The sequence below is a fragment of the Scleropages formosus genome, chromosome 1 (genome assembly GCF_900964775.1).
Source record: "Scleropages formosus chromosome 1, fSclFor1.1, whole genome shotgun sequence".
NCBI lineage: Eukaryota > Metazoa > Chordata > Actinopteri > Osteoglossiformes > Osteoglossidae > Scleropages > Scleropages formosus.
In genome coordinates this window covers 19,944,904-20,016,992 of record NC_041806.1, presented here as the reverse complement: position 1 = coordinate 20,016,992, position 72,089 = coordinate 19,944,904, and the positions used below count along the sequence as shown (strand labels likewise).

Below are 72,089 nucleotides of genomic sequence, written 5' to 3'. Positions count from 1 at the left end.
TCAGGATATGGCTTTATGTACTGTAGAAAAACAAAGTATAGCTCTGAAACACAGTCATGTTTCATTTTTTTTTTTTTGCATTTCAACAAATATTTCTTGGCTTGGTTTTCAACAACAGTCTGCTGCCATGTGTTTATAAAATAGATAGAACTCACATAACATCAGCCATGCCGCAGAGACTGACATCTCCTTCGGGAGTCAGTGCTCATGCGTTCGGTCCTTGTCACGTTCACGGCCCAGATGGGGTGGTGCGTCACCCCCATGCACTTGGAGCCGTTGAAAAAGACTGTTCGCGGTCAGCCAGCTGTAGTGATGCAGATCATCTCAGCTTAAACGGACAGAGAGAGTAGCGCTGAAATTAGGCATGCAAGTGATTCCAGAGACTTAGAGGAAAGGAGTCAACCTGAAGGTTTTCTCACTGTTGGCCACTCTTGGCAATAATCTGGGTAATATGTAAGTGGGGCATCATCGTGAAGTAGGGGTTACATGGACAGATTGGCAAGGTGATGAAGAATTTGAACTTGGCACCAGAGCTTTACAGGTTTTAGTGTGCAGTGCTTTCGGAAGCATCTGGAAGTGCACACTAGCAAAGTGGAAAGTCTCCAAATACCATAAAATCTTGGATATAATGGACTCTCGCGATCTCAGGTCTTAATACAAAAATCTAAACGCATATATATCATGCAGATTTACGTCTGGGCTTCCTCCTTAAGAATTTTCTGATAAAGAGCAGAATTCATGGTTCCTTCAATTAAGGCAAGTCTCCGGGTCCAGAGGTGAGGTGACGAAACATTTGCACACCACACCACCACCTCGTTTGACTATTGCCATTATGTTCTTACTGTGGAATTCCGTGTTTCTAACCTTTGTTGCCGCACCTTGATGATGCTTCCAACAAGAGAAGCGAAACATGGGGACCAATGTCCCACATGACGCGATTTAATCCAGAAGAACAAAACCCCCAGTCAGCTGACACCAACCGCGAAAGCCTATGGATTTTGATACGTCACCTCTATGGAGAGGATATCTTCAAACTAACGAGGAGATTCGGGAACCTACGGAACAAGATCATACACCATATCGTTAGTCTGGCATTTCTTAAACATTGCCGTGACTATGATATCATACTGTCTGTTCCCCGTCCTGTAATACAAAAGAAACAGCGCAAAGGGAAAACACAGCGGGGGGCACCACCTATTAGGACCACCTGCTACGACCTCCGACCCCGTTCCCGCCCATAAATACACCCACCCTTGTCAAACACTCCATTTCACATCTAACCTTTACAAGATGTGGCCGCACCCTGACGATGCTTCCAACAAGAGAAGCGAAACGTTAGAACCAATGTCCCACATGACGCGATTTAATCCAGAAGAACAAAACCCCCAGTCAGTTGACACCAACCGCGGAAGCCTACGGATTTTGATATGAATCCTGTGTTTGTTTCATGCCAGGTCTAATGGGACCCATGTTGTCCAAAAAGTTCCACTTTTGACTCATCTGTCCATTCTCCAAAAAATTTTGGGTATCATCCAGGTGCTTTTTGACAAATAAGAGACGATCATGTTCTTTGCCTTGTCACCATGTTGCACCCGTTTGATCTTCAGCAACTCCATACTGTCTCTTACTAACCCACAACCTGAAATTTTTTTTCCATGCATAGTATACACCTGGACTTAAAAAATTGGGTAAAAAAAAATGTATCACATCCTAGATTACATGGTATGTAAAAATCTAACTACTTGGAGACAGCTGGTAGTGTAGTGATTAGAGCTGCTGTCTTTAGACCCAAAGGTTGGAAGTTCAACTCCCACCTCTGGCTGTAGTATCCTTGAGTAAGGTACTTACCCTAAATTCCTCCAGTAAGGTTACTCAGCTGTATGAATGGGTAAATAACTGTAAGATGCTTTGGAGAAAAGTGTCAGCTAAATGAATGAATGTCTGGTTAAAAGCACCTACTAAGAAATTAGTGTGGAGTGGTATTAGTCAAAGAGGAACCTGCAACCTAACAGAAAACAAGCTTCTACAGTTCTGGGTTTCTCTATTGTGATTCAGGGTTGACTAAATATGGTAGCTCATTCTGGCTGGATTTCCATTACTAAAGCTCATCAGGGCCAGCTAAGGGGCACCAGATGCCATGTTGAGCCTGATGAAAACTCTATAACTAGTCATCCTTGACATTTACCTGACACATTTTTCCAAAACAGCTTCTAGTTACAATTATTTACCCAGGACCAATTTAGGGTGAACATGTTGCTCAAGAGTATTACAGCTGGAGGTAGGAATCAAACCTGTAATCATTGGCTCCAAAGCTAGGAATGCTAACCACTATGCCACCAGCTGCTAGGCCCTGCAAGTACCCCCCCCCAGCACAGTGTCCCCTCCAAACCTCCAAACCCTTCCTTGGCAGAGTAGATTTTGGTGAACCTTTGTCCTCCTCAGACAATTAAAACCTTTGGCAGTGTAATTTTTTCACATGGTGAGCACTCTGAGTGATCCATTTATGGCTTCATTCAGTCTGAGGAGTTTCAACATTAATGAGTGTGGATGGGGGTGCAGTGGGTTGGACCACAGTCCTGCTTTCCGGTGGGTCTGGAGTTCGAGTCCCGCTTGGGGTGCCTTGCGATGGACTGGCGTCCCGTCCTGGGTGTGTCCCCTCCCCCTCCGGCCTTACGCCCTGTGTTACCGGGTAGGCTCCAGTTCCCCGTGACCCCGTATGGGACAAGCGGTTCTGAAAATGCGTGTGTGTATGTATGTGTGTGTGTTTTTTTATTAGCCTCACGGAGCCGACATCTCATAAAGCGCAGGCTGCACCCATCCACCATGAGAACAGACCATTTACCTGGGGCAAGCTGGTCGCTGGTCTCTCTGAGATGGGAAACCCAAGGAAAGAAGACACTATCATTCTGAAGACGGTTCCTTGGGATCGCAACATGACAATAGATTTTCTTTCAGGGTCAGCTTGATCAATACTGGCCATAAATCAAGTGAAAATCAATCCAGATCATTGTGACAGGAGCTGTGGCATCTTCTATACTTGGAGTTACTGGGTTCACACCTTGTGTTTTCTCGAAAATTCATGCAGACTCTTGTGTTTTTCCTTATTTTCTTCATGCTCTTTTACCATGGGGACCAAAAATCAAACATCACTATAGCTCTATCTGCCTTGTAAAAGCATACCAAGGGTTGCTTTTAAGGACTTTATTGTCTGTATTGGATAAGTTTTGGGTTGTGTTCAGGAGAGCTTTCTATTTTTGGTGTTCTCGTCCAAAATTGGGCAGCCCATAGTAAGTCTTTATAAATCAATTATAAAACATAAATTATCACATGGTGGCATGTTACACCTTTACAACTTCTATATAACATATTTTTATATAATTATATCCAACATTTTACAACTTCTACTTTTATGTTTGGAAGTTATGGTCCATAGACTGGGCACAGATGTACAAAATTTGAATACATGATGTTCAGTGTTCAGGTAATTTCATGTTTTCAGATGACTCACATACAGAATATCATGAAGCCTATCAGCAATGAGATGAAAAAAAACATATTTATGATAGATTAAAATTGCAATTTTACATTTATTCTTTTTGCGGACATTTGTCTCCTAAGCAACTTGCAATGTTAAGGTAAGTACAGCTATTTACCTATTTATACAGCTGTGTAACTTCACTGGAACAATTTAGGTTAAGTACCTTTCTCAAAGGTCCTACATCTGGAGGTGGGATTTGAAGCTGCAACCTTTCGTTCCAAACACCACAGCTCTAACCACTAGAGGTTACAAGTGATATACAATATATTACATTTATCTGATGCTTTTCTCTAGAGTGACTGAAAATGATTTACCAATATATACAGTTAGATTATTTCAACTGGGGAGGGGGTGTGGTGGCACAGTGGACTTTGTTGGGTACTGCTCTCTGGTGGGTCTGGGGTTTCTGGTCCTGCTTGGGTTGCCTTGCGATGGACTGGCGTCCCGTCCTGGGTGTGTGTCCTCCCCCTGCAGCCTTGCACCCTGTGTTGCCGGGTTAGACTCCAGTTTGCCATGACCCCACTCAGGACAAGCAGTTTCAGAAGGTGTGTGTGTGTGTGTGTGTGTGTGTGTGTGTGTGTGTGTGTGTGTGTGTGCGTATTACAACTGGAACAGTTTAGGAGAAGTACCTTGCTCAAGGGTACGACAACAGTGAGATTCAATCTAGCCATCTTTGCATCCAAACAGAGCAGCTTGACCCTACTAGCTGCCTCAAATATTTTGATCCTGACAACAACATAACCCGAGGGTTAAATTTAGCATTTAAACCATTCTTTGGCCTTCTAATACATTCCTTCATTAAGGATGACAGTGCTTCTCCAATTTATTATGATCTTATGTCTAGTACAAAGGTCATGCCCCTTAATCACAGCCCTCATGCCTGATGGGAAAGGGTTATTGCCATGCAATATACACTTTTATTTAACTAATTACTTATCTGCCTTGGTTGAAGAGTTGTGGTAATTAGTTAAATCAGGTGTTGCTAACTGTAGTTGGAATTCAAGACCTATGACTGAGCATCCCTGGTGGAGGGTGAAGTACAGTGGTCCACCCTTATCTGGTCCGAAAATATTAAATGGAAAATTCCAGAAATAAACAATTCATAACCTTTAAATTGCGAGCCGTTCGGAGTAGCGTGATGAAGTCAGTACAATAAGATATTTTTAGAGCGAGAAAAATACCACATTCACATAACTTTTATTACAGTACACACACATTTTCTGAACCACTTGTCCCATACGGGGTCGTGGGGAACCGGAGCCTACCCAGCAACACAGGGCGTAAGGCCGGAAGGGGAGGGGACGCACCCAGGACGGGATGCCAGTCCGTCGCAAGGTACCCCAAGCGGGACTCGAACCCCAGATCCACTGTAGAGCAGGATTGCGGTCCAACCCACTGCGCCACTGCACCACCGCACCCCCCTGCTTTTATTACACTCTATTGTTATAATTGTTCTATTTTATCACCAGTTATTGTTGTTAATCTCTTATTGTGCCTAATTTATAAATTAGACTTTATCATGGGTGTGTATGTACAGGAAAAAATGCTGTACAGATCCTCCTCAATTTAAGATGGTTTGACATAATTTTTTGACTTTACGATGGTGAGCTGGTGATAGACAGAAACCGTACTTCAAATTTTAAATTTTGATCTTTTCCCAGGCATGTGATATGCGGAGCGATGCTGGGCAGCAGCATCAATCTGCATCACCTAGTCTGTCATGCAGAGGTGTGTATTAGGTGTATTAAATGCATTTTTGACTTACGATATTTTCAAATTACGATGGGTTTCACAGAACGTAACCCCATTGTAAGTCGGGGACCACCTGTACATATAGGGTTCAGTACTATCCATGGTTTCAGGCATCCGCTGGGGGTCTTGGAACATATCAACCCGCGGATAAGGGAGGACTACTCAGCAGGCTGGACATGCGCCAAAACCCCCTAATTTCATGCAAAGAAATATCAAATAGTAAGTAAGAGTAACAACACTATGACCGCATTGTTGTTCTTTGTGAATGTATTTCGACTTGTGAGCTTTAAGACACACTGGCTGGAAATCGGGGTTTCCGCTCTCAGGACTTCTCGTGTTGTTGAGGCAATACCATTGTCCACCCAGTGACGTCACAGAAGGTGGTTGTGAGCTTGACAAAACACAGAACTACATCTCCCAGAAGCCTTAGGTAAAGTCACAATTGCCATTTGACAGAAGGCGAGATTTTAAACCAAAAAACTCAACCATGCTCTACACCACTAAGGGTATATGGTGTGTCGTTTTGTATTTTCCTGAAGCACTGGGAAAAAACAACCTTCTGAACCAAGTAACTGAAAAAAATACATTTAAGCTGAAATTCATACTGAAACGTTTTAGGACAGTGGTCTCCAACATGGTGCCCGCAGGCACCGGGTAGCCCGCTGTAGTCTGTGAGTCGCCCGCCAAGCACGTTCTATAAATAGGCTCAATTTTAATTATTGATTTTAGTTTTTTTATTATACTTACAAAAAATGAAAAAGTGTTATGTTAACATTTCATATAACTTTCATATAACTTTAAAACATCAAATAAAATCATCATTTAAAAAATTTTAACATTTAGAAGTTTACGCATGTTATTAATGTACGTAGTAACGTACGTTTCTCATGAGTCATAGGCTATTCTTTCTGAGTTGAGGCGGTAATGAGCTGACGGCATAAACAAGGTGAAATCAACTATAACAAAAAAAAAACAACAAAGGATTAATTATGGCTGATGGTGCACCAGGTCCTGCAAAAAACAAAAAGATTTATTACTCTGACAAGGAGTGGGAGACAGAATTTCTCGTCACAGAGGCAAAAGTGTATGCCTCATGATCGGTTGCAGCCAGGCTGTGTGATGTTTTAGCAGGTCTGGTAAAAAATGATTGTTGCTTTCAACTCGTTAACTTTTTCTTTTTTAAGTGATGTACCTCGTGGATAACAAACTGCTATTGAACTTGAAGGTCTTGTGGAATCATTGTGATGAAAATGTCTCTCTGCGTTGTGCCTCTCTTGGATACCGCGATGCTCTCTAGAGGGATACTTGTTTGATATACTGAAAAAATATACAATTTGTTATAATAAATATACACAATGGTGCTTTTTAAACTTTCAGTTAACAACATTATGTCAAAGGGATAATAAAATATCTTGATATCCAATCCTGGCATAAAAAATATTAATGATTTCTCACAAGTTGTTTTAATATTTTTTATTAAACAATCAATCCTGGAAAATACACACACACACATTTTCAGAACCGCTTGTCCCTCACGGGGTCACGGGAAACCGGAGCCTACCCGGCAACACAGGGCGTAAGGCCGGAGGGGGAAGGGGACACACCCAGGACGGGACGCCAGTCCGTCGCAAGGCACCCCAAGCGGGACTCGAACCCCAGACCCACCAAAGAGCAGGACTGCGGTCCAACCCACTGCGCCACCGCATCCCCCTTTTTTCCTGGAAAATATTCCAAGAAAATTTATTGAAATATGTACATTTATAATTTTTTCTTTCACATTGCACTGAACACATTTCCCTACGGACTCATCACACTGGATTGAAAACCCATTTGCACGAACCTAATCTTTCTTCAGTTGCTTCGTTACGTTCGCTGACATAGCAGTGACTCGTCTTGCAATTGTGTTCGCCCTGAATTGAACATCGAAGAGTGCAGACATGATTTCATCTTTAAACAGTGTGTTAGCTATCACAGTCACATTGCTCACTTGACAATTTTGCCATCCGAGAACGATTTTTTGTGTTTTGTCAAAAAATGAGCAACCCTACTCTAGACTATTTTATCCCTTCAGGGAGCCTTCACTCACAAAAAGGTTGGAGACCCCTGCTTTAGGCTAAAGGGCTGTAACCCTACATAGTACTTGCATACAAGTTTTGCATGGTGTTCCAACAATCGCCAATTCTTTTTAGCCTTTCCATTATTAATGGCAACTATACAGTATTAATGTGATATGTACTATGAAAGCAAAAGTTATGATGATTAAAAAAATGCCTGGGTATACAAGGGACCATTTGTACCTTAGCATTGGATTCTGACTGATTTTATCACGATTCAGTGCCTTGATTCTGCCCCCGAGCAAGAAAAGACCCCCCTGTTTTGAAAAGCTCCACATCATGCATTTTCATTAATCTCCAAACAGCTTAACAGACAAAAGAATCATGTTTTCCTCTAGTGGCATTTTAATGTTGACATCGGCTATCTAAGGTTTTCTTTGTACGGTTGATTATCTGACACTTTACTCCAAAGCAGTTTACATTTTTTACCATCGATTACTTCATTACAAACAGTAAAATGCAGGGCCACGACATAGTGGTTAGAACCACCTTTGACTGGAAGGACCCAGGTTCGAGATGTAGTACCCTTTATCAAGGTAATTACCCTGTTACTGCTCCAGTAAGATCTACATTGGTTTATAAATGGGCACATCACTCCAAAGATCTTTCTTAAAAATAAAAAAAAAAAATTCAGGTGCATAGCTTTACCGTGCTGCATATCTTTACGTAGAACTATGTGTGAGTGGTGCGAGAAACGAACCAAGGTTGTGTATGCATTCATCATTTATTGGGTGGCAAATCACGGCACTCTACAGATTCAGTAGAATCATATACAGCAAGAATAGGGCAATGATATGAGAAGTATGATATGTGGTTGCTGCATCGCAAGCTGTCCAAATTTCTTACGAAGACCATGTTGATTGGGCATCTTTGAAATTTTTAATTCAATGATCCACCTTCAGGCCCCCTACCTCGGTCTAAATTTGGGTTTTCCTGCCGGTGCGATACGAGTCCAATAGCGCGGCTCTCTAGCTACGAACTGAGGTGCTGACATCAACACTATGACATGTGGTCCGAACGTGGTGACATCTAGTGCAACACGTAGCAACTCCATAACGAGCCAAACATGGGACATTTTCGCAACGTTGCCAACTCGCTCAGGCTGAACCAGCAGCGGCCATTCATATCTCATTTGATGCAGTGTTCCTTCCTTTATCCAATGGTATATGCATTATCTCTCTGTGTCTTTTCATCTGCGAGCAGTAGCAACAAGAGGGGGTTGCATTTTTATGTGACGGTCAATTCCCAAGTTACCCCCCATACCTAGTGAGGAGAAAGACGTAGTTCTATGTCAGAATATTTTAAAAATATCAAAACATATATATACAGCTGGAGAAAAGCAACAGCTGAATGATTAAATCTAAGATGCTCAGAGGTACTATAGCAGTCCGCCCTAGAACTTCAACAGGTAGCTGCCAGGATACAATTCCATGTCCTTAAGCAATACACTATTTTGCATCTGAACTTGTTTTAAGGTGCATTATCCATTCATCCATCCATCCATCTTCCATCCTGATTGTCCTAATAGGGTCGCGGTGGCAGCAGGGAGAGCAGAGAGGCCCAGTCACCCCTGTCCTCTGCAACTTCCTCCAGCTCAGCCTGGGGGATCCCCAGCAGTTCCCAGGCCAACTGTGAGATATAATCCCTCCAGCGGGTCCTGGCCCGACCTCGGGGCCTCATCCCAGTTGGCCGTGCCCGGTATACCTCCAAAGGGAAGCACCCAGGGGGCATCCTTATCAGATGCCCAAACCACCTCAACTGGCTCCTCTCACCTTATGGCTCAGCTTCCCCTTCACCACTACAGTCTGGTACAGCGACCGTATTACTGCTGCCGCTGCTCCCAGTCTGCGGCCGATCTCACGCTCCCTTCTCCCCTCACTCGTGAACAAGACCCCAAGATACTTGAACTCCTCCACTTGGGGCAAATTCTCTTCCCTTACCTGGAGGGAGCATGCCATCCTTTTCCGTGAGAGAACCATGGACTCAGACTTTGAGGTGCTGATCCTCATCCCATCCACTTCACACTCGGCTGCAAACCATTCCAGTGCGTGCTGGAGGCAACCTTGTGATTGTGCCAAAAGGACAACATCATCTGTAAAGAGCAGAGATGTCACCTTTCGACTTCCACACAGAATGCCCTCCTGGTCTCAACTGCACCTTGATATCCTGTCCAGGAAAACCACAAACAGGAATGGAGATAAGGCACAACCTTGGCAGAGTCCAACACCCACATTGAACAGGCTTGACTTAATGCCGAGTATGTGGACACAGCTTTCGCTCTGTATGTACAGAGACCGAATGGCCCGCAGTAGTGGCCCCGGTACCCCATACTCCCTAAGCACCTCCCACAGAATTTCCCGGGGAACACGATCATAGGCCTTCTCCGAGTCCACAAAACACATGTAGACTGGACTAGTGAACTCCCATGCTCCTTCAATTATCTGTGAGAGGGTGAAAAGCTGGTCCACTGTTCCACGGCCAGGGCGGAATCCGCATTGTTCCTCTTCAATCTGAGGTTCAACTATCGGCCAGAGACTCTTCTCCAGCACCCCAGCATAGACTTTCCTAGGGAGGCTGAGAAGTGTGATACCCCAATAGTTGGTACACACTCTCCAGTCCCCTTTCTTAAAAATAGGGACCACCACCCCAGTTTGCCAATCCAAAGTCACTGTCCCCAAGGTCCATGCAACATTGCAGAGGCGTGTCAACCATGACAGCTCTGCAACATCCAGGGCCTTAAGGAGTTCCGGGCGGATCTCATCCACACCCGGTGCTTTGCCACTGTGGAGCTTACCAACTACCTCAGGGACTTCCACCAGGGAAATGGACTCTGACAGCCTGAAAGTCTCAGGCCCTGACTCCTGTAAGGGAGGCATATCACTTGGGTTTACGAGTTCTTCAAAGTGCTCCTTCCACCTCCCGACAATGTTCTCATCAGAGGTCAGAGTTTCTCCACTCCTGCTGAACACAGCCTAAGTGAAACTCCTCTGACCCCTTCTGAGCTGCCGGATGGTTCTCCAGAACCTCTTTGAAGCCGACCAATAGTCGTTTTCCATAGCCTCTCCAAAATCCCCCCATGCCCTGGATTTTGCTTTTACAACTGCAGCTGCTGCTGCCTTTTTCGCCTGCCGGTACCTGTCTGCTGAGTCAGGAGTCCCCAGAGCCAACCAGGCCGTAAAGGCCTGCTTCTTCAGCTTAACGGCTTCCCTCACCACCAGTGTCCACCAGCGGGTTCTCGGGTTGCCGCCCTGGCTGGCACCAACAAGTTTTTGGCTACAGCTGTGCCTGGCTGTTTCCACAATGGAGGTTTTGAACAGGGTCCATTCAGACTCCATGTCCCCTACCTCCTCCGGGACATGGGAAAAGCTCTTCCGGAGGTGCGAGTTAAAATCATTCTGGACAAGGTCCTCCGACAGTCGTTCCCAGCACACCCTCAAACGTCTGGGCCTACTGGGTCTGTCCATCAGTTTTCCCCGCCATCTGACCCAATTCCCCACCAGATGGTGATCGGTTGACAGCTCAGCACCTCTATTCACCCGAGTGTCCAGAACATGTGGCCTCAAGTCAGATGAAACAACTACAAAGTCAACCATTGTCCTATGGCCCAAGGAGCTCTTTTACCAAGTACACTTATGAGCATCCTTGTGTTCGAACATGGTGTTTGTTATGAACAAACCATGGCTAGCACAGAAGTCCAATAACATTTCATCATTCTGGTTTAGATTGGGCAGGCCGTTGTTCCCAATCACCTCCCGCCAGATTTCCCAGTCATTGCCAACGTGAGCGTTGAAGTCCCCCAGCAGGACTGTGGAGTCTTTAGGTGGAGCCCTGTCCAGAACCCCACCCACCTCTCCAAGAAGGCCAAATACTCTGAACTGCTGTTTGGCGCATAAGCACACACAACAGCCAAAGTTTTCCTTTCTGCGACCCTAAGTCACATTGAGGTGACCCTCTCGTCCACAAGGGCAAACTCCAACCGTATGGCAGCCAGCCAGGGGCTTGTGAGTATCCCCACACCCGCCCGGCACCTCTCACCCTGTGCAACTCCTGAGTAGGAGAGAGATCACCCCCTATCGAGGAGTTTGGTTCCAGAGCAACACTGTGAGTAGAGGTGAGCCCAACTATATCTAGTTGGTATTTCTCAACCTCCCACACCAGTTCCGGCTCCTTCCCCTCCAGTGAGATAACATTCCATGTACCAAGCACCAGTTTCTGGTGCTAGGGGCCGAGACGCCACGCACCACCCCGCCCCCTCCTGCTGCCTGGTACACATTGCACCCGACCCCCATGATGGACCTTGCAGGTGGTGGGCCCACATGGCCCCCCTACGATGCCTTTTTGGGCTGAGCCTGCCCAGGTTATGTGGGCTGCCTGGCCACCAGGCACTTCCCTAGGACCACTACCCCAAGGCCTGGCTCCAGGGCTAGGTCCCAGTGACCCTATTCTGAGCAGGGTAAACATTTTTCTGTTTCCATTTTTCATAGGGGTTTTTTGGATCATGTTAGTCTGGATCTTCACTCCAGACCTGTTCACCTTGGGAGACCCTACCAGGAGCATATTGCTCCCGACGACATAGCTCTGGAGATCCCTTTAAGGTGCATCAGCAGTTGGATAATGAAATGCCTTTGTTTACTGCCGTCATGGTGACTATTTACATGTTTGCCACCTTGACACTCTGATATGTTCCAGTCCGCTAATGCAACAGAACCCGTCACCTGTATCTCCCTGAAGGGACGAAGTACAAAAGTGTGCAACTGAACATGTGTTTTGACTAATCAAATCAAAAGTAATATTCTTCTCTTTTTGTAAGCTGATTCCAGATGTTAAAGGATGAAAAGCATCTTAAAGGATGCTTTAAAGGATGACTATTAAAGGATGAATATTTTTATTTATAAAGGGGCGCGGGGGCGCAGTGGGTTGGACCAGGTTGGACCAGGTCCTGCTCTCCGGTGGGTCTGGGGTTCGAGTCCTGCTTGGGGTGCCTTGCGATGGACTGGCATCCCATCCTGGGTGTGTACCCTTCACTTCGGCCTTATGCCCTGTGTTGCCGGGAAGGCTCTGGTTCCCTGTGACCCCGTATGGGACAAGTGGTTTGGAAAGTGTGTGTGTATTTTTATTCATGATTTATTATTGAATATTTCCTATATTCTTAATATAATAATTTCTTATTAAGGCCTTATGCCCTGTGTTGCCGGGTAGGCTCCGGTTCCCCGTGACCCCGTATGGGACAAGCGGTTCAGAAAATGTGTGTGTGTGTGTGTGTGTGTATTTCTTATATTGTTTTTATTATTCAAAATTCTTATATCATTATTTATTATTAAAGGACGAACAGAAATCAGGTTTCATCCATCTCCATAAAAATGTACAAGAGGCTGTGTGTCACAGTCACTATCATATTTCCGTAATAATAACTATAATAAATCAGTTTTTTTTGTAGAGCACCCTGCACTATAATTTGCCCCAGCTGCTCCACGCATTAGCATAACACAGAATGTGGTACATGAACTATACGGCAGAACAGAATATAAAACATGGAGTGATAAAATGTTTTGTTCTGATTCATTTTTTGGCAGGCAGTGAACAAACACAGTTATAGGGATCCGTGTTCGAAGCCAGCCTCCTACGCTGGGACAGTCATCTCATCCCCCCCCGCGCTTTCCAGCATTCTCTGCCTTCAAGCTCCTGTGTCCCCAGCCTCCAACGCCTGTCAGAGAACCAAACCCAACCTGGCAGGTGTAAAGTAGCATGGTGTGACACGGCGCACCAGCTGCAGTACGTGTGACTTTTCCCATCACACAAGTCAATACCCCAGGCTTCTAGAAGAATCTGTGCTGAGCGTATGGGACTAGCAATTCGGTGGTTTGGCCAAAACTGCCTCATTATTTTCTGAGGTTGTTTATGAGCGGTGATGTATGTGCGGTAGGGGTATGAAAATGCCCTTTGTGAAGTTATTCAGAGTCAATTCAGTTAATTAAGCTTGCGCTGGATTTCTCGGGCTCCTACTTTTATCACGATCCGCACTAATTTGCAGCCACTGGACAAGGAATGGATCAACTGATAGGAAAAAAGATAATGGTGCAGATTGCATCTGTTTTGTGCTTTGTTACCAACTACACCACACGTTCGCTGTCTAATAGCTGCTCTTGAGGTGAATACATCCCTGGGTAAGAAGCCATAATTGCTATTGATATCTCACTATTTGTATCTAATTAGTCCAGCCACAATAAGCAGTGTCAATATTGGTTATACAGCAAGACTCATTTTGGCAGGCCTGCCTTGTCTCATTTGGGCAGTGCTGGTTGACCTAACTGTATGGCCCACATTATGATCACATCTCTTAGAGTCCAAAACTGCCCAAGAGTCTTGCTATTGTTGCAGTTCAGCAAATTATGCTCTTGCACTGTAATGTCATTAAACATTGTGTTTGTCAACATGCAAGGAGAAAATGTGTGTTATAGAAGATGGGCTTTCTCGTGTTCCACTTAGTCTACCGAACTTTTCCACGGTGAATTTAGTATCGCATTGTTCCTGCTTCCCAGTTGTTTTGGCCTTCTGACCTGATCACCTGAAGAAGCTGAACTCTATGGGTTCTGGGGGAGGGTCACAACTATTTATGTTACCCGACTTGCCTATGCAAATCCCAACTTTTTATAGTTCAGTGCCTCGCTCCTGTGCCTAAGGACACCATTAAACACTATATTTACCCAATCAAAGGCTGTGATTTTGTTGAAATGATCCATGCAATAGAAAGTATGAGGCATATACACTGTATATAACATATAGTAGGCAATTAATAAAATACCTGTTGTGGAAGTAAAATGATAACATAACTAGAAAAAAACAGCACTTTTCTGAATAATAAGCATGGAAAAGGAGTGTCAGGGCTAAGAAGCGTTGACAGAGGAGGAATTCTTCTACTCAGGACTGCGCTGGTGGCCGTCAGTGGTGGCGCTGCTGGTATTTCTTTCTCCTCACATTCATTGCCCGCAGTCTCGGTCCATTGTCCATCCCTCTGACTCCTCTCACTGCCAGGGAGATGGGATAATAGGCCATGCCACTAGGAGCAGGTGTGTGCATAGGTCTCTCCTCCTCACCACCACACCCCCACACAATTAAGCATGTCGCAAAACAGTATTTTCATAGGCTGCTTTAGTAATTTTTCATGTATACCTGTTTTATGACACATTTTCACAATACTTCATGTCCGCTGATGGTACAGAATGCAAAACACAGTTCCTATGGTAAATTTCTAAGCTCGAGTGCAGTGATGATGGTCATATTTTAGCCTGATTTGGTGGTTCTTAGTCATGCCCAGTCATCTGCTCCCCTCCACCATCCAGAAAGGAAGTAGCAAATTAGAGCTCATGGTGAATCTGAACATGACTGAAAGAGTAAGTAGACGTTCTGCACTATACTGTAACAGGTAACATAGTAATTGTACAAATATATAGAAAGCTGGTATTTATTGATTTTAAAGCATTACCATTTTTAGAATGTGATTTCCCAAATGATGAAAATTCAAAATTCTTCAAGTTGATCAAAATTGTTCCTAGGTCTTGTTCATGTCTGAACAGTTGTGTCTATACAGTTATTTCTACACAATTTTAGGTGCATAATTATTATACTGTAGGTTCACAAGATGTTACACCACAGTTACACTGAAAATAGAACCCATTTTTTAACTTTAGCCTTTTTCATCTTTGTCGCAAATTTGGGAGTCACATACACAAAATGTAGTAATTTCTCAAAAGTGGTAATGTTGTGTTCCCAAAAAAGGATTGAAAAAGGCAGAAGAGAGGAGAAGACAGTTAGTTTAACTCCCCCACATCCCTTTATCTGAATTCCTCTGAACATAATGACCCGAAAAGTGAGGAGAGGGACTAGTTTTGAAACTCTGCTGTCAGAACTGAACTGATTCTAACGGAAATATTAATTCCTAGAACGCACGAGGGAATAGTTCAAAGGTCACAGCAGCACCAAGGAAAATGATGAGTCCAGAATTCACATTTAAACAATGTATCTAATGCACAGTGAGGAATGGATAAAGTAAATGAATACTTGCATGAACAAATTAATTTTTGAGCTGAACAACTGACGAGCATATTTTGTTCTTCTGATCTCGCACATAGTCCGATGGTATCCATCCAAAAAGAGAGAGGAGCTCAACATCCCATCTATAACACAGTCTATTCAGCAACTGTACAACAGTTTGTTTCACAACACAGTTAATGTTTATAATTTGGCTGCGAGAGGCTTAAATAAGGGGGGATGCAGTGGTGCAGTGGGTTTGGTCGGGTCCTGCTCTCCAGTGGGTCGGGGGTTCGAGCCCTGCTTGGGGTGCCTTGTGACAAATTGGTGTCCTGAATTGGGTGTGTCCCCTCCAGCTCTGCACCCTATGTTGCTGTGACCCCACTTAGGACAAGTGGTTTCAGACAATATGAGTGTATGAGGCTTAAATAAACATGGATGCACTTCATTCTGACCACACAGGGTCCATATAAACTTAAAAAAGGATACAGCCTTTCACTTCTGTTATGTCATAAGTAGTCAGTGACATATTCCCATCACTGCCTTAAGGGAGCTGACTATGTCACCGCACTCAGGTTACATGTGTCCTGTCACGAACGCAGGAGGTAAAGTTTGGACCCAAATGCAGGTTTGTTTATTCCAGGACAGGATACAGGAACAGACAGGGATCGAGGTCAGGCGTGGTCTTCCGAGGCGAGAATCAAAACCGAGTGGACGTGCAGGAGGTCAAAAGCCAGTAAATCAAAGAATAAGGGATGTAGAGGAAGGCATAGACATTCTGAATTGCAGGCCAACTAGGTGAGTTGATGCTGATCCTTTTATATCTGGCCGCTCTGATTTGCAGCAGGTGCCGTCACTTGGCTCGATGGCGTGGGCGTGATAGCATCTGCATCTAAGTGTCTCTTTCTGCTAATATAATGATCACATTCTTTTTTTTTTTATGAGATGTACATTGCTTTGGAGAAAAGCATCTGCTAAATTAATAAATGTAAATGTAAAAAATCATTACACTTAAGAGCGCTGTGACTGATTTACAGTTAACTATTGGTCTCTCAGATATTAATCCTTCTGTTGGTTTAAGGTTCCCAGAGGTGAGTTGTGAAAGTTATTACATAAAAAAACAGTTGCGTAATGCCTAAGGGGGCAACACAGATTTTATTCTAAAATAAGAAGCAAAAGGCATTGTAATTTTAGCCTGCATTAACTGTTATCCTTAATAGGAAAGCGTTTTACTGCTCAAAAACTGTGCCTTCCATTGTGTGTCGAACCCTTTTCGCATTTTATTTTTGAGACGGGAACGAAGGCCTTGTGTCGCATGACAGGCAGTCAATGTCGCCGTGTGCTGTGCATCCTCTCTGCAAACGTGCAGTATGTGTGTAATACTGTGTGGGATCGCTGTTTTTGTTTCTCGGGCCCCTTTACATAAGCCATTAATACTTTTTCTAGGGCACTTTGGAGCAACCTCAAATTGCATTAGGCCTGTTTTATACTCGGTCGAGTGCGAGGCTTTTTTCACTCAAGCATCGGCCCCCAGCAGATAACAGTTACAGTCCCCAGTCTCCAGGCAACAGGAGCACATTTAAGGGTTTTTCTCTTGAAAATGTCCTGCGTGTCATTATGGGGTCTCCAAGGGTGGGGTTGAACCAGGAGCCGTCGTTCTTCTCGTGCATGAGCCCCAAACACGGGTTTCTACCCTAGTAAGGGCCAGTCAGTGTGCAGCCAGTGCGTGTGTCGTCCAGGTTCGACGTTGCGGCTGACGGTCAGACACCGGGCAACCTTCGCTTGGACCCGGAACCGGGCCTACACGAGCGCTGCCGGCGGCGTGGGGCCACGTAAGCCCGCGCGCGGCGCGTGGGGGTGCGCACACCGGAGGGAGAGGCGTTCAGAACGCCGTGCCCTCCGCAGCGCCCACCTGCACACCCACGCGCGGCGCCGCCACTGGGAGACGCTGTGTGCTCTCACGCCCCCTGCTGGCGGCGCGTAACGAGCGCGGCGGAACGACTCTGAATCCCCCCCCCCCCCCAACCACCCGGGGTGAAGCGGTGCAGCTGCGCATGTAGTTTCAGTTCCTGTCCCACCGCAGGGATTAAGGGCCCGTTTTTCAGCTCCAATCGCGGGGAAGCTGGAGGAGGTGCGGAGCCGCGCAGCTGAAACGCTCCTTTCCTGCTACAAAAAACTTAAAAAGTGCACCGTGAAGAAGATGGGGAAACACATATAAGTATTTCTTTAATTGCGCCAGAGCCGCGTTTTTGCCGAGATGAACTCGAGTCGATAAGGTTTCCGTTGCTGTTCAGCGACATCATGACTGAAAAAAATCACGAAAGACTTACAGAAAAAAATGGGATTGGAACGAACATAAAATCATTGAATGGTCGTAATAATCATGTGCGCACATTCCAGCAACTAACTAACGTGAATAAATTATTGAGCAAAACCCTTCACCTGTGTGAAAGGTGCTTTTTGCTTGATTTAATATGCACAAACACTTTTGGGGAGCCCAACGAACTGTGTGTTGAATAAAGCACAGAAACATCGCAGCCCTATTAGTCCGCCGCATGTCCGCCGTCAGGGCACGAGCGTGCTCGTGGGGGGGCCCTTCCACGGTCACGCTGTGGGTGGCGCTGGCCCACGTACTGCGGCGCGCCTAAGGGTCACATGGGGAGGGGTGGATCGCTAAAATCCAGGGCAGCCGACACCTTCGGGGGGATTCACTCATTTCACAAGCGCCCCTCGGAGGCTCGCGACACCGCCCCCGTCATAAACTGCTTTTCCGCAGCATTAAATAGCTCGTGCGGGACGTTGCTTCGCGACCCATCCCGACACGCAGCGCTGTTGCGGGACAGTCGCGCGCACCCTGCCTGGCACGTGCTGAACGGTGGCTGGTCACCGTCTTCAGGCCGCTCTGTAGCTGGACAAGGTGTCCGCAAATGTAAACATGTGTCACCTCTTTCGGGGGATAGAGGTGTGTTTAAATTCACCTGTTCTGTATTAGTAACAATGTCATGGATCAATAAAGTCTTTCCTTTACTTCCCAAGTTCGCAGAGGACTCTTAAGTCTCCTGTTAACTTTGACCATCTATCCATCCATGAACACGTTTATTCATTTAGCCGACGATTTTCTCCAAAGCAACTTGCAGCGCTACTCTACCTACAGTTATTTACATATTTATACAGGTCCAAAGGCAGCAGCTCTAACCACTACACTACTGGCTATCCCTGTACGTAATATATAGGCATACAGTTCAGCTAAATGAAAAAGATTATTGAGCCATTACATTATTTGTGTAGAAAAAGTTCTGTTTTTTAATGATACATCTTGTAACAATGTAACCCGAGGTGTCATGTTTGAGCGTGAAAAGATTTTTATTGTAAGTACTTGAGGATTGTGGGTGAAATGCAAAATGTGTGTTCGACCGCTGTGGGGGATCAAGGGGACTATAAGGGGGGTGAGTGCCTGTTAAGCAATGTGGAGGAGAGAAGGAAAGCCTGAGATGCGCTAAGCATGCGAGGAAGGCTGGCTTGAGGTACGGGTTTGTGCAGTGGTGCCGGAACCCGGGACGTACCAGTGGGATGGACGGAGAGCAGTTTGAGTGCATTCTCCAGTGCATGCAGCTGCAGCAGCGAGAGTCGCTGGACGTGGTCATGGCTGTCCAGGTCGCAGAGTGCTGGGCCCTGGTGGAGTCCCTGGCTGCCCTCGCCGACCACCCCGCCCTGCCGGCAACTGGCCCCGTCCATTTGCCGAAGACAGCCGCAGAGGATGACCCGGAGATGTTTTTGGAGATTTTTGAGTGCACCGTCCACGCCTGCCGGTGGGCCCCAGAGGAATGGGCTCTGCGGCTCACTCCCCTGATCACGGGTGAGGCGCTGCTGCCGGTGTGAGAAGTCCCGGCCGCCGCCACCGCAAATTACGGCGCCCCCTGGGAGGCCGTGATGGAGTGGGTCGGCCTGACGACGGAGGGCCACCGTCAGAGCCTGCGCAACTTCAGGTGGGACAAGTCGGCCTGGCAAGACCCGGAGTGGATTGTGGAGCAGGTGGCAGCTTGCAGAGGTAACTGACTTCCCCTCGAGCAGTTGCGGGACAATATGCTTTGCCATGCACGCGAGCAAATAGCTAAGATCGATGGGGTGCCGTTTCACCTCGGTAAGCCGCTGATCTACCCATACTTTTGTGTAATTAATGATCGCTATTACGGCACACACCGGGATCTGGACACCATGAAGGACAGCCTCCAACTTTTAGTAACCGGCGGTCGCCGGGAATTGTTATTCCACGCGGCCCATTCCAACCCCATGGTGGGACACCTCGGGCAGTATAAGACTTTACGGCGTCTCCTGGGTCGGTTTTATTGGCCGGGTATTCGCGGGGATGTCCGTCGCTGGTGTGCCGCTTGCCCTGAGTGTCAGCGAGTAAACCCACTTGCCATACCGCATGCAGCCCTATGTCCGCTCCCCCTAGTAGACACCTCGTTCGATCGGGTGGGCATGGACCTCGTCGGGCCCTTAGAGCTGAGCACGCGGGGTTTTCGGATTGTTTTAGTAGTGGTTGATTACGCCACGCGGTACCCAGAGGCGGTTCCCCTGCATCATATGATGGCGCGCATGGTGGCGAGTGCACTTTTCAAACTTTTCACGAGGGTGGTTATACCAAAAGTGATCCTCACCAACCAGGGGACTACGTTTATGTCTCATGTGAATTTATATAAACTGTTGGGGATTCAGCCCGTTCACACCAGTGTTTTTCACCCCCAAACAGATGGGCTGCTGGAGCGGTTTAACCGAACTTTGAAAAACATGATCGCAAAGTTCGTGGCTGAAGACCCCAGACACTGGGACCAGCTGCTGGACCCCCTGTTGTTTGCAGTGTTGGAGGTGCCCGAGGCCTCCACAGGGATTTCCCGCTTTGAATTATTATACGGCCGCTGTCCCCGGGAGGTCCTGGACATTGTTAGGGAGGCATGGGAAGAAGGCCCCAGCCTCAGTAAGAACGAACTGCAGCATGTCCTTGACCTAAGAGTGCGGTTGAACACTCTCGGATGCCTGTCATGGGCACATCTCCAGCAAGCCCAAGAGAGGTAAGCTCGCGCATACAACAGGGGGATGCAGTTACGTCACTTCACCCCGGGTGAGAAGGTACTCATGTTGCTTCACACCTCACAGTCTAAATTGCTCGTTAGATGGCAAGGGCCCTTTGTGGTCACACAGCACATTGGGGAGGTTGACTACGGGGTCCTCCAATCCGACCGAGGCAGGGCACGGCAAATATACCACCTCAACCTCCTGAAACACTGGCAGGAGGCCCCGGTCACCTCCCTGGCCACCATGGTCCCGGTGCGAGACGAGTTGGGCATGGAACTGCCAGACCTGGCCTCTCTCCAATCCCAGTAGACTCAGGTCTCACCGAAACTCAGCAAAAGGAGGTGGCCTAGGTGCAGCAGGAGTTTGCTGATGTGTTTTACCCTCTGCCGGGTTGGACAACGCTCATACAGCATGGAATTCAGCCCCTTGGGGAGGGAGGCGGGGCAGTGCATAGTCGGCCGTATCGCATTCCTGTCCACAAACAAAAAGTGATACAGGATGAACTCGACAAAATGCTGCAACTGGGAATAATTGAAGAGTCCCACAGCGACTGGAGCAGCCTGGTGGTATTGGTCCCAAAGCCGGACGGCTCCACCCGCTTTTGTGTAGATTACTGACGGGTCAATGCAGTCACGAAGTTTGATGCTTACCCCATGCCCCAGATGGATGAGTTGCTGGACTGGTTGGGATCTGCTCGTTTCTATTCGACACTGGATCTCACCAAGGGCTACTGGCAGATTCCCTTGTCTCCAGAGTCCATGGAGATCTCGGCTTTCTCTACTCCTTTTAGTTTGCACCAGTTTGTCACACTCCCGTTTGGTTTACATGGTGCCCCAGCCACCTTCCAGGGGCTCATGGACAAGGTCCTCACGCTCCACGCCAGTTATGCCGCAGCCTACTTAGATGATGTCGTGGTGTACAGCCCCGACTGGTCGCGGCACATGGCCCACTTGAGGGCAGTACTGCAAGCCCTGAGTGAGGCGGGCCTCACGGCAAACCCAGCGAAGTGTGCAATTGGAAGGAGAGAGGTACAGTATCTGGGATTCCTCTTGGGGAACGGACAGATTCGGCCCCAAATCAACAAAACCGCCGCTATTGTGGCTTGTCCGGTCCCCAAGACAAAAAAACAGGTGAGGTCTTTTTTGGGAGTCGCGAACTACTATCGCTGGTGCATCCCAGGGTTCTTCACCTTAGCCGCGTCCCTGACGGATCTCACCCGCCAAGGGGCTCCAGAGCCGGCCCAGTGGACGGAGCAGTGCCAGATCGCTTTCCGGAAGATCAAGGAAACGCTGTGTGGGGGTCCTGTCCTTGCCTGTCCTGACTTTTCTCTCCCCTTTCTCTTACAGCCGGTCGCCTCCGATTGGGGTTTGGGGATGGGACTCTCCCAGGAGGTAAAAGGGGAGTGGCGGCCCCTGCTGTAACTCAGTCGCAAGCGGACAGGCCCGGAACGCAACTACAGCACCATTGCGAAAGAGTGTTTAGCGATTAAGTGGGCAGTCCTCTCCCTCCGTTTTTACCTCCTGGGACGGGAGTTCGACCTGTGTACCAACCACGCCCCCCTGCAATGGTTACACGCTATGAAGGACTCGAATTCCCGCCTCACCCGCTGGTACTTGGCCCTACAGCCCTTCCATTTCTGGGTGGTCCACCTGCCGGGTCGGGATCAGGTGGTCCCCGACTTCCTCTCACGGTGGGGGGCAGCTGGGGCAGGGTGGCGAGGCCCCCACGGCCCCGCCCAATGGGGGCCTGACAGCAGCGGTGGAGGGCTAAGCAGTCACAGCTGGGGCTAATTAACTTGCCAATTTCTACCCCTGCGTCCGGCAGTGAGGGAGCGAGACGGCAGAGGAAAACCAACACAGGCAACTGAGAAATAGCACGAGCACGAGCCCAAACCCGAGCACAACCCCGAACCCGCAGACCATGCCAACAAGACGGGCCTGAAACACCATTCTACCCGTCCCCGGTTCTCCCTTTTCCGTCCCCTTCCTTCTCCCCTGAGAGGGAGTGAATAAACATCAGCAGACAGGCACCACACCTGTTGTCTCTGTCTCATCTGTTGCAAGGTCCTTGAGGAAAAATGCTTTTTGTTTAATTTGATCCAGGTAACTATAGGAAAGCAATGCGGAGGGGTAATCCATGGCATTGTTTTGGCAGGTCAAACATGACTCGTGCAGCATCACTCTGTATCAGCTGGAGGTGTTTGATGGAGGAGGACAGAAGGCCAGAGGGGAGAGTGTTGCAATAGTCTGGGCAGGATATTACCATGGCCGGGACCAGGAGTTGCCTAGAGTTTGTTGGGCCATTTCTATGGATGTTATGCAGGGTATATCTGCAGGTTCGGGTTGTGTCTTCGATATGTTGAGAAAAGGACTTGAGTTAATCATCACTCCCAGACTCTTAGCTGAGGAGGCAGGCAAAATGAGTGAGTGGTTGACAGGAGGTCAAACCAGTTGGGCGGCGAAGGATCCGTTTTGGCAAGTTTGAGTTGTAGGGAGTGAATAGGCATCCGGGCAGAGATGTCCAAGAGGGAGGCAGCGATGCGCGAGGACATCTCTGTAGCTCCAGGTGGAAAGAAGATGAAGAGCTCGGTATCATCGGCATAGCAATGGTAGGTGAATCAGTGGGAGGCGATGACTGGACCAAGGGAAGAGGTGTAGATTGAGAAGCGTAGGGGGCCCAGTACAGAGCCCTGTGGGACGCCAACAGAGAGTGGCTGAGGAGACGGACGGGAGCCCCGCCAGACCACTTGGTAGGATCTGTCTGACAAGACTCAAACCATCTTAGTGCCGCTCCTTTGATCCCAAGCTGACCGAAAGAGTACAATAGAACCCAGTGGTTGACAGTGTTGAATGCTGCAGAGAGGTCAAGGAGGCTAAAGACCGAGGAGAAGGCTAGCTGCTCTAGCATCTGACACTGCAAGGAGAGCTGTCTTGGTGGAATGTCCAACATTTATGGGAATAATATTTCCCAAGATGTTGATCTGAAATAATTTTTTTTTTTTTATATTTAATAGTTAATGGAATAATTTCCCAAATGTTTATGGGAAATAGTCTCCATGGAATGGTTGGCACTAAGCTTCTGCAGATGTTATATTTATATTTTCAGTCATTTTATATCAGCAGTAAATTTTATGTAGCACAGAGTTAGTAAAATGTTACAATAAGTCTTATGCTACATTTAAAAATTTTCTTTTAGCCATATGCAAGACTTGTACTGAGGCTGCCCAGCAAATAATGCGAGGCATCTCTAGTATTAGGCTTTTATTGATTGTACAGATAATAAAGCAAGCTGAAAGTGACCAAATTTTGACAAACACTGTGCACACAAATGTGATGAATCAGTCGGAACTAAATAGCAGGTTTTATTTTCAGTAGACAATTATAATGTTGTTTTAGGCTGTTTCTCAAACACACTGGCCCTGCATAGGACAGCTGATGAAAATGGAATAAACTAAAAGTCATAAAGCTCATTTTTAATCCTTTATCCTTTCTGTTATGATTTCTGGTCTTAGCTTTAGGAGCCAGTGCACATCAAGCACTTTTTTCCTTGAGTAACATTATCTCTGAAAGGCACCTCATGAGCCTAATCACACACACACACACACACACACACACATCTTCAGAGCCGCTTGTCCCATATGGGGTCACGGGGAACCGGAGCCTACCCGGCAACACAGGGCGTAAGGCCGGAGGGGGAGGGGACACACCCAGGACGGGACGCCAGTCCGTCGCAAGGTACCCCAAGCGGGACTCGAACCCCAGACCCACCGGACAGCAGGACTGTGGTCCAACCCACTGCGCCACCGCACCCCCCTTGAGCCTAATCAATGAACAAATAAATGATAGCAGTAGTAGTAGTGTACAAAACTCCATCATTTAGCTACTTTCAAACTGAAAAAATGCAAAAAAATTTATATTTACTTCATGTAAAAATCATACACTGGAGCTTTTCTACACTTGTATTCCATAACGTAATAACACACACACACTGTCCCATACAAGAGCCTGAGCCTAATCCAGCAACACAGGGCATAAGGCTGGAAGGGGAGGGGACACACCCAGGACAGGACGCCAGTCCGTCACAAGGCACCCCAAGCAAGACTTGAATCCCAGACCTCCCAGAGAGCAGGACCTGATCCAACCCACTGCGCCACCGTGCCCGCCTAAGGTAATAACAGCTCAAAATAAAAAGTAAAAAAAAATAAAAATTGGAATATTCGGCCCAAAAGATACACATATGTACCTTTAATACACACTTTAATATAAGATAATACTGACGTGCACTTTAAATATTGTATAAGTCTTGCAGTCATGGAAAATAAGAGGTGACTGGGATATGGAACCTGATCATAGTAATCCCAATATATATTTATCATATGAATTTATGGCTGGCTGCACAGTCCGTAAGATCAGGGTGCGTATCTGGGGCCCTCCCTGGTTTAATTATGCAGGAGAGTGACCTCCGGGGCTTTTCCGTGACAAACGTCACTGCCAAAGACCCTCTTCCTGCCACAGTGGCTGCTCCTCGGGGTCTGAACGCAGAGCTCTAATTATCCCAGACAGCTAGAAACCTGTCCTAGAAACGGCACAGCACATTTAAATATCGGCCCTTCTAATTCAAAGGGCCTTTTCTTGCTCTGACATTATTGATTGTACCCTATTTTCATAATTAGAGTGATAATTCCTCCGTAGTATTTGAGGAATCCAGCATAAATTAAAAAAAAAAAAAAAGAAACTGAATATTCATCTGGTTTCATTATCTGTATCAATTATGAGGTGAATAAAAAAGAGATAATTACATATGGCACTAACAGTGTTCTCCAAGTCAGCATACTAAACAGCCCCACGTATTTCGGCGCATTACTGTTTCCATGGCAACCTTTCATAGAATAAGGTGCTGCCCAAGGACGGTCCTTTGTCTCGCCTGCCTGTGCCAACTGCAGTCAGGTATCCTACATACTAGAGGAGCAGAGAACAAAGTGCTTGTGTGATGCTGCTAATCCAGGGACACAAAACAAACAGCAACTGTACTGCAGACTTTGGGAGGAATCCCGAAAATGATGCCTATTTAATGACGAATAGGTCAGAGAAAACAGGCAAAATACCTATAGTCCCATGAGACTGACAATTTAAGATTTAATTACAATATAAAGGAAATTTGCAACTTGTAAATTGTAAAGAGGTCTGTTTTCTATAACGTATGAGGTTTTTTTTCCTCTAAAAAATCTGATGTACTTCAATAAATAATGAAAAATTGATCCTTTATGCAGTCCTGGAATGAATTATAGAACCTACCCCAACAATATAATACTTACCCAGTGCGGGGAATAAATCACCGTGGACTCACTGCAGCATTACAGTATATAATAACTGTGGCACCTTAGTACATTTAGGATTTTTTTAATATAAATGCAATTAAAATAAATTTAAAACACCCTCCAGTTTTTTTTTTTTTTTTTTTGCTGGCATCATAATGAGATGATATTTGATATTACCTTTGTTATTAAGAATGTTTTTATGATGGTACAAAATTATTTGCCGGAGAAAAGAATCAATAGCAACATAATCACTAAAACTGAAACTTGTCTTGAAATTACTAGGAGCTTTGCAGGAGGGTTTATTTAATAGGTGTAGTTACACACTTCTGAAAATGAACAGGAAACAAGGAGGGCGCTTCGTTTACACTGTTTTGCCTTCACATAACGGGCAGCGGACGGGGTGTTAACATCGGTCCGACCACTAGGGGGCAGCTGTTGCAGGAGCTCGACCCAAAGCAACAGGCAACATGCTTGACCCCACGTGGAGATCACAGAGCACCAAAACAATCTCTGCTAATCAATTACACAAGTAAAGCAATTCTCATTTTTAGCAATTACCCTAGTAACAATAATAATCTGCGATGACATAAACAGCTTATACAGTGAGAAACCTCAATAAATGGAGATGTGACGGGGGGACAGGGCAGCCCCCGCAACGTGCTGCCGATGCTCCGGGGAGAAAAATGCGGCACACCTCGAAATCCCTCCACATCAGCAAGTTGGAGAGAGGCCGATTTAGCCACCGGCTGTCTGAAGAAGAAATAAATCACAGAGCAATTCCGAGGCAGCCTCCTGCGATTTTCAATATTGCCTCCCAGCTGTTGTGGGGAAAAAATAAATAAATAATGCCGGAGGGGACACTGTGGCATCCTGCCGTGGCCGGCGATGCAGTTCCACCGTAATAGATGGCAAGCAGAGGGAAACGGCCGGAATTACGACGGCCATCCTGCCAAGAGAAAGGCCCCCACCTTCATTAAGTCATGTTCACTACGGCACGGGGGACGAGTGTAAAATATGGGAGCTCATTCCTGCGGGGAGAGAATTTACTATGGCGGCAAAAGGATGGTCAGCAATTTCAAAGTGATCTTTTTTGCTTTGTTTTCAGGGGCGCGGAGTTCTCTCCGCTCAAAGTTTCTTCGGGTCTCATCCGGGCGGATGAGGCCACGCAAGCCTGGATGCTTCTCGCAAGGACGTGCTTTCAGATTTATTTTCTAGGAACAAAAAACATCTTCATTTAAACCCCCGCTTCTTTTCATTTATGGGAGTGCCGGGTTCGAGGAGTGACCAGGCGGAGACCCACCACGGAGGAGTTTGTGAGACTTCCAACTCTTCCATATCATTATGTGACACAAACACAGTAATACCACCAACACAGCAGGTACATTAAGTACAGCCATACACTATATTGACATAAGGACCTACTAGAATCCTCAGCATCAAAACCACTCTTCTAACTCTTTTATATAGTTCTTTATTAGATGATGGGCCACACCTGGTACTGGTTGTCCCCTTAACAAGCTGCATCCAGGTGTAGCTCTCAATCTTGTCAATGAGGTGTAACCAGACTGACACACACACCTTGTCCCAAGTGGGGTTGCGGCGAACTGGAGCCTAACCCGACAACACAGGGCGTAAGGCTGCAGGGGGGAGGGGACACACCCAGGACGGGACGCCAGTCCGTCACAAGGCACCCCAAGCGGGACTTGAACCCCAGACCTCCCAGAAAGCAGCACCTGGCCAAACCCACTGCGGCACCACACCCCCTACTGCTATTTAATTAAATATTATATATTCAGTTAACAGGCGTCATCAGCATCACATCCGCTGTGACGGACCGGCAGCCCGGCCTGTATGTATCCTCCCTAGTTTTGTGTCTGGTGTGTCCCAGATAGGCTCCATACCACCGTGACCCTCACAGGTAGTGAGTGAATGAGTGAGCTTTATGTATTCTAGAGTGGAACTTAAATTTAAAAGGCAAGTCGTCTCATTAGAATAGCTGACATGAAGTTCATGCCAATTTTACTGTGTGCTGATTGACAGACTGAAATATATATACAGTATATATATCTCAGCATCAGAGAGTGTGTTGAAGAAATATTTTTTTAATAAATGGCTGGCACTTTTGAAGTGTCTTCCGGGTGTATCTCGGAGGGCCCGCAAGATATTACTGCTCTTTGCCACTCTAATTAAAAAGACAAGTGCTCTTCTGCTGGCAGATAGCAGCAGAACATTACATTACATCACATTTACATTTCCTCTTTACGTTCAAAGTTTATGGTACATTTACATTACAGTACACACAATTCCCTGTAAACTTGGTCTGAAAAATATTTGAAACAGTGGAAAAATTAGGGAGAAAAAAGCGAGCCACCTCGCCTTTTTTTTTTTCCCCCAAACAGTTAAAGGCAGAAGAACAAACACACACATCAGTTATCTCCGAGAAACGTGTGCACTTTGGGTCTCGCACGTCCACGTCGCCTCGTGATCTGGCAGAAGGTTCGATGAGCGGAGACGAGTGATGCAGAAGCTACGCGCGGTCGGCTTAACGGGGCGCTGCTTTACGTGTGCCTCGGGGTCAGGCGAGGTCACCCGTCCGGCGATCCCTGGAGCTCCTCACCCTTCTTCACGATATGTCGAATGAACGAACATCAGCAGAGACCGACTTTGACCGAGATGTTGTCCGGCTTCGGGGTCAGTGCAAACACACAGGATCTCCCCCCTCGGTGACAAAGAAACACGGAGAAGTGCTGCATATTACATTCATGCATTTAAATTTATTCATTATGGGACCCTTTTTTCCAGCGCGATGTACAATTCATAGTAAATGGGAGGGAGGGTGTTTCACCCACAAAGTGTCAGATGCAGACATGTGGATGTTTGGTTTTTTTTTTTTCTTTTCCCGTAATCTGACCTCAGAGGTTCTGCTGCTCCCCAGGCCTCGGCACCTGGCCACGTATCGAGAGGCGCGCGCCGTTGTTTTGGCAGGGGCCCTTAGTTGTACCAGGCAGCAGCGAGTACCGTGAATAACAACTTGTCTTAATATTCAGGATCCAAGCCTGAAAAAAACCTAACACGAACAGAAGCCAGACCTACACGCAGACACACACACACAAGGTTGGTATGGCTACGAAAACAGCTTACAGAGCACCCTAACTTCGGCTTTCTTTTATTCTTTACTACTGTTGTTATGCAATACACACACACACACACGTCTACAATCGCTTGTCCCGAGTGGGGTCGCAGCAAACCGGAGCCTATGCCAGCAACACAGGGCATGGGGCTGGAGACGGGGGGGGTGACACCCAGGACGGGACACCAGTCCATCGCAAGGCACCCCAAGCGGGACTTGAACCCCAGACCCACCAGAGAGCAGGACCCAGCCAAACCCACTGCGTCATTGCACCCCCCCTTATTCAATACATATTTATATTATTTGGCACAAATGAATTTGTGCTGCATCAACGGTGCTACGTCAGGTGTGGCGTGTGTGTGTGTGTGTGTGTGTGTGTGTGTGTGTGTGCGCGTGCGCACAGAGAAGCCTGTTCTCTTTAGGATTTCCCATGGTTATCGGATGACTCAAAGCCACAGAACTCCTCCCATTCATTCCTTTATTTCTTCATGGCTCCAGTATGGATGTAAGAACAATTTGCATCTCACAAATTATTTTTTTTCCCTGGAAAATGTTAATAATCTAGTTTTAAACCATAACACAATTTTACAATGATGCACTGTTCATTTTTTTTTCAGAACCACTTGTTCCATACAGGGTCACAGGGAACCGGAGCCTACCCGGCAACACAAGGCATAAGGCCGGAGGGGGAGGGGACACACCCAGGACGGGACGCCAGTCCATCGCAAGGCACCCCAAACGGGACTCGAACCCCAGACCCACCGGAGAGCAGGACTGTGGTCCAACCCACTGCGCCACCGCACCCCCATGCACTGTTCAGTTCGGCATAAAATTAACTTCTCACGCTGATGGCTACCTGCCCTCCCTGACGTTAATAATAACGCTTTTAATACACGATTCTGCTCTTAAAGCAGAAGTTGGGTCAAAACCACGTGATGATGCTGAGCCATTCTTACACACCACCTGTTAAAACCACACCCCCAACTTTGTGTTCTTCATACAGCTACTTTAAATATTTTATACATCTAATTTATTCATTCTACTAACAGATTCAGAGTTCAAACCAATGTATTCTTACATATTCACATGCAACCGCTCTATTAAAGCCCTCATCTAAGTGCTTCTCTTGATTATTGAAATATTTAGACCGAAGCCTAGTTCTTTAGCCGTGACACCACCTGCAGTCCAGCACATGTAAGTGGGGAATATTTTCAGCAGACATGTGGCTGTTATGAATAACTGCTTTAAGGATTAGGTAAAGACACCAGTTAGGCTCCATGTGTGTACTAGAGCAGTGTAACACTTGACATTCTCGCCCACGGTCTGTGTTATCTCATCGCAAGATTTAAAAAGACGGCATTATTGGGTTTAGGTCTTCTTTCAAAACCTTTACCATCCCTCCTCCCCCAGGATCAAACACTGTAGAGAACTAAAGTTTAATTACGATGTTCACAGTTAAAGGGCCTCATAGCACATCTTTGTAAGCGTATTTAGGAAGAACTGGACACTTCCATTATGCAAAGACATATCGACTCACGCAGTAAGAGATTAATGGACTTAACTATATACATTTCCAGACACTAAATAATCACAGTGGTGGATTACAGGTAATTCCCTAGAACATCTGGCAGTGCATAATGTGTATATTAGCATAACAGTAACCGTTAATAGTAGAGAGATGGTTTCTCAGACAACAAATGGGCGCCTTACGCAGAGTTCAAACCAGGCCTATAGGGAAGATAAAGGTACCTGACTTCATTATATAGGCAATAAATTCTTTTTTTTGTTGTTTCATTAAAGTATACCACTTGCATAAGGAATAACATAGTAAACTGGTCTCTAGAAACTTCTGAAATTTGTATCATTTCAATTTTATTTGATATACAGCTGAACCATTGACCATCATACAGTCAATAAATGAATCCTTTGTAGGATAGCTGAAACAGAACAGGTTTTCCTTATGTAATAACCATAATTTGTCTGTGAATATCTGCCTGTAAATGCAGTTATTGTAAAGGGACTCCTTATTACCATTATTTTAAAGAAGAAAAATAATGTGACCCCAGGAGAAAAAAAGGCTCACTCATTTTTTCACTGAACATGTGAAATTTCTGCCTTTTAAAGATGGTAAAAAAAAAATCTCATTCAAAACCAGGTCCAGAATATAAGAACTACTCTGGACACCTTTAAATCCAGCCTTAAAACCCACATGTTCTAGATCTCATATACATAACACATTTGTGTGCTCCTTTTTTCTAGCCCCTTTTCTTCATAATTTTTTTACTATTATTTTCTTATTTTATTTTATTATTCTGTTGTTATAGGGGGGTGCGGTGGCGCAGTGGGTTGAACTGGGTCCTGCTCCCGGGTGGGTCTGGGGTTCAAGTCCCACTTGGGGTGCCTTGGGGTGGACTGGCGTCCCATCCTGGGTGTGTCCCCTCCCCCTCCGGCCTTACGCCCTGTGTTGCCGGGTAGGCTCCGGTTCCCTGCGACCCTGTATGGGACAAGCGGTTCAGAAAATGTGTGTGTGTGTGTGTGTGTGTGTGTGTGTGTGTGTGTGTGTTCTGTTGTTCTTGGGGGCTATGGTGGTACAGTGAATGCCTCATAACAACTCCTGGGCTGTATCTTCACATTTAGTTCTATTTGTGTGGTGTTTACATGCTCTCCCCATGTTCACACTGGTTTTTAGTGGCTTCTCTCCATGGTCCAAAAATGCATTTCAGGCTAATTGTAACTTTAAATTGTCACTAGCTTCCATGATAAGCTCTGGACCACCATGACATGTGATTATTAATAATGGGTGTATTCTGTTGTTCTTTTGTTGTTGGAATTTTAAATATGCTGATAAACTGTTATGAATTAGTTTCATTCCAAAATCTTTTATATATATTGTAAAGCACACTAGGAAGTTGCTCTCAAATGTGATATAGTTATTTGCTTTAAAGCTCATGCTTATTATAGATGACAAAGAGTCAGGGGGTTTTGAAATGTCTGTTCTTGTAAGGCATTTCTCCCGAGTTCATAGCTCATAAACAAAATTTAAATGTACAAATTGCATTTGCTTTTAAATCCAAATTCTCATGAAAGGAATCTCCGTTACATAGGGGAAGCCTATCACCGTTTTTTTTTTATGTTCCTCCAACAAAATGTTATGTCAGCAATGTGCTGTGATATTAGTCACTGAAGAACGGGGCTGTAGTGGGACTCACTCTCAGTCTGGGAGTTAGATGATGCAGAGCAGCCCTTAGTGGTACTGAACAGTGAAACACCATAAGTAATGTAGCTGTCATGGCTCCATACCCCAGCGAAACATGCTATTTCATGTGGCAAATTGAACACTATGCGTTACAAAATGAACACTAATGAAAAATCAGTTCTTTGTGTACCATTTTCATTTCTGAAGATAATAACCTGGAATTCCACATGGAGTCTTACGTTTCACCTTAACTCACACTGAGGCTCCCCTCTGGTTATTTTGGAGCACAGTTTTTTTTTTTCCAGATGTTATATACTTTAATTATTGTTTTTTTCTTTATATTATAGCGTACATTTGCATTGGAGACATCTCAATGTTATAAACTAACTTTAATACAGATTCTAACTTTCAAAGGCATACACAGGTCAGAAGACCACAGCCCTCTGTCTTTAATTTAGCCGCCAGCTGGGAAACATGTCTTCTAAATGAAGATCTTATATCGTAATGACACTGGTGACCATTAATGGACCAATCGGGATTCAACTTTGGCTGTACCAGTTCGAGAGGACCGTTTCTCAAACTCCCAAATTCATAATACTGTAGTACCTGACTGCGCAGCGGATTTTGGTTTCCAGTGACATATGTGCACAAGTATTGCATGACTGTGTGTGGTCCAGAGGCCGAATGTGAAAACAGGCAAGTCTGTTGCTCGGATTGGCCTTTTGTTGAGGCCAGTAATTTGCAATCGGTTCTGTCAAAACTTCACTGCCCACCAGGAAAAGTCCTGAACCTCCTGATGGTCACTCCAGCATTGCTGAAGAATTTTAAATTTTTGTCTTGGTTCCAAGACACATTGGTCAAAACTAATTTAAGAAATATGCGATAACTTTCAGCTACACAACTCAATTTCTTGGATTAATAAAGCTAAAGTTACACTATTACACTATAAACTCTTACTACTACTACTGCCACTACTACTGCTAATAATAATAATAATATTAATACTATTACTGGCTGCCCAAAGCTTATACAATGGAAAAACTAGCTATTTCACTCACATAGAGCTCTTTACTGGAACAAAGGAGGTTTATACTTGTATGTTGCTCCGATACTACAGCAGGGCAGTGGGACTTGAAATAACAACCTTGAGGTAACAAGTCTGTGTACTCAGTCTTTCCCCAGCACTTTTGAAGTCTTACATTCACTTTGCAGATGTCTTTCTCAAAAGCAACTTCTAATGAACTCTGTGTAGTGTTATGAGCCCACACACTTTATTCCCTAAGGTGGCTTACATTGCTAGATACACTACTTACACTGGGTCACTCATCCATACACCAGTGGAACACACTCTCGTCCCACTATGGGTGAGCCTGAACAGCATGTCTTTGAACTGTGGGAGGAAACCAGAGCACCCGGAGGAAACCTACACAGACACGAGGAGAACATGCAAACTCCACACAAACTGAGCAGGGATCGAACCCATGTCCTTTCGCACCACCCAGGCGCCGTGCCACCATATATATAAACTAATGTCAAGAGATTTAACTTCCTAAATATGAGCAACAACGATAACAACCTTGTGTGCAATGACCCCACGTGCAAAAGTCATTGTCAACATTTTAAAGTTAACTTTAATTTTAGAGAACGTTTGAACAGTGCTAAATTAGACATTTCAAGCACGAATTGTGCGTTCTGTCGGTTCAGAAGTGTCAATTATATACAAGTAAATTAAATATAGACAAGAAGAAGTAACGTGGTCTTATTCAACAACCACGTCGCGTGACATTTACATTATCGTGAACTTTTTTTTTTTTTTTTCTTTTTTAAAGTCTTGAAAAGGCGCCAGGCGCAAAATTCACTAATTCGCAACATGTTAGAGTTAAAAAAAAAAAAATAAGAAAAAAAAGTTACTAAATGGCTACATGAGAAATATATGCTTTTTAGCGTGGTGCATGTTCAGAAGTGTAAAGTGACGTAAAGTACGTGCGGCTTCGCATTTTTGTCTGTCTGGGGGACAATATATAAAAGCGGACTTTAAGTTTTTTTTTTTTCTTTTTAAATATTTTTAAGTTTTCGAATACGGCTCCTGGTGGAGCGTTATGTTATTCGCGGTTCTTCAGCTACATCATCATCATGCAGCTCACGTGGGGTTTCTTTTCCGAAAGAGCGACTGACACGTGTGTGATCGTGGGTTTGGCGGACCGTTGCGGGGACTGAGGATCCGCCGCCGCCGCCGCCGCTGCTGCTCTCTTCGGGAGCCGCGCTCGGCTGGACGAGGACAGGAGAGGAGAGGAGAGGAGAGGAGAGGGTGGCGCGGTGGCGGGACGGGAGCGGCGGCTCCTCTGCCTCCCAGACAACATGGACGCCCCAGTGAAGGCGCACTGTAACGCGTGGCACGCGCGGCCACGCGTGTTCGGCGGAGGCGGAGCGACTCAGCGAGCTGCCGTTTCGTCAGCTGTGACGAGGGGGACGCGGTTGTGAGCATCCCCGTCTGCTGAGAAAGAAAAAGAAAACGGGGATGCGGTGAGCGAGCGACGCCAGTGACAGAAAAGGACGAAAAAGTAGCAAAGATGGAGCGGGCCAAAGCGGTGGCGCGGAGGAAACGAGTACTTTTTCCCTCCCAAGTAGGAGACGCGTAGCAGCATGATCACGTAGCGCTTTTCTTCCTTCTTGTACAGAGTGGAAAGGCTGCGGCGAGCGAGGGGGAGAAGAAGAGAGGAAAAAAAAAAAGTTGGGAGAGTTTGAGGCGAAGTATGGCGCGGGAGGGCGCGCGCGGCTCCCGAGCGAGGAAGAAGGGCAAGAAAGAGAGCAAGACGCGCGTCGTGCACTCCAACGTGCTGCACGAGCGCGCGAAAGGCGAGGAAAACCCGAACAGGCACTACGCGGACAACAAGATTAAGACGACCAAGTACACGCTGCTGTCGTTCCTGCCGAAAAACCTCTTCGAGCAGTTCCACCGCTTCGCCAACGTGTACTTCGTGTTCATCGCGCTGCTCAACTTCGTGCCCGCGCTGAGCGCGTTCCAGCCCGAGCTGTCGCTCGCGCCCGTGCTCTTCATCCTGTCCGTGACCGCCATCAAGGACCTGTGGGAGGACTACCGCCGACACCGCTCCGACAAGGAGATCAACCACATGGACTGCCTCGTTTATTCCAGGTACGGCGGGCGCCTTGCCGCTTGAACTGCTGCTCCGCGCCGTATTTTATTCCTTCGCTGCCTCGACTTTTAGTTGGTTTATGTGGAGCCCCCTCCAACGTTCCTTCAGCTGTGGCGCGGGCTACCTACCTGTTGCTGAGGCGATGGAACCGACTCGCTCTCGCGTCTCTGTCAGCTTTTTTTTTACGTCCTCTCGTTTAGTTTCGTGCTGTTCAGTTCGCTATTTTATTTCCCATTTGTATTGCACTTTCTTTCGCCAGAGACAGACGGTCGTTATTCTTCTTGTATTTGGAGAACGTCTGTCTTTCTGCGTGAGAGAGAGGCCTCCTCTGTGCTGTGTGGGCTGGCCGGCAGGTGCTCGGGGGGTCATGGTGGTCAGAGTTTTGTGGTCTCTTCTTGTTCTCGCTTGTGAGTTTTGTTCTTGGTTTTGCTTTTCTTTTGGTCTTAGTCACACTCCCGAGGCTTGTTCTGCTGGTCTTCACTAGGAGTTCTTTTTCTGATTCTACTCTTTTTTTTCCAAGTCCTGGTTCTAGTTTGTTCTTGGTTCTAGCTCTCCTAGTTGATCCTTCTAGTGCTGTTTTACTTTGGGTCTTGCTGCTCTTCTTCTTGATCTGGTCTTCTTGGTCCTGGTTTAGTTTTGATCATAGCCTGGTTCCAAGTCAAGGTTCTCCAGGCCAAGGTTCATCGTTATGAAAATGACTTTTATTGTCATTACATAGCTAGCTCCATAGCGACAATTCTACACCGGCTTTTGGCTAAATGTTGAGTGACAAACCAATTGTTTTAGCTGCCGCTCTTCCTCCAGACACCCATCACTGGCCACACCAGAGCCATTATTAAATGAAATATGGAAAACCACAAACTGGGTTCAGACACAGGTCATCCATAAATATGGAGTGTTAACATACAACATACCCTGATGTACACTGAGGTACAGACTCAAACAACAACACAGTATATAAGCTATAATAATAAAAATGCAGTCATAAGCTGCCAAAAAGTCAGTCACCTAAATACTGTAATATTCACAGATTAGATTGGCAATTAGACCGACAGTGGGGACTGGGTGACAATTCCTGTCATTACTTGGGAAACCTTTTGTATTGATGGAGAGGTTGATGCTGTGTAATATGTAAACACAGTTGTAAACTGCCATATGGTCGTTGTGTAAGCTAAAAAGAAGGGAGCCCGCTGGAGTGTATCTGTGGTCCTCACTTGGTGGAGAAGAAGCTATAGCTGTAATTCACCCTCACTGCCTTTGTTTGTTGCTGAGCCTCATTGCTAGGAAACACACATGGTTGTGTTTATCCTTTGCTGGACAAGCGGTATGTGCATTGGAAACCTGAACAGGCTGCACATCAGTTACAGCAAGCGTCAAAGGCTAATGGTAACATATAGTCGTTAGTTTTAATTTGCCATAGTTCCGTTCCCAGTTACTCATCTGGAGGAGTGTTGCTGAGGTACCGGCAGCTGTGTCGCTTATTGACTTAGACATGTTTTTGTCCACAAACGGATACCTCAGTGCAAGACTGTATCACAGTAACAACCCTTGTGAATATCTGTGATTGCCCTGAAATGGACTGGCCTCTTGTCCTGTGTGCACCCTTTCTCCTGCTCTGTGCTTCAAGGATGGGCCCTGGCCCACCATGACCCTGACTTGGACATGCAATCCTGCTTTGCCAAGCCTGCAAGGGCTCAGCTGTGCAACAAGTTTGGTGTCTTTAGTGGCTTTGATGCAGAGCACTGCCTTGATTTTGTTGCAACTCTAAGCACTGTGTAGCTGACACAACTTAGAATCACTTTTCACAGTATCCTTTATTTATTTATTTATTTATAAATAGGGAATACTGCTGAAGGCCATAAATGCTTCTTTTATTTTCTCTTGTGTATGCAGCCTCTCACTGCTGCTTGCCAGTTGTCCAAATCAGGGTTGCGGTGGTCTGTAGCCTATCCAGGCTAGTTTAGGGTTCGAACTGGAATGGATTCTAGCCAGTTGCAGGGTTGTCACATACACACACTACAGGCAATTTAGTCACCAGTCCACCTGAAAGAGATTTTCTGATTTTTGGAGGAAACCCTCACAAATGCGTGGAGAATATGCAAATTCCACATGAACTGTGCTGGATTCGAACATATACCCGAATAGCCAGGGCACTTTGCTGTCTTGTATACAACCTCTTTAGAATAAATGGTTTTTTGCAGTTTTTAAGAAGTATGATTTAAGTATTTTGGCTTGCCTTTATGTGTTGTTTTAATCCATATAAGGAAATTTTCCATGTTGATCGACTCATGAGGAAGTAAACAATTCTTGACCTCAGAAAAACAGTGGCATGGAAAGAGTCTGTGAAAATAGCAGAGTTGACCAATCCCAGGTTTAGGAGTAATGCGCTGTATTTGTCAAGGATTATTTATTAATTTATTATTTTCTTTAAAGAAGGCTGTGATACTTTTTTAAAGACTGTTTTCTAATGAAAAGCTGCTCTGTTGGCCATGCCCAGGGCATGGAGTCATGGCAGTGAAAGAGCTCAGTGTTTGCGTCTTTCTACAACTTGTGCTCATGCTGCCACAGTGCTCTTTTCGTGGTTGGGAGTGATCAAATATTCTTTTCCATTGTGAAGAAAACACATGCTCATTTAGGCCTAGACAGATGACATACTGAGTTATAGGGTGTGTTGTTAGTAAAACAAAAAAAAATCTGGTTTAATGGGTTTATTTTTCTTTTTTTTGAAAAGTTGTTTGGTCAGACTCTTTCCTGTGAATGCCCTGGTCTGTGGTGTTTTTACAGATATTTTTCTCCTGATTTGTAACTGGCAAATACATTTAAGCTCAAACCGAAAGTTTAATTTTGTATGGGTGCTCTTTTATTTAGAACTGTACTGGTTGCAAACCTTTATCACCACAGAAATATGGACTGAACATGAAAAACATTAGCACATCATTTTTCTTTGTTTCTTATGGAAAAAATACTCACATAATTTCACTGTAAGATGCATTTTTCCAGTACGTATTTGCGTCACGCTATGTTATGGTGTCATGATTTTTTTAATGCTGAAAAGTACACACATATTTCAAAATATATCTGAAGAAGATGAAACTGTACTTAACCAGAGAGGTGGTGGTGTATGTTTATTTGTATTTCTCCTGGTTTGACTGGATAGGATTATGAACATGCTTTAAACAACCAAGATGCTCAGTGAGTCATCTGGTTCCTCTCAGAAGGCAAACACGAAGCAAATGCACTGTTTCCAAGAAAGAATGTATGAAGAAGCTGTACATTCAATTGCAAGATCAATCTGTTGTCATCATAACAGCCTTATAAATATGGCAACGTTTGAGTCTCCTGTTGACGGTGCTCTGAAAGCAGGGTGCCTTTGAGGCTCCTCTCAGCAAACAGCTATTTATCTCAGTTTGAGCTGTATCATTCTCTCATGAACCTGAGCTCCATGCACTTCATTGTACAGAAATATGGGTAAAATTTACTGCAAAGTTTCCTCAGGTACATAGTTTTAGTGTCTTCTGAGTGTAGGTGTGTTGGCTGTCATTGTGCCAATTCCCGAAGAAGTTAGCCTTGCACCCTTTTGAAAAAGGTGTTTATTCCTATCACTTTCACATAGACATAGGCAGTAAGAAAATGTGTACTTTTTCTGGTGTGTGTTTATTGGTAACGTTGAAGGGTTTTCAAGTAGTCAGCATTTTTTTCCCACCTTTGTAGGTGACTGGATGTAGCCTTCGTCTGAGGCATTTGAGTGCTTCAGCATTGCAGAGAAAGCTTTCCAGTCATGGCTATGACATGCATGCTCACTCTTGAAAGCCCCTCTTTTATTCATGCTACAAACCTGCTCTGTGTTAGAGATTCCTGCTGTGTGCGTGTGCTGGGGAAGGGGTGGATGGTAAGTTCAAGCCATTTTAGGCCTTATTCATTTCTGTATGTGGCTATGAACTGTAGTACAAGCAAGTGGTACAGATACTGTGTATCTTGCATTTGCAGTAGTTTGTCCCTGATATTTCGTGTTTGCGTGATCTCTGAAATGTCAGTGTCAGGTAGCGTATTGGCCGATAAACCATGATTTAAATCAGCTGATTTTTTTTTTAAAGTAAATTTAAATAATGTTCACTAATTCTCCCCAGTATTATTTATTTTTTTAATCAAATCTTAGTAGGTTTATTTGGCAACATATCTAGAAGCACTTGCAAACAGCTTTACTGTACTCAAATGAAATGAATGAATTAAATGGCATTATTTGTGAATTAAACAACAAGGACTTCAGGATAATTAAACCACAGTGTTTAACACACAGGTCAGCTCTGACAAATTTTGGATGATGATGATGTTATACTACAGCCCTTTATTCATATGCAAGAGTTTGTCTCAAAAGAGTTTGTTACTTATGGCTCACCCAGCTGAATGTGCTTGTTTCGGGCCGAGAAACTAGTTTTGCCACATTTTTTTTCTGCCAAGCCTGTTCTTAAGTTTAAACAAGTCTATATGTGCTGAAGACACACTGTGTGACTGCATAGGATGCAGTGGCAGAAAAGCTGGTTGACAGCAGCCATGAAGTAAACATTAATGATGGCAATATCAACAATTCAGGAAGAAAACAAATGTTTTGGTGACATTGTTATTAAACATTTAGAATTCTCAAGATTAAAAAAAATTGAAATATGTGATTAAAAAAAAAAATCTGCAACCCTGGTCAGATACTAGCGAAACAGTAATGGATATAAAAATATAGGGCAACCCAGGTTTTGACCCACTGCCAAACATGTAATTTTGTCATTTTCTGTGTGGCAGTGTGTTACTATGGTGTTTTCATGCTTTATGTGTACCAAAAAATGTGGAATATATATTTTCATTAGGATGTCTATGTTTTTAATTAAGACTGAAAAGAAACTGACACCATCCATCCATTTCATCTATTCATTGTCAGCAACTGCCTATCCAAAGCAGGATTGCGGCAAGCTGGAGCCTTACCTGGCAACACAGGCCACAAGGCTGAAGGGGGAGGGGACACATCCAGGACGGGATGCTAGAACATCAAGCCCACTAAAACATCAGGCCCCCCACACAGCGGACAAAAGTGGACACCTTTTGCAAATGTATTCGATCTGAGAGTAATTATTCACTATATACATTCTGTGACTATTGTAAAAGCTCAGGTGCTTTACTTTTTTTTTCCCACTGAGTTTCGCATTATATTGAAGCTTAGAACAGGTCCCCGCCCCCCGTTCCATATCAGTGGTCCAGCTGCTTGGTGGTTTCGTATATTGTACCAATGGTAATGAAACTAAGAGCAGCCAGTGTGTTCAGCCCTCTCGTGAAACGCTATACACCAGTATCAGTCCAACAGTGTAATCTAATATCCTTTGTAAGGTGTCATGAAACAGGATGGATGCTTCTTCTAGCTTTGTACCTGTGTCTTTGACAATGATTTGTTTTGTAACAGGAGACATAAATAATTATCAGTAGCTCTCATCTTTGTGGTGACATTACTGGTGGACACTTTCTGTATTAGTCTTCTTGCTAAATGGTTTTATCCAGAATGACTTCTACATCTTAACATTAATCTCTTGTACAACTGGATAATTTACTGCAGTAATTAATGTAAAACTGTTCTGCAACAGACGCGAGCCAAAAACCTTCTAGTTGCGAAGCTCTTTCTTCACTGTCATTCCACAGTACTGTCATTTTAAAGGATGTAAAAGCTATTTTCTGCAATCTGATTTCATACTGTATACCTAAACAACCTCTGTTTTGATGTTTAAAAAAAAAATACAAACATGGAGTGAACAAAATTTAACTTGGTTGGAAAATAGATGTGGCAAACACATCTAAACAATGACAAAAGACCATCGATTAGTTTTGTAGGAAATGCATTTAAAGGCACCTGTTTATAAAGTTTGAACTTCTGCTATTATCAGAACTGACAATGTTTGGAAAGATGTAAACGGACCTGGTTTACTGTTTATGAACCATATCTTTGCTACAATTGTCTCATTTATTGCTGTGTATTGCTTCATAAATACAGACAGGATGTGATGATGCTATGACAAAAAAAATACTTTAGTCTTGATGGCACCTAGCTGTAGCAATTACTCGACTGTATTATCTGAATGTTTTATCCCTTTTCCAGGTCACCTCTTATAAAGCAAGACCAATTTGTTCACTCTGCCTGTATTTTATTATTACAAACATCCCCAAAAATATTGATACCCTTGCATTTTATTCAGATAATGCACCAATCCTTTTGAAAAGTAAGATATTTTAAAAAGCTATGAAAAGAACTGAATTGCTTATTCTACAAAGATAATAAAATGACCTTGACAATACAGTAGTGATACCCTTTAGAATTTACAGGAAATAATCATAGTTCTACTTTTAGTCTGTTGCCTTACTTTATATTGCAGGTGTCTTCAATCTTTGTTGCTTATTCAGCCAGTGTAAATGAAGAAAACTAGTCACTGTGCTGTTTTGTGATACTGCATCACACTAAACATGGAAAAGAGAAGGAAAAGCAGAGTTGTCTGAGGAGGTTTAGAAAGAAGGTAATAGTCAAGCATGGTCAACATGAAGGCTACAAGACCACCTCCAAAGAGCGTGATGTTCCTGTGAGCTATGTTGCCAGTATTGGTAAGAGGTTTATGGTCCATGGGATTGTCTTTAACATTTGTGGACAAGTCAAGAGGAAAATTGACCGATTGATTGAAAATTAAGGAGAGAGGTTGTTTTAATGGTGGAGAAAGAACCGAGGGAAACTTCAAAACAAATCGGTGAAACATTTCAAGTCGCATCACCTGTTGATGTATGAAAGAAAATGGGCTCCATGGTAAGAAGACCCCACTTCTTAGAGAGAAACACAAAAGAGCTTGACTGGAGTTTGTACAATAGAATAATTTTTACGTGAGCAATTTGGAGTAAATACAGTTGTTGCCTGGTTACTTTGCCATTTAAGGATCAGAAGTCTCCGAGTAACCATTTTTGTCCAGTAACTTTGATTGTTGCACATACCCTGTCCTGTGAGGTCGTATGACTGGAGCTGCTTCACTTAAATGGTAATGGTAGTACATAGTTATTTACATTTGTTGAAATAACATGTTATGCATCAGAAATCAGCACCAGAATTGCAAAGTGAATTGTATAAAATGACCTACCCACATTCTGGATTATTGGCTGCACCTGACCCAGGTCTCTTAATCATAGTATTTAATGGACTGTCAGAGTACAGCAGTCATTGCACTGTGCAGCTCGCACTGGTGCTGTCTGCTGCTGAGAGCTTCTGTTTTGTGTTTTCCTGTGCATTTGTTATGCTAATAGTTTTGTGTTTTTTAATAAAGCACTGCTTAAGTCCACCCCATAATGCCTCACAGATGACATTGTCCTGAAAGAATGTATGCAGATTTTTTTAACCTTAATATCATATATTGCTGAATCTCCGCAGTAAGATGTGACATAAAAGATAAATACACATCTGTATTTATTTTACAGCTAATTTCAGTGTTTTCTTCCTCCCCCACCAAAATGCAGAAGCCTTACCTTTTTTGTTTAAAAATGGGTATATACTTTATAATGTATATTTAGGTCTTTATTTGCAAATAATTAATATTGATGTGTCTTTATCGTATTCTTGTAAATTGTGTATGCGTGTACTGCACCGATAACTGGTCAATAAGTGTCATGCTAAAGGGTACTACTGTTGGAGCACTATTTGAATGCAGATCATTTCACTGGAAAGTAACAGCTCTCACTCTTAAGTTGTCATTGTAAAACACAAGTTGCTGTACAATTTCTGCAGAACTGTTAGGTATTTTTATGATCAAAATCAAATCTCTAGACAAAGGCATCAGCAAAATAAAGATAATGGTAATAATACGTTTTGTAGCATGGGTAATGCTTACAGCAAAATATGGGCTTCTCTTAATTTGAGTTCCCTCCGGATAGAGGGGTATGTTGTGAACACCAATGGATGCTAATTTATGAGAAAGCAGTAGTTTGTCAGAGATATGTGTTTTGGTGGTTTTTTTTTTTTCTTCCTTTTCTTCTTTCCTTTTTTTCCCCCTTTCTCATATTTGTGACTTTCATGTGTTGGTCTTTGTGTACCAACAGCTTTAAAGTATGTAGCATATCAGTGAATACAGATAGGCACATGGCTTTTCCAAGACACAAGAGCAAAATGTTTTCAGGGTCTTCTGTTGCCTTTGCCTTCTGTGCAGAGTCCAAGTCGACGCAGGTACGTTGGTGAAAGATTAGCTTTGCTGGCTGGCCTTCAAGCACAGACGCCCCTTGGCCATTTGGGGTTATCAGTGGAGGCCCGTTGCATCCTCTGCCTTCTTGGAGTCTCGGTGGTCATGTTAAATGGACGCATTCCAACCCAGCACCACAATAGGTTTGTTACATAAAAATAATAAGAAACCACCCAATCTCAGGCATGTTTTTAGTAGTTTATATTTGTTTTTTCTTTAATTGGGTGTCAGCATCAAAAAGCAATAAGGTATGGTATTGTTTTGTGCCTTGCTTTGTTTCCTAGCATTGTTTTTAAAAAACAATATCAGAGTTTGAAACTGTTTATGATTCGAAGTGCTTCCTGCAATGTTTTGTACTCCGATGTGTTTTCCTTGGCGGGTGTTTAGAGAACATACAGGCTTTCTAGTTTGCTTCTCAGTACAAAGGCAAAGATGCATTTGAGGCCGAAGAAAACTGTCTCTCATGAAACTGCAGGTATTGCAAGTGTTTCTCAAAAGCATGTTTTTGTTAGCCTTTTTTAGGGAATTTACTTGTTTATCAAGAACTCTGTGGTCCTGTGGCATGCTTTAAAATCAACACACAGTTGCCTGAGTTTGTGCTAGCTACTGCAACTTTTAAGGTTGATGAAAACATATGATAAGCAATGTTTCCCCAGGTTGATTTCTAATGTTAATGTTCTGAGTGTTGCTTTGCTTTACACCAGTAAAATCCACATATACACACATGTACATTGACTGAAACTGCTTGTCTCAAGCGGGGTCTTGGCGAACTAGAGCCTAACCCGGCAACACAGGTCCCAAGGCTGGAGGGGGGAGGGAGGACACCAGTCTGTCACAAGCACTCCAAGCAGGACCTGAACCCCAGACCCACCAGAGTAGGACCCAGCGAAGCCCACTGCAACACTGCGCCACCCTCACCAGTAAAACCATTTGTGCAAATGAGCAAGGTGTTCCTTCATGGAGAACATGTGTTGTCAGTTTATCATCTCTTGTTTTTATCAGTTTAAAGCCACTGAACTTTCTTTATGAACAAGCTTCAGTGGTTGAATCAGTGTGCAATTCTTTTTGTGTATTTTGGTTTTAGTGAGGGTTTTGGCAAAATAAGACCTGTAATCTAGGGTTGTCTAATTCCGTTCCCAGAGAACCACTTTTGTATAGGCATCTTAAATCGCTGTGCTGTTACCTTGATGTTTTATAAATGCCAAGGTGTAAGGCAAAATAACAGCTGTTTGTTCAAGATTAGTGTTTTATTGCTATGTTGAGGAAATACTTAGTTTAATAATGTCTAACTCTTAACTGCCTGATTAGTCTGGGGGAGATTGGTTGGGTTGAAGTTGGGCATATAAACAACCCTCCAGGAATCAAATTTCTAAATCCTTTGAGTGTGGTGTTCCTTGTGTCGAGTCCTCCAGCCAAGCAATGTTCGGACCCTTGCTGCCTGCAGAAAAGCCTACTTTCTCACCCTCTAGCAGAGGTGCTTTACAGAGCCTGCTGTGAAATAAGATGTTCATGTAGAACAGAACTTGGCTCACAGAACCTTGGGCTGTGAGGTCACTGCGATCAGTGTGTTTTCACCAGGTGTTGTCTCTGCTTGTGTTCCAAATGTCGGGCTAGGAAGAATATTGAGGGTGTCCTCGCTGGTGTGCAGCCCAAGTGCCGGTACGGATCAGCCTGTATGGACGCCACATGTCATTTTGTACCATTTTCTCTTGCTGCTAAACTAAAGGTAGTAGTCCTTCTATAGAACAATGAAGAAGCTCTTCTGCTGATGTCTGTGCTGTCTGTCCAATTTGACTGATCTTATTTTGAACTTTCAAAAGTTCATCAGCGATCGTATTCATGCATGTAATTGAAAACGCATGGACTGAATTATTTTGAAGAACATCTCCATTATGTATAGTCATGTTCTGTAATTAGGCTGAAAAAAATTACGCTCTAATAGTTTTTTCTTACACAGTAAACTTCAACAAAGGTGTGTTTTTTTTTTTTTTTATTAAGTTTTTAGTTTTTATGTAATGTGACTAACTGTATAGCAACTGGAGTACTAATGGTTTTTATTTTTGAAATTGTAATAATTTTAAGGCACTTTTATTACTACTTGGGGTTTTAAGGCATATAAAATATTTCCTCCAATATAGAATTATTTGAATTTCTTTAATATATACCGATGCTTGGACTTAAATGGAGAGAGCTGTAATCTACGCATTCCCTGGAAACTAGGAACAAGCACGTTGCTTAAACAATACTTTTTATGAAATCAGATATAAATTTAAATGAATGAGATTTAAATTCTCATTCATTTAAATTTATATCTGATTAAATTTATATCTGAAAATTTGCTTAAATTTTCACTTCAGCATCAAAACAAAGCCTATCCAGTTTAGATAGTTCAGGCAGCAAGTATAATAGAGGAATACTTTTATAGTATGTCTTTCAGTTAAAATAATATGCTGCCCAATGCACTTTTCCTCTAAGACCTTGTAAATGGTCATTTACACTAATAGGAAGATAATTGCCCTGAAATGTATAGCTTGTGTATTTACCTGTTGCATTTACTTCTCCTGGGTTTTTGCGGCTTTGCTCCTTCCCAGTAAATGAAAGCATTTCATATCATGTGGTGTGATGGTCCTGCCTCTGCTCACTGGATTGGCTTGTGTACAGGGGGCCCTTAGCTCCTGCCCTTCTAGGTGTCCATATCAAAAGTGTCCTGATTCAGTCAGAGCTGTTTACTTGTGCCCTCCCTCAATTTGAACCCCTGGCCTCTACACAGTTTGTTCGCAGCCCTGTATACCTTTTGTCCTTTTGTACCGTGTCCAAAATGGTACCAGTGTGCTGCATGAATACAGGTTGCAGCTGTGTGCTCTAGTTTTGCATGACTGAGCAGGTCATTGAATTATTTAGCAATATGAGTGAGTGGAAGCAGGCATTGTGGAGAACCGTAGTGCTGTGATGTACTCTGTTTACAGGCATGCTTTGGTTAAGATCTGGTTCACTAGCAGGAACACCCGTGCCTCGCTTCACTTGTGGCCCAACTTATTTCATTGCGAGTCATAGATCTATGCCTTTGACACTTGAGCCCATTGATAATGTACAAATTCCATTAATTTATTTTGTAAAGTCACACACAAATTATTGAACTTTATGGATTTTGGGAGAACATAACTATTTGGAGACAAGTTTGCAAGGTCAGTTGTGCTCTCATTAGTAGCACAAATGATAAGGCGAAGATGATCATGTTTTTGGTATGTCATGAGAAGATTGGATTCCCTGAAAGACTGTAGTACTTGGAGAAAGTTAAAGGGAAAAGAAGAGCAACCAGATGGATGCACTCACAGTGACAATGAACTTGCTTTTTTCAACCCTAAGGACACAAGTTGAGGACGGAACCTTCTGGACAAGAGTTGACACTGACTTGACAGTACAACACAACAACAGGGTCTTGTGTCCTGGACTTGAAACACAAGGTGCTGGCTGGTATACAAGGAGTGAATACCATGTCTTGTGCCATTGGATTATATCAGAATTTCTTTGTTCACATGTAGTATTGCGTAAATCCGTCTTGTGTGGAAAGTTAGTGTTAAAGGTTAGTTACAGTGGAAGCCTCACAGCATTTTAAAACGGTACCATTGTTAAGGGTCATACTGATCAAGGTAAAGTGCTAGACTCTACCAACCAATAACTGCTAAGATCTCACTGCGCAATATTTTTTTGAAGCCTTTTTTTTTTTTTTTTTTTTTTTTTTTGTTTTGCTTTTCATATATCCTGTTCTCTCTAACAATGGACACATTGTTACTTCATGTCTCCCCCCTGTCTGAGGTGTGTGAATCACATTAGTTTTAGGTCCGCCGGTTCCCTTGCAGATTTGAATGTTTCATTCAGGGTGTAAGGTGGAGCTCGGGCAAATGTGTTCCCTATGATGGCGTGTAGTTGTTAACAAAACCTTACATACGCCCCACTAATGTTTGCAGTCTGTTTTTGCAGAGTTTGAACGAAAGCATTATTGCTAGTTGGCTCTTGGCACTGTGTTTGTCTGCAGTGAACTCGGGAAATTGAGCGGCTGATGATTTTGCATATGGCACTAATCTGTTGTGTACTGTGTTGCACAGTTGGACTCTGTTCTCTGCATCAGTCTTTCAGGGAGGCTAAAGTGCCAGGATAGTCCTGTCTGTTTTACACTGGAGGATGATACTTACCTTAACCTGCTTCTGTAAGAATGGCTGTGCAGATGTGTACAGTTCTGCTACTTTGAGGCATTGCCTGCTAAGTAATTGTGGTGACATGTCCTGCAGGGCCCAGAGAGGGTATGTAGAGAAATACTGGAAGGAAGTCCGTGTGGGAGATTTCATTCGCCTGCGGTGCAACGAGATTTTGCCGGCTGACGTGCTGCTCCTGAGCTCCAGCGACCCAGACCACCTGTGTCACATTGAGACAGCCACTCTGGATGGTGAGACCAACCTGAAACAGAGGCAAGTGGTGCGGAGCTTTATTGACCTGGTGAGTGCCCATCTTTGCTGGCGTGCGATTATCTGAAACACACATGTATGTGTCAAGAGGTCTACAGTTACCACATTTACCATGCCACTTTCTGTCAGGGAATAGTATGGGACATGTAAAATTCTGTGCAATAAGTATGTTTTACATAAAGCTAATTTCAGTTCCTGTCACATTGTTTTCTGTAGTGTGTTTTGTTTACCTTGTTACAAGATAAAAGAAACCAACAGTTTCCCCCATTCTTAAGAAGGTAGTTTCTGAAATACCCCTCATAAGGTGAATTATAACTTGGAAGATGTAATTTTCATTGTTTTGAATGATAATTTTTATGCGTTCATGATTCTAAAAATGGATACTTGTTTATGCTAAAATTCCTCCAGATAACATTAAAGTGGACATAGTTACTTAATATTAGTTATCACAGCCCAAAATAACAAGGCAGTTTCTCTTTATTAATTGCTCTATAATACTGTGACTATCCGTGACTGTAGCTATTACAAACCATGCTTAATGCTTGCAAACAAAACATACTATACGTGCATATACCTATCACTGTTTATATATTAATGAAATGTTTAATGCAGAAAAAGGAACAGTAGAGACAAAAGAAATCAAAGAAAACAATGCCAGTGAACTTGGTGGTGGTGATGATAATAGACAAGTTGGGGAGTCAGCCCCAACTCATAGTCCGGCCCAACTCAAACACGTGGTTTGCAAGGCAAGGGAGGCATGGAAGTGGTTTGGCAATGCCTTTTTCTGTCCATGTGTGGGGGTGCAAAAACAGGGGAATACACAAATTTTGTACATCCGGAGCAGGACTCTAACCCCACACCCTTCGAGCCGCTGGGCACCAGTTTAACCTGCTCTGTCACTACGTCCACCGCCAATGAATTTACCCTCTCAAAATAAGATGATATTTGAGTACTCAGAGAGGCCATGCTTACTGAGATTATAACAGGTGAAACTAGCAAACAAGGGCTAAGGGAGGTTTAGAACTTGCTGAGGCAGCACAAAGGAGACTGTTTGGTCGCTCTGGCCTTGCTCCACTCAGTTGTCAGGAGGCACACAACATCCAAATTCAGTCCTTAAAAAAAAAAAAAAAAAAAAAAAAATCAAAGTAGTGGTTGTAAATGACACCTTCTCGTGAATGCTTGTTTCTCTGGGATGACTAAAGTTTTCAAAACCAATGTAGAAACAGTTGTGTAGATTGTTCTCAAGACTGCTTCTTTGTTCTCAGTCTGAAACCCATTAGCTTTGTCTCAGCAGACCTTGGACTACAGGTGTTTTTAGTCAGGTTTTACAGTGAAAACAGTTTTCTAGAAAAACAAGAGAAAGAAGGTCATTTTTATTTTTGGAAACTTCTTAGCACCGTAGGGATGTGGATTCAATATTGGGCGGGTGTTGTTACCCCAGAGTATTAGAAACTCTTAGACTTTAATGCTGTGTGCTGTCAGTTGAAACGTAGATCGATGTTTTAATTGATACTCTGTGTGAAAGTAAATGACTTTAGTCTTCTGTGGGGTTCTGGTTCCTGAATTCATTACTCTGGTTTCACATCAGTAGGTATTGCAAGTAATGCCTTTTTCTTGCCTCAGTGAAGAAATTTCTCATTTGAATTAAGAAGACTTGACGACTTGTTCCTCCACCCCTACACAATATAATCCCCTTCTTGTTTATGTTTTGAGATTAATTATGATAGAATCCTTTTTTGTACCAGATACTTGCTAGGTGCATCTTTCTGAGAATGTTTCTGAAGAGGACAAAGACATCACCAAGTCATGGAGGGTTTTGGGAGTCGCTTTTTTGGCAAACGTGATGAACACTTGTGTTTAACTAAGGTCTGTTGGTTTAGCAATGTTTGTTCAACATACCGGTGTGCACAGCTGCCTAGTTTCATCAACATTAAGACACTAGCAAATTCCAAAACGAGTCACCTAGGTGTTGTTTTAAACTAGCGATCCACAGAATTCTTCAAAACTGGGCTTATTTTTCTGAAGTTGCACAAAATCCTGTCTTCACACATACACACGCACACATCTTCGGAACCGCTTGTCCCATACGGGGTCGCGGGGAACCGGAGCCTACCCGGCAACACAGGGCGTAAGGCCGGAGGGGGAGGGGACACACCCAATCCTGTCTTCCTTTTTCAAAAAAAAAAAAAAAAAAGGATAAAGCCAGGCACAAGCTTGACCATAAACCACTTTTAGTCTTTAAAGTTTTGTCTGTCAATATTTTAATCTTACTTTTAATATTCTGAGAGTATTAGCTTTTGTGTAGTATACTGTCTTTATGTTCGGTGCATGTGTTTCTTGGCAGGATTGTGAATTTGACCCACTGAAGTACAGCAGCATCATCGAGTGTGAAAAGCCTAACAATGATTTGAACAGGTTTCGTGGTTATATGTAAGTATATGTTTTTCAGTGTATATTAAATACCCTTTTTTAACTTTACAATGAGCCTTTAAATATGGCATAATTTTGCTTGTTTAGAAATGGCACCCAAAATGTTCCTCTGAGGATTTAGTAGCTGTTAAAGGCCTTTGACTGTTGTTTAAACAAATGGTGTGACATGATCTGTGCTTTGTGTGCCTAAACACTCACTGTTTTTAAAATGAATGCAGTATTACAATTCTTGTTCACAATATCAGTTACAGTTCTAATGTCATACTTTTTTAGGATGTTATTATTTATGGATCTTATTAAGCTTTGTAAACTTAAGTTGTGGTGATTGCTATTGCAATGTTTCAGGAGTATGATGTGATGTTGTGGAATTAACCACACCATTATTTTCGAGTTTTTTTTTTTTACTAAATTTCTGTTTGTACGTATGCCTCAAGTAGCAGCCTGTCGTGCAGCTGAATGTTAACGTAGTTCCTATTCATACAAACAGTTATGAGACTAAGACAAGTGCGTTTTGAATAACCTGTGTGTGCTAATTCCCTGAGCTGGAAGTCATTCTATGTAATTACAGCATTATCCCAGAAAACTCAAAGCTTATGTACAGTTAATACCTACCCGTAAACTATCTTGCGTGAGAGATTTTGGGGGGTTGGAACTTTAATTTCAATACTCTGTTCTTTTGGGAATGCTGTGGAGTCGTCTTTGTGGAAGGCACCTGAGTCATTTTACTGCACCCTGAATGGGTTATGACTCATACTGGAAACCAGTGGAGGCCAGATGCCAGCTGCCTCCAGCCAGCAGTCTGTTGCCAGGCTCCAGTGGCATGCTGTCGCTTCGGGTAGAGTGGGATGGGGGCTGTCATGTGGACATGTTTATGACATTTTGGACTTGGCCTAATCAAATGCAAGAAATCTCTCTTCTCTGCTCAGTGTGATCCATTTAATGGCTGAGCCTGTGGGAAGTACTCATAAATGGAAAGAATATACATGTTAATCCCTAATGGCTAGAATGTATCAGTCTGCCTGTCTGGGATACAAGTGCCTCAGCCAATTTGGAAACATGCTGACTCTAAAAGAGCACGGCAACTGAGGAGATTCAGCAGCGGACAGTGAAAGCCTGGACTTGTAAAGGAATTGTGAGCTGTTTAACTAATACCAGTGTAATCCTTGATTTAGAGGTGGGATTAGTGCAAGATGTTAAAGGCTTAATGCTTTTTCACCCAGGATATTCAGCTATTGATGCATTTTTTTTTTTTTTTTACACGTTGTCTTTCTTGTAAAAACCTGATTCTGAAAGCATTTTGCAGGTCTTTGGCGATCCAGGTTAATTTGACTTGAATAATTTCCAAAGTCCAATGTTTTCATCTGGTATCTTGCTACATAATATAAATCAATAGAATGCTGTTGCTGAGATCCAAAAGGCTGAGAAAAAAGCAATGCGCAAGCAGGAGACTGTTAGTGCCTTCAGGATAGGTTTGACCTTCTGCTTTCTGGGTATATGTTGGGCTCGCTCCATATTATTGTACCTCCCTGATAATTCATATGATGTTAACGGAGCTCACCAATTTGCAGAATTCACCGGAGTGGCAGGAGAGATGGGCTGTACAAGGAGAACTTGCTGCTCAGAGGGTGTACAATCAGGAACACTGAGGAGGCTGTGGGAATTGTCATCTACGCAGGTGAGTCCCCCCCACCTCCATTCACAGCCATCCACACCTGTCCTCTTCGTGTTCTGTCAGCTCCTTTTCACCCTCCAGTTGTCTCACTCACTCGTGTGCATGCATGCGTGTGTGTGTGTGCGTGTGTGAGCTGCAGGTCACGAGACTAAAGCCATGCTGAACAACAACGGGCCGCGGTACAAGCGCAGCAAGCTGGAGCGGCAAATGAATGTAGATGTGTTCTGGTGTGTCGTCATCCTCCTGGTAATGTGCCTGTTCTCTGCCATCGGTAGGTCGTGCTGCTCATTTCAGCGCTGTGCTCCAGCACCATCACCGTCCACAAGGTTCATGGGGATGTGGGAGGTGGAGGGAGATGTTTGTGATTTGTATTGTATGAAACCAAGGGTCAATGAGGATTCAGATGTAATTTAAAAAATGAATAAATACTTTTTTCCATCAGTAAGATTTTAACTTTTGCTTTCTTTATCTGCTTTTAGGCCACGGACTGTGGCTGTTTCAGTATGGAGATAAGAGGCCCATTTTCGATGTCCTAAGCCCAGAAGGAACAGACTTATCTCCTGCTCTGTCAGCCATTTATCTCTTCCTCACCATGGTTATTGTGTTCCAGGTATGGTTTCCTAAATGCAGATGCGTAAGAGCCATGTAAGAATGTCACATTGTTGTTAGAGAGAGATGATAAACAGTGGAAAAATGCACTTTTAATATGTGCATGAACTAGGACAATTCTAAATATAGATGTCACTTAATCAAGATTTCATTGAATTTCCAAACATTCATGTTTGTCAGTATAATGCTCTGTGGCTGCCAAGATAGGAAGCATAATGTATTTAAAATTGAGTTAATATGTGTAGAAGTCCTCCTTTGTTATATGGCCTCATGGGTGTCCTGTTGTTATGAGGTTGTGTTGAAGTGCTGAACTGCTGATGTCAGTATTGTAAATCTTTATGGTATACGTGACTTTTCTTCTCGATTTTTAGGTTTTGATTCCAATCTCCCTCTTCGTTTCCATCGAGATTGTGAAGATCTGCCAAGTGTACATCATCCACCAAGACGTGGACCTGTATGATGAGGAGACAGATTCACACCTGCAGTGCCGTGCTCTGAACATTACTGAGGACTTGGGCCAGATGCAGTACATCTTCTCTGACAAGACTGGCACGCTGACCGAGAACAAAATGGTGTTCCGTCGCTGTACAGTAGCAGGGGTGGAGTACTCCCATGATGCCAATGGTGAGGGCCCAAGGACAACTTGTGTAACCTCTCTGGGCTAGCAGACTAACGCTTAATGTCTTTAGGGTTTTGAGGTTGACAGCTCTAGGTCCTGTTTTTAACACCCAGTGCCTGGGTGTTCTTGACTGTGTTAGCACTTGTGAATTTTCGTCACTTCGCCGTGAAAGGTTTGACTCAAAAGTGGCTTTCACAAAAGAGTTAGGAATAGGGCAGATGAGTAAAAGATTAGGCGTTCAGCACGTGTTGTCCTCACTTCTAACACTTTTTTTATTTTAAAGAACCATCTGGTCTCATTCTGTGAAGTCCTGGGCTTCATTACTTCCTTTTCTCTGAACCTCAAGTTTTCATTTGGTAGCTTTTTCCTTCTTAGTCTTGTCTGTGAAATCCAGGTGTTTCTTTCAGGGGGGAAAAAACTTGCTTGCTTTGATGCAGTTGCTGTAAGAAGTAGTAGTTTCAACTGTTGAAGTGTTGGCTCAAGACATTCAGATTGTTAGAGTAACAGCTGTGCTTTATGGGATACCAGAAGATGGGCTGATTTATTATTTCATTGCCCATTGAATTCTACATGATTTGCATTAAATAATTTTTGTGACTATTTTTTACAAAATATCCCCTTTGACATATAGTTTATTAATGATTTGTTTGGTTTATTTCTGTTATCTTGTTAGTAAAAGAAGTTTGAGCATAGGTGGGTATATGGCAAATGTGCCTCTGCATCTTTTCAGCGAGGAGGTTAGCCATGTACCAGGAGCTGGATTCTGAGGAGGAGGAATGTACGTCGCATGGGGGCACTCTGCCTCGTCGGGACAGTGGAGCCAGCCACCAGAGCGGTCGGGTGGTGCTGCGTTCACACAGCACAAAGTCGCATCGGCGCACTGGCAGCCGTGCCGAGGCCAAGCGGGCTAGCATCCTGTCGAAGCACACTGCTTTCAGCAGCCCTATGGTTCGTTTCCACCCGCTGTTCTCAAACGCTCTCACCAGCTGGGGTTCGGGGCTCTTGGACTCATTTGGTGCACAGCCATTGCGGGTGTCCTGATTTTGCTCATCAGTTTGCTTCAATTGGTCCACTTAGTGATTTTACTCTCTCACACACACGCACACACGGAGTCGTAGCTCAACATGGATAAGGATGGCGAGCTTTTTCAACTGACTCTCAGCAGCAAACGTGTCAACATCGGTCTGAGCTTGGCAGTGTGACAGTACTGTATTCTCACTCCATTAAATACTATGATTAACAGACATGAGTCTGATGCAGCCAGTAATCTAGTAGGTGGCTGTGGCGACTCTTCTGTATGCTAGAAATATTTTAAGGTTTTAAATTCATTTTGCGCCTGTGGTGCTTATTTTTAAATAACTATTAACTAAAGCAGTTCCAGCCATAGGACCTCACTGGATAGGGCATTTAACCGAGCTGTTCAGTTAACAGATAGGTGCAGTTACTGACAAGACTTCAGTGCCTAACCTTGACATTAGAGTGTGTGTGAGATTAAAAATAATAAATTAGAAGTTATTACATTTACATTTATCCATTTAGCATGTGCTTTTCTCCAAAGTGACTTACTGTTAAGCTACTTACACTTATTTACCCATTTATACAGCTGTGTAATTTTACTACAGCAATTTAGGCTATGTACCTTGCTGAAGAATACTACAGCTGGAGGTGAGATTCAAACCTGTGACCTTTGGGTTGAAAGGCAGCAGCTCTAACCGCTACACTACCAGCTGTAAAGTGAATATATGAAATAATATATAATTTGAAATGTATATAGTGTAATTATATATACGTAGTATATACTGTATATACCCACTTGGTTGTTGTAACACTTATCTATAGTAATTAAGGTGAAAAATCAGCACAGATACAGGTTTGACAACTCTTTACTGTTAGGTAGGGTTTATGTAATGTATTTGGTATATTAGCACAGCTTTTATTTAGGGTTGCCTGGACAATGGTGTTGGTGTATATCATCAGTAAACATCTAATATGTATATTTGCTTTTCTTCTGTCCTTGTTGGAACTACAGTCTGATTCATCACTGTGTGACCTTGTTTAACCTCGTGTGACAGGAGAAGGACATCACGCCTGACCCACAGCTCCTAGACAAAGTGAACGAGTGCAGTAGCCAGTTGGAGTACATGCGATACCACCGGCAGCCCCTCAGCCAGCTGCCCTCTGAGCTGTCAGATGTCCTCGACTTTTTCATTGCACTCACAATCTGCAATACCGTGGTGGTGTCCTCTCCGAACCAGCCAAGGCAGAAGGTGTGTGCCGTCTGATCCTGGCTCCGCAGGTTGGGTCTCTGGTGGATGGCTAACGCTTTATTACTGCTGTTACTTTAACCTGCTCTAGTGGCTTCAAAGATATTACTTAAGTGATTAAAACACACAGCTGGATATTTTACCAGTAGGAGCTCAGGTTTAGAACCTTTCTCAAGGGTAAAGCCTGTTCCGCAATCTGAACTTGTAACTATTTTGCTGCAGGTCATTTGTAGCTGTTTTAGATGCATATCTGTACAATGGCTTTTGGTCACGTTTTAAAGCCAAAAAATAAAGATTCAGAGTCTACAAGAGTTTTTCCTCATGTCTTTCAACAAGTCTTGCAATATTGTTTTGATTTAAGTGACACCTCACTTAACAGCCGAGTTCCGTTCGTATAACTAGGTCGTTAAGCGAATTGGTCGATAAGCGAGGAGCCACCCCTTACCGATATTTCAATCATCAAATTGGTCAACAGATTTTTCCGCTGCTTCTACATCTGCGCTTGCCGCCTCACCACTGATACTCCGATTTTGCAGGTTGAATCTCCGACGAAACCGATAAAACCATCCATGGCTTGTCGTAAATGTTTTGCTGATTCTTCGCCTTCAGAGTCTCAAAGATACTGCATGCCTTGGCTTGAATTATTAAAAGGCTCATCGGCATTCTTTTTTGTATCTGGTCGTCAAACCAGATCGCCAGTAATTTCTCCATTTCACGAATGAGGCCTTTCCACCGAAATTATTGAAGAAGCTCAATTTATAGACGAAATATGTAGTCTTGGAGATTGCGAACGCTAGTGTAGTGAATACTGACGGACTGTGGGAACGAGGCTGAGACTGAGAAAGGGCGATGCGAGATGAGATGCTTGACGCTGAGACGCCGCGCTGCCGTTTCCATGACCAAAGTTCTCGTAAAGCGTACAATACCGACTGCTTGGAGAGCTGGTCGTAAGTCTGCGCGGTCGTTAAACAGGTGAAGAGTGTCTGTATTTTTATTCTACTCCTTCAGCTCCTAGTGTGTTTGCTGGTTGTGAGGCCCTCTGCTTCTATGCTAAGCTGTAAAGGTGTTATCCAGCGTAACGCTGTCAATCACATTCAGATTTTGACGGTACCATTTTTAGAAGTGTCTTTGTGTCAGTTTAGTATGTTCTGATGCAGCTTGTTCTCTGTCGGAAAGACATATTGGGGGTTGAAATGAAGAATTTATACACTCCCTCCATTCTGCTCACCTTTGCTTACAGTCTAAAGAAGGATCCAACTGCCCCTCCATAAATGAGTACAAAGGCTGCCGAATTCACGTGAACTTCTTCTGATTCCTCCCAAGGTGCGGATGAGGTTTGAGCTGAAGTCTCCTGTGAAGACCATCGAGGACTTCATCAAGCGCTTCACTCCCAGCCGACTCACGTCGGGTTCCAACAGCAGTAGCTCGTCTAGCTTGGCCACCAGCCGCTCTGTCCCGCGGGCCAGCTCAAGTCTGCTCCCCTCACCTTCTGCCGATGGCACACTTGTGCGGTTACAGGAAGAACACACCGCTGATGCCCCTGAGGGCATCCTAAGACCCTCAGTGCTGGACACGGGTGGTGCTACTGGGCCACCAGAGGAGGGAGAGCTACGCTATGAAGCAGAGTCACCAGACGAGGCAGCTCTAGTATATGCAGCGCGTGCCTACAAGTGTGCCCTGGCGGGCCGGCTGCCGGACCAGGTGACAGTGGAGCTGCCCCACCTGGGCAAACTAGCCTTTGAGTTGCTGCACACTCTGGGTTTTGACTCGACACGGAAGCGCATGTCAGTGGTGGTGCGACACCCACTCACCGACCAAATCACCGTCTACACCAAAGGGGCTGATTCAGTCATCATGGATCTCATCGGGCCACCTGCTGCAGGTAGGGCCTTGGTCAACATGTGTTCAGACTTCTCCATTCATGAGTATCCCATGGGAACAGTTCTTGATGAGCTATCCTGATTTTTGCAGACATGTTTCTGTCCTTGAAAAGTAGAAGCTACTTGATGAAATATATTTTAGCATTGCTCAGTTGTTTAAACTATTACACTGTGGTGGATTGAAGTGAATCTGGGCCTCTGACATCATCCCCTCCATTTTCCATTCGGTCTGCTCACAGCACAGAGGAGCCAGTCTTCTGCTTATTGAAGAGCTTAATTAATTTGCTTAATAAGGATGTTATTCCTCAGCCTTGGAAATTTTAATGGATTGTTGCCCTTAATAAGATTATTTTCCTTGAAAATACAGACTGTGACCTCATAACACCTTGTGTGCCTTTTGTACCGAGACAAGATTACCACTACAGGCTGCATTTCTCTGCTTGTACAAATATCTTCACCTTGACTTGTTGCCAGGGACAAATGGCAAGCTAAAAAGGAGATGGTGAATAAAGCAGGAATTTGTCTGTGGGTTGTCTACTTATTGGGTATGTTTTACTAACGAATGCGGGAAACAAAGCCTTCCGAGCAAGGGTTAACAGCAAAGTGACTTTTTAAACATTGCGGTTAGCACTGGTGCTCATGCTACTGTTCTGTCTAATAATAATGATTAATAACAGGTATTCCTGAACCTACAGACTTTCAGAGGTGCAAACCTGGCCATGTTTTCAGTGGAAACAAACTGGACATTTATCATTGCTTTTATTGTGTTGTGTCTGACGTTTTTGTCGCTGTGGGTTTTTAATTTCTTAATAATACATTTTTAAAGTTTTGTGCCGTTTTGTGTTTACTAAATAGATAAGGAATGTCTGAAAAACAATGATAGTGTTGCTAGGAAAGAAAAGTAGAAGTAATAAAGTTGAACAGGATGAGAAATGTTCATATGTCACCGGTGTTTTCATATGAATCGCTGGCCTGCTGGAATAAATAATTGCCATGCTTTGTACTTAATTTCACACTTTGTTAGAAAACGATTGGAGTAAATTTTGAGTAACGAAGCAGTCATCTTACCAAAAATCCTCAGTCCCTCTCAAGTTTCTTTGATTCATACTATAGTAGTTTCCAGAGGACTCTTTGTGTTGCCTATTTAGTCATTAACCCCACACCATTGGCAGTTTTTCACATTTTCATGTGTCAACAGTAGGTGAACTTGCCTAGTAAAGGTTTAGCTAGAGCTGTGGACTTCTGCAGGCATCAGGCCCTGCTGCCTTAAATTATAAAAAGGCCTCATGGAAGAGGTGCATTTGTACTGTTAGTATTCCAGGCACGCAAAGTGTCACACAGGCTCTTTTCATTAGTATTGTGTACAGAAAGCCACTCCACTAGTGTTAAATGGCGACTTGTTTGCTCTCAAACTCCTAAGTACTATGTGGGGGGAAGAAACACTGGTAAACAACACCCCCCAACTCCCCAGTAAGTGGCACACGAAAGAATAGCATGGTTCGTGTTGAGCATGAAGGGTTGGTGGACTTGTGGTAGGTGGTCTGGCCGCTGCTCTTTCAGCATTGGTTTAGGAAGTACGAATGCAAAGTTTTCTCTTAAGAGGGGGAAAAGTGTGAAGGATTGGCTTTCGCAGGCCGGGTGATGTTCAGCCCACAAAGGGAGCCGCGGGTTGGTGCAAGTTAACATCAGTCTGCCGAAAATATCCCTGTCTATTCACACTAGCAAGTTACATAATGCCCCTTCATACAACATGAGCTCTTCTAGCAAAGTACATGTCATGAAAGGCAGGCATTGGAACTCCAGAATGACTTTTGGTTATAACAAATATGTCTTACCTATGTTCCCTATATAGGTAACCTATATTCGTAAGCACATAAGAAATATCATATATTTTTGTCCTGTTGATATAATGCATTTGTTGTATTTTTCTCTCATATGTGCATTGCTTTGGGGAAAAGTGTCTCGTAATAAATACATGTAAATGTAAATAAGGCTAGGTCTTGTGCTGTTTTTGTTTAATTTGTCTTTTCATACATCACACTTGTGTGACGACAATTTTAATTAAATGAATAAATGTAAAGGTAACTATTTAGCAGACACTTTTCTCCAAACTGACGTGCATCCCCTTTTTTTTTTTTTTTTTTTAAACTTTATTGCCCTGTAATGGACTGGTTGGGTATGTCTTACCACATACTTATGGGATAGGCTCTCGACCACCACAGCCCTGCACTGAAACAGGGGTAAACTACAGTAAATAAACTAATTCAGTAAGTAATAATGAATGAAGACCTTTTAAAAAAAATTTTTCTATCAAAATAGCAAGATGATTGCAAGATGTAGTTTTAGAGAATTAGCTATGATTTGTGAGCCACAAAGTTAGTTGGTTAATGGAGCAGTAGGGCCTAGTTGGTTTGAAATGAGCCACTGGGGACAATGGGAGTCTGCCAAGTGTCTAAGTGTCATTCTCAAATGCAGATGAGAACTCGGGGGGGGGGGGGGGAACACAAGCCTCTCTATCACCGTGTGCTCAACAGACATTTCCTGCTCATTTTCACATAATTTGAGCAGGCCCGTTTCAAGGTTCCTGAAATAACTCCAAGACCAAGGGGTACAAAACAGTTCTGCGGTCTTTTTTTTTTTTTTTTAATTTAAAAAAAGAAAACTTATGAAAGCGACAATAACGGTTTCCTGCATTGTAGTAACACAGAACTGAAACTAGCAGATCTGATTTTAGAGAAACTGTAACGCCTGGTCTTCACACGTTCTTTATTTAGAGGATAAAGCATTTACAGCTCTGTACCTTTCTGGATATTTTTTTCCAAAGATTTTAAAACTCAGATACTGTTGATCGAAAAGCCTTGATCTGTGCAGGTTCCCAGAGAGACCCCATGAGCACAGTTGACCTGATCAAAATGAACAAAGATGATGTTCTAGACATGCCAAAGTCTTGCGATTAAATCCTTTTTGGTTCTTTTAATTGTGTAATTGATTTTTAATTAATTAGACAATTAAAATTAAGTGGCTACAAGGATTTGTGTACATGGTTCATTTTGCATGGAGGAATATTGAACTAACAAATCCTGCCGGATCATAGGAATGGAATTGTAATGTTTGCTCCCTTCGATGCCCTGCAGTGTGTAGTTCTGTGAGCTGGACCATCTTAGAGAAACGGGAACCGGGGGTCTTTATCTTGTTTACAAAGTCTGCAGACTGGGAGCAGAGCTACACCCTGATGAACTTTTACCTCCTTTGTATTTTCAGGGTACTCCCGCACCTTCACTGGTGACATGATGGAAATACATAGGAGAGGGCAGTGCAAAAATGCTGCAGAGCTCAGAGTTGCATATCGTTTATCCTGTTGTGATTTGGATGTGACTCATGATTTGTGAGGAGATAATTGAAGCTGATCTCTCCAATATCTCCTGTTTATGTCAGAATCTCCTGTTTTATGTGCATCGGCACACATCTGTATCCATAATCTTGTTCTGATGTTTTAATCTCACAGATGATACCAAAGGTAAAAGGCAAAGAAAAATACTGTACAAAACCCAGAATTATCTGAACCAGTATGCTGCTGATGGACTCAGGACTCTTTGCATTGCCAAAAAGGTAATTGTCCACATGCTGTGTTGAACGTGAGGAAGCCATTGTGATTTTTAAAAACTGTGTGGACATGTTTTAAAACTGTTTTACTTATATACATAGTTAATTCATGTTAAAATTGTAAATGCATGCATTGCTACCGCTGCAGTCATCCCTCGAAAGATTCACACAAATTATCATAAATGATCAGGTGGCGCTTCCCTTCCAACATGACTTTCTCAGCTCCCAGGCTGCAAGCTGTCCTATTTTCTCAGGTCGTTAATTTATTCTTTGTTGATTAGCATTAATCGCAGAAATTCATTATTACCAAGCCTTTGCTTCTTTTGTGCCTTGCCATATGATGTGACAGATCAGTTTCTCCAGTTCCTTAAGACCATTTGTTTTTCTCGCTATATGTTAGAATGGTGTCAGCTTATAGCCTGGGCAGACTGTCTGTCTGCATGTTTCATATTGTCGTATCCCTTTCCATGTTTTTTGTGTCCAAGGTTCTGAGCAAAGAGGACTATGAAATCTGGCTCAAAAGCCACTTGGCAGCAGAAACTGCAATTCACGGTCGGGAGGAGCTGCTGTTTGAGTCTGCCCTCCGCTTAGAAACCAACCTTCATCTCTTAGGTAAGATACATCATTTCCTCTGCACTGACAGCCTGTGCACCACAAGGCCCCAGGATTCCAGGTAGTCCAGGGTTGCTTATGTATCCTGACCCTCACTCCTCTGCTTTTCCTCCCTGACTCATATGATCCCACCTTGCCCACAGGGGCCACTGGCATTGAGGACCGACTACAGGACGGTGTGCCCGAGACCATCGCCTCCCTGCGCAAGGCCGGCCTTCAGATCTGGGTCCTGACGGGCGACAAACAGGAGACTGCCATCAACATCGCCTATGCCTGCAAGCTGCTGGATCCTGAGGAAGAAATCATCACTCTGAATGCAGACTCTCAGGTGGCTCCTCTGCCAAATCTGGCGGGTTTACCTTGTGAACCAGGAACTTTGCTTACCCCCAATGGTGTCTGAGTTTAACTTCTGTAGAGGTAGTTTGTCTGCAGTGGTGGTGTTTTGATGTTGGCATTTACTATCAACCTCTCTGTGAAATTTGACATTTATCTTCTTGTACAGAGTTCATAGACACACACACACACACACACACACAATGAATACATAAATGTTTATAACAAATTATAGTATATTCTTGGAGACAGGCCTCAGCCTAAATGGCTGTGTGTGTTACTGCTAGATGCCAGTTCTAACCTAGGAGGGTTTTCAATCAAAGGCATTTTGAAAAATGTCTGGTAGAAATTTCTTGCCTTTTTTATGACACCAGACAACATTGAAACCTGGATAATCATGTTTCTGCCATATATCAGTGGGCTGCAGGATTTCCATTTTGCACTAGTCAACTTTGTATCGACTAGTCTGTTCCACCCATGGATTCAGCAGCCAAATGTCACTGAAAGGTGAAAGGTTGAGCAGTTCTTTTCTGCATGTGACTCAGGAGGCCTGCGCAGTGCTGCTGGAGGAGAGCTTACACTACATACAGTCCAAATTCCTGTGCAACACCCCTGAACCCTCCAACCGGGCCTTCGAAGATGACTTTACAGCCTTCCATGCCCCAGGGCTGCCTTCCCCTGCTTCGACACCCTTCCTCATTCACCAGTTGGGCTTGGTGATTGATGGAAAGACGCTTGCCTACGCCCTAGAGAAGAGCCTGGAGGACAGGTTCCTGGCTGTGGCCCGTAGTTGCCGCTCGGTGCTCTGCTGTCGCTCCACGCCGCTGCAGAAGAGCATGGTGGTGAAGCTGGTGCGCAACAAGCTCAAGGTCATGACCCTGGCCATAGGTATGCACTCAAAGTTATGTCCCCATCCTGCACCTGGGGTTCTCACTACTTGAGCAATACATGATTGAGTAGTTAAATCTGGCCGTGTGGTTAATGGTGCATCTACTCAGCATTGACGTTTGAAGACTGGTTAAAGACCAGTGACATATGCAGCCAATGAATTGAACTGTAATTCAAAAAACAGTTCTAAGTGTAGTTTGAACATTTTATTTCAGAGAAGCCCAAAATACAACCTGTTCTGAAACTTTAGGAAACCACTGGAAGTTCCTCTCAATTTGTTTTGATTTGAATAGATATGCTAGAGGTTTTGGTAATTTCATTTTATAGCTTGGTGTACTAATGAGCACATTTTTTGTACCACAAAGTAGTCTTAATTTTCCCCTTCAGCCTGGTGTTGATCTGTTCTGTTTAGTGACTTGAGGTGACTGCTTTGTTGGTGACATTTCACTGAGAAATGTTGACGGTAGAAACAGGCCTCAATGCTATTTCATTAAGTCCTTCATTCAGGTCAGGTTACTGAAACGACTCAGTGTAATTCAGTCTAAATACCTTGTAAAGTGAATCCCTGCAGTTAGAGTCCACTTTTTATGAACCGATTCTGTATAATTGAGCTGCTGCAGTGCTGCGTCACAATCATATTTCACATTTAGCACAGTTTATTTCTAATGGTAATGTAATGAAGAGCTTCCTTTCGCTTTCAGGTATCTTCTGAAAGTCTTGTTTCATCTTTTTTCTCTCTGAGAAGTTTTATTCTTGACAATTGGTAGAATGGAAAGTAGTTTTTCTTTTACAAGTGGCGATGGGACATTGTTTACATATGTGTGTGCTTTTTTTCTTCTAGAGGTGTCAAATGCCTCAGACAGATATCTGACTTTGGGATGAGCAAAGCATCACAATCACTAACACTGTGTGTTTGTCAGCATCCTAGTACTTACTTGGCAAGTCAAATCAAAGACATGAACTTAGGTCAAAAGAAATGCCAGTGTTCTGCTCATCTCTGAAGTGAATAACAGTCAGAACCAGAAGTTGCTGACTGGTTTTTTTCATCAGAACTCTCAAGATGACTGTGCTGTTCATCTCTACCAGTCTTGTAGAAATGTCTGACTTTACCTGACATGTGCTGGGTGCATCATTACAGCACAAGAATACTGACAAAGGGTCCCTTTTTGTTAAACACGTACGTTCATTTCAGTTCGTTTCTGTGCTTCAGCTCAGTATGACAGTGGAAGATGCTACCTGTCACGTTTTTTAGCAGAATTAAAGCCAAAAAAAAAAATAAAACGGCAGAACTCATGGATCGCGTGATTTCATTATTTCACTAGATGTTAAACTGGCTCCTCATAGTGCAAGCAAAATTAGTATAAAACTCGGGAAAACAATTTGTCTTCACAAACTCCTATGTAATGTCGTTTTATTTACATTTATTTATTTAGCAGACTCTTCTCTAAAGCGACTTCCAGTGAACTCTATGCAGTGTTATCAGCCCACACATCTATTTAGCATCCTGTTATGGATGACCAACACACACGACAAGCTGTGGAAGTTGAATTAATCTTATGTCACATTCCTACTCTGTTTGAATGCATTTTACGGTCAGCTAATGGCTTGGTGCAGAAACACCTTTTAATCCACCACAGACAAATTTATAAGGTAGATTTACATTTATTCATTTAGCAGATGCTTTTCTCCAAAGTGACATCCAATGAACACTACATAGTAGTAATAGCCCACACATTTTCAGTAAAGGTGACTTTTGATGCTACATATGCTACCAACAATAAGTCACTCACCTACACACACACATTCTCGCTCATTTGTTCTCTCTATTGGAAATTTAGAGTCTCCAGTTCACTCAATAGCATGTCTTTGGACTGTGGGAGGAAACCCACAGAAACACAGGGAAAACATGCTAACTTCACATAGACTGAGCTGGGATCAAACCCACATCCTCACACCAGCCTGCAGCTGTGAGATGGCAGCAATACTTTCTGTGCCACCATGCTGCCTGTAGATTGTAAAGAATATGCATTTTCAAGTAAACTAGATTGTATCTTCAAAAATTCAGCGCTCACTGTTTCATGGCACAGGGAGTCTGTCTACTGTTGGAAATCCTTTATGGATACTTTAGTCAGTGCAATGACTGAGTTGAAAACATTGCTAATATGTCAGTAAAGCATTGTTTATTTTATCTGCAGCTTTTGAATTCTGTGATAAATTGTTGAATTAATTTTATTCCTTTGCTTGTTTGCCAGTTACTTGGCTTCATTGGTATTGCAGTCTGCTTGGATTATTAAGAGGTTACATGAGTAATGATTTCACTTCCTGTGTATATATATATATATTATATATATACACACCAGGTGACGGTGCCAATGATGTCAGTATGATCCAGGTGGCTGACGTGGGTGTTGGGATCTCGGGACAAGAGGGTATGCAGGTAAGAAAAGAGCAAAAAAGGGTAGCTAACGGTGGAAGAGGATGGTGTCGGAATGTATGCCATGGATGACATAGGTCCACTGACAGGCTAAGTGTATCCACATGGTTGTGGCCTTCATGGCCAGTGAGCCAAAAAAGGCAGTCTGTAGCAGACAGTGCTGCCTGGATTTGTTGCACCTTAAGGGTGCCAGTTGTCTCCAACATAGCTGTCTTTATGCAACACCCAGCACATGTTAGCCCCTGAGGTTAAGCGTACATGACAGTTCAGCCTAGCAGCACTCCTGTCTGGTGCCAGCGGAGGATATGGTGGCTCTGTGGTCCGAACTTATTTTCCCATGTTCTGTAATGCCAACCATGCATATTAATGAGGATTGCAATTAACCCCAGAGGCAAGGTGCTTTATTTTTTATAAAAAAAAAAAAAAAAACCTGAGTATAGTGCATCTGTAAAGAGCAAGGTTCTGTGTGTAAATTGATGGGCTGATTAATTATACTTAATAAAAGTTTGTGCTTAATTAGACAGATGTTGGATGTCCACAGCTGACATTGTGCCTGGAAGCAGTTTCCTCCTGGAGCTCAATGATGATTAACGATCCCACCCATTATTCTCTGGTTCTGCAACCTTGTAACTAAATTAATCCCGGTTCCCAGTTTCCGCATCTTACTACTAAAAGTGTAAGCTCAGCTGCAATTTTTCATAGGTGTTATCTGCCTTGTCAGTCAAGGATGGTTGTGGGGGCTTTCTCTATGTTTGACGTGAGTAAAGTCTTTAAATATCACCAGTAGTGAGGTTGATGTAACTTTGATTGATGACTCCAACTGCTGATGAAGCTGGCACGTCTAAAACTTAGTTATCGGTCAAAAAACATATGGCTGTGGATGTTTTCCAGCCAGGTGGTTGCTTGGGGAGTTCTGTACACCAAATCATACCTTACAGCAAACTTACACTTTGCATAGTGGTTAAAGAATGCCACACGCACAATGTTTAGGGTACTTTTCCGGTGAGTGTAGCGCCTTGTGATATCCTAGAGGACGGTGCCCTAATTAGACTGATTCAGCAGTATAAGTGGATAACAGTGAACATTTGTAAGCTAAGTAGTTAGCCGAAAGCACATGTACAGAAGCAACTGGCATGCAAAACAAGATAAGCATCTACAAGCCAGGTGTGTGTTCTTATGAAAGTGCTCTGCGTAATCATTCCTCTCCCAAAGGCGGTGATGGCCAGTGACTTCGCCCTCCCACGGTTTCAGTATCTCCAAAAGCTCCTCCTGGTTCACGGCCACTGGTGTTACTCCCGTTTGGCCAACATGATCCTCTACTTCTTCTACAAGAATGCTGTGAGTCCACTGCTGGCAGACAAGCTCCACTGACACACAGGGGAACCTTATCTGTATGGCTACAGTAGAGTTTGTTTACACTTTGCAATGGTTTTTCTAACATCCATCAGTAGGTGTTACCAGATGGTCAGCTAAGGTTAATTTTTCTTGAGTTGTCCTGAAGCTTTTTAATGTATTCACAGTGCCTTGTTCACATTACGTTGTGAATAACTTTTAAAAATATGTTTTTCTCCTTGCTGTATCCAGATGATTGTAGCCCTCATCTTTTGGTATCAGTTCTACTGTGGCTTCTCTGGCTCAGTGATGATTGACCAATGGTTCCTCATATTCTTCAACCTGATGTTCTCGGCCTTCCCTCAACTCATCACGGGCACCCTTGACAAGGATGTGTCTGCAGAGACTCTCCAAGACCTACCTCAGCTATACATGAATGGACAGAACTCAGAGGTAGTTGTTGTTGTTGTGTGGGTTTTTTTTTTTTTTTTTCTCCCTTTTAAATATCTATCTTCATTTGATTTCTGAAATTCAAAGAAGTAATTCAGTTGTTACAACCAGAGGGGGAAAAAATAGAATCGCAGGTAGCCAGTCTGAGATCTGACTTGAGAGGCCTTATAATAGTTGACTATTTTCTTGATTTCTTTGGTCTTTGTCCACAAAGGAGATGTTGAATATGTTCATAAGAATTAAATTTGCTGTTTGAAATATGATGTTGTATTTCTTTGTTAGATGCATGTACTCTGAACTTTGTTCTGTGCGGTTATTTGCAGCCACCTAAAGTAATTAACAGACCTTAGCGTCATCATTTTGGGGCTTTGTGAGGAATCCTCTGAAAGTGGGTACTTCATGTAGTCTGTGTAGGTGGTGTAGCTGGGTCATGGTCTTCAGCCAGTAGCTATGTAGTCTGTTTAAAACCTGTTTATGAAATGTATTCAGTTTCCGCAGTGTCCAAGAGTAATGAAAATGCATGAGGCTCCCTTGCATCCTCACCTCTATCATGTTGTCAGCTGTGCTGCGGAACTGTGATCTATGAGGGCAAAGTAGAGCATGTTAATTTGGTTTTATGAGTCCTGTGATAGAGGTGCACAGCAGCTACTCATTTGCATTGACTGTCGCCCATTCCCAATGAAGTAATGTTCATCTATCTTCCCCCCCCCCTTCTTCCTTCCTAGGAATACAAGCCATATATGTTCTGGATGAACATGATAGATGCCTTCTTCCAAAGTCTTGTCTGCTTCTTCATCCCTTACTTTGTAAGTTGTTATGACAACCAGTGATTTGCTACAATGTGACTTCTGTGGGTCGATTATTTAGCATTCCCGTGTGTGTCAGACATGTGTCTGCTTGCCCCGTCTTCCAGGCATATGCAGACTCTGACGTCGACTTGTTTACATGGGGTACCCCCATCACCAGCCTAGCCCTCTTCACCATCCTGCTGCACCTGGGCATTGAGACCAAAACTTGGGTGAGAGAACCCATTTCCTATCAGTTCTTTATTTTTTTCCATTGAAATTTAATTCGGCAGATGCTTTTTTCCAACTTACAGCAAACAAAAGTACATTTCACAACAGATTGAGAGTTTTAGATGTAGACACACAGTTTTCAAGCAGTCTGTTTACACAAGTAGCCACTCATAGACTTGACTCTGATGGGAAATACAAAGGGGATTGTGACAGATGGTCTGTAGGTTCATGGAGCAAATAGGAGATCAAGAGAGAAGTGGCTTTGAAAGATGACTTTTGAAACCTGTTTTGGATGTTGAGGGATTTAGCAGTTCTGAGGGACATAAGTAGCTCATTCCACCACATCAGATGGAGCAACACAGCACTTTTACAAGGCTTTAGAGTATGATCAGGTCCTGTAGGTATCAGGGAGCACATTCTCTGAGAGTCTTGTAGGTCCTAACCAGAGTTTTGAAGTTGATGCGGACAGCTACAGGAAGCCAGTGAAGAGAGGCAAGTAGGGCAGACATGTGGGAACACATTGGCAGGTCGAATGCACCTGGTGTCTGTTTAGGATGACCTGTGTTAGTTGATGTTTAGGTTGGGGTTATGCGCTACTTTTGTGACAGATCTGATTACAGTTTAGTGGTACCGACCGGACCAAAACAAAACACATCCAGAAACCTTTTCTTGAGTATGTACCTTGGTTTTGTGGCAACTGGCATATGTCTTCAAATGCGTATCGAAGAGAGCTACAGGAAAATGCTCTCTGTAGTACTGCTTCCTGTGGTAATCAGCCCATGTGCTCTGACGCCAGAAATTAGTTCAGGCTCCATAGCTCTGACTGGTGCGCCTGCCCGACTGACTGATCTGTGCATGTTTGTGCATTAACTCAGCCTGATTAGATTGAGCTGGAAGACCCAGCGGCATCACACACTTTATCAGCATTACTGGTCTCTGTGTTGCGTGCACTGCATTACCTTGTGTCACAGCTTTGGCGTGCAGTGAGCACACTAACCCACATTGCTGATTCCTTTATTACTATTGTAATTACATGAGCCAGGGCCTTTTTTTAAAAGAGACTTACTGTTTTACTGGTTCCATACAGAAGGATATTTTTAACTGCAGAGATTCAGTTTAAGTTCCTTGGTGAGGGGTACAATAATACCCCCAGTATTTGGAACAGAAATCTTTAGTTTATATGTCTGTGTTCTTCTAACTCTGTGCCATCTGCTGCTACCTATTGCTTTTGTAAAGAGTTTTTTGCTCGTTTTCCTCACTTTACATTTTTCAACTTGTTTAGACGGCTTTAACTGTACTACCTTTTTAAATGTATAATCGAGAATTTGATAAGACCGTTTTACATTATGGTGAAGTTGTAAAAATTTTTTTTTTTTTTTTTTTTGTTGGACACGAAGGACATTCTTGCTCTCCAGTCTTCTGGCCACAACGGCCCATTGTGTTGAAAAGGTCAGATTCACTGCAGATGGCTAAGCAGGATTAAATGCTTCCAAAAGTTATATTGGCATTGCTCACGATGGAAAGTACACATCCATTGGCAGGCTAGTGTCAAAGCTGCAGAAGCAGTTTGGGGTGAAGCAGATGGGCTACAGTGATTAATTCCCTGTCTTTACGAAAAAAAATGCCACTAACAAAATTGGAGTCATAATGTGTGCGTGTTCCTTATTTGTGCTGGATGGTAAATGGTTTTACCAGTTTCACCAGAAGCTCAGTTTTTGTGCCTCTGGAAGGTGGTGGAAACATTTTGGTTTCCATTCTCTTGGATTGCAGCCTCTAATGAAATAGCATGTTTTCTTTTCCTCCGTTAGACTTGGCTTAACTGGGCCTCCATAGCCTTTAGCATCGGTCTGTTCTTCAGTGTGGCGCTCTGCTACCACTCCTCCTGCCCCACCTGCTTCTCACCCTCCAACCCATACTGGACTATGCAGAGGCTGCTGGGAGACCCACTCTTCTACCTGATCTGTGTCATCACCCCGGTGTCTGCCCTCTTACCCAGGCAAGTGGCTGTGCTGCAGTGTGTCCTTGTGCTGAACACACCCAGCCAGAGATCATTGCACATTTATAGCAGAGATTTGATTCATGCGAAAGGAATTAGCTCCTGATGTGTTTAGATTTGTATATTTTTATATTATAAATGTATATAATTTTTAATGTGTGTATAACTCATGACCTCTGAGCTTAGATTTGTGACTCCACACACCAAGAAAGATGTTTGTAACCACTCCTCCATTGTGGGGAATCTAGTGGAAATTAAGTTTTTTCTTTTTTTTTTTTTTTTCTTTTTTTCTTTTTAAATACGTTCTCCAGCAAATGTTTTGTATTTTAGGCTGAAGGAAATGTTGTACTTGTTGAGAGGTTCATCTGATGTACGGTTTCCTTCCTCTCCTCAGATACTTCTATCGGGCGTGCCAGGGGTCCCTCTTCCCCAGCGCGGTGCAAGTGGGTCGGCAGCTAGACAAGTCCCCCCCCGAGGCCCGCAGGAGCATCCTCAGCCAAAGCAAAGCCAGCTTGGGTGGCCCGTTTAGTGTCCGGCCAGCACACTACCCCTTCCCAGGCGTGTTCTACAATCACAGTGCAGAAGGACACGTGTCCTGCAGAAGGAAAGACAGCGTCAAGTGCTCGACTCAGAATGTGACTGAGAAAGGGGCAGGTGGCAACAGAAGCCCCGGCAGAGACATTTTGGACACTAAACAGGGGAGCTCCAGCCAGCGTGGCCCCACACCTTCTGAAGCAGGCACATTGCCGTATTCGAACCCTGACTCTTCCGCACCCTCCGGCCCGGAGGACCACCTTCACACAGACCCACTGTTGGACCCATCTAACTGGGCTGAGCCTGCTGTTCCATTTGCCCAGCCAGAGTGTGTTCCACTGACAGATTCACCCCCTGCCAGCACTCTTCTGAGGCCTACAGGAGTAGAGAGGGGCGGCCCCCAGTCCTGTGTCCCACAAAGGCTGGGCTTAAAGGAAGGAGGGACTCCGAGACATAACCAGGTCCACAATGAGGACACTTCAAAGGAGAGCTCATACCAAACAACATTGTTATGATGTTTATAATGTGTTACTCAAAATTTGCACAATAGTTCTTTAAAGTTCTATTATATATATTCATGGGGGATTTTTTTTTTTATAAAGATAGGTACTCTTTTATATATAAATAAAGTATATTTTAGATGTAAAAAGTTTAAAAGAAAATATATTCTGCAAGCAGAAATCTAATGCATCTGAACAGACTTGCTGTTCATTTATACTCGAAGATCTTCGGTAACTTTGTCTGAAATACAGATGTCGAGAAAAGGACACGTTTTATCCACGTTTGAAACTGGTGTTGTTCAGTTGTCTTTGTTCCTATGCAATTTATTACTGGTGATACAAAATATCCCGACTTACATTTTTGTTTGCTTTCATTCCAGTCCCTTTTTTTTTTGACTTTTGGAAATCAAACAGATCGAAGACAGCAGTGTTAATTACCAGCTTTGTGTACTCATTGTGTATTTCCTTGTGCGATTTGTAAACCGGAGGTCACGGTATGTTGCTTTTGTACTGTAAAATCAGTGCGTATGGTTTCATTTTACCAAGTCATATTGTGTGCAGCTCACAGGCAAGTCAATTAAGTAAAATTTGTGTTTGGTAAAACTTGAAACAAGAAACACTATATGGCTGCACCAGATGTATATGATAGCTGTGGTAGATTGCGATAGTTACAAACTTGGAAGTTAAAGTTTCATCAGAACTGTTGGTCTTTTTGTCTCGTTGTTGATGGAAGTTGGTACATTTGCTGCTTTGTATTGCCTTATGATATACATTCCCCTTGAGTTTATATAAGCTAGACTGAAGTTAAAATGTCAGTAAGGGGGTATTCTGCCTCTATAATGATTGCTGTGTTCAAGATTTTTGATAGAGAGACTTGTATGAATACTGGAAGCACTTCTCGCAAGTGAATT

At 43.7% G+C, this 72,089-nt stretch overlaps 1 protein-coding gene across 2 annotated transcripts; it reads left to right on the top strand.

Annotated features, from left to right (window-relative positions):
- Nucleotides 1-34,105: 34,105 nt before the first annotated feature.
- On the top strand, nt 34,106-71,256 carry atp10a (ATPase phospholipid transporting 10A). 2 transcript variants are annotated; one of them, XM_029254182.1, is made up of 21 exons: nt 34,106-35,305; nt 47,833-48,037; nt 50,351-50,436; nt 52,005-52,111; nt 52,248-52,379; nt 52,588-52,718; nt 53,089-53,341; nt 54,067-54,284; nt 55,409-55,603; nt 56,924-57,482; nt 60,986-61,089; nt 61,569-61,695; nt 61,839-62,023; nt 62,574-62,916; nt 65,277-65,353; nt 66,563-66,688; nt 66,935-67,135; nt 67,858-67,938; nt 68,046-68,150; nt 69,957-70,144; nt 70,539-71,256. In XM_029254182.1, exons 1-21 carry the CDS (start codon nt 34,905-34,907, stop codon nt 71,191-71,193), a joined length of 4,479 nt encoding a protein of 1,492 aa, XP_029110015.1. In that variant the 5' UTR covers nt 34,106-34,904; the 3' UTR covers nt 71,194-71,256. The 2 variants fall into 2 exon arrangements, with proteins under 2 accessions (XP_029110015.1, XP_018605655.1); XM_018750139.2 differs by lacking the exons at nt 34,106-35,305; nt 47,833-48,037 and adding an exon at nt 49,775-49,872.
- Nucleotides 71,257-72,089: the final 833 nt, after the last annotated feature.

Bases quoted from the DNA above. Each gene is read 5' to 3' on its own strand.
- atp10a (XM_029254182.1), top strand. From the start codon at position 34,905: ATGGCGCGGGAGGGCGCGCGCGGCTCCCGAGCGAGGAAGAAGGGCAAG. The intron at 52,112-52,247 runs GTGAGTCCCCCC...TGTGAGCTGCAG, and splicing joins GGGAATTGTCATCTACGCAG to GTCACGAGACTAAAGCCATG. The intron at 62,917-65,276 runs GTATGCACTCAA...TATACACACCAG, and splicing joins GGTCATGACCCTGGCCATAG to GTGACGGTGCCAATGATGTC.